The sequence below is a fragment of the Sus scrofa genome, chromosome 10, assembly GCF_000003025.6.
Source record: "Sus scrofa isolate TJ Tabasco breed Duroc chromosome 10, Sscrofa11.1, whole genome shotgun sequence".
Lineage (NCBI taxonomy): Eukaryota > Metazoa > Chordata > Mammalia > Artiodactyla > Suidae > Sus > Sus scrofa.
In genome coordinates this window covers 27561500-27622447 of record NC_010452.4, presented here as the reverse complement: position 1 = coordinate 27622447, position 60948 = coordinate 27561500, and the positions used below count along the sequence as shown (strand labels likewise).

General features: G+C 46.5%; 1 protein-coding gene across 1 annotated transcript; it reads right to left on the bottom strand.

Moving 5' to 3' along the window:
* Positions 223–33839, bottom strand: FBP1 (fructose-bisphosphatase 1). The gene is given in 7 exon segments (NM_213979.1): positions 223–549; positions 2194–2313; positions 4502–4639; positions 8765–8905; positions 14458–14550; positions 17938–18100; positions 33578–33839. Coding segments are annotated over 7 exon segments (1017 nt in total). The 5' UTR covers positions 33748–33839; the 3' UTR covers positions 223–357.

The following is a 60948-nucleotide window of genomic DNA, read 5'->3' as shown; positions in this document are numbered from 1 at the left end:
TATTCATGATACCTAATTCAAAAGGTCATTGTGAAGATTAAACGAGTCATCTAATGTTACATGGATTAGCTGTTATTATTACTATTATTATTGCTATTACTATTATTTGGCACAAAGTAATGAAGACTATGTCTCCTCTGTCTACTCAAAGTATGTCTTGACCATCAGTGACAGGACTGAGATAGCATTTTGTTTAGGTAGCACACGGCATTCACAGCATTTGATGGTAAAAATATCTATACTTTTTAATTTCTGTGTCTAGGAATGTATGATGCACTGCCAGAATAAGGTAGCACCGTGCAAGAGAAAAGGTCCAAATAAAAGGCAATTCTCTTTGGTGTGGGCAAGGCCCCCTCTTCACTTGGCTGCGTGCTTCTGATATATTTCCAAGAGCTCAGTCACGTCTTCAGGAGACCCCAAGATGATTGGCGCCCTCTGGTGGATGTCAGTGGGAACGATGTCCAGCACAGCTTCCTTCCCAGTGGTGGCCAGTCCTCCTGCCTTCTCCATGACATAGGCCATCGGGTTACATTCGTATAGCAGTCTTAACTGGAAAACAAGAGCAGCTGCTCGCATCAGAACACATTACACAGAAAAGAGACTTGTTCCATAGCAAAACAGTGCGGAGCTCATCCAAAGGAACTGAAACTTTCTCTTACCTTCCATGAAGGTGAAAAAACACCCCCCACCTCCCCACCCACCCCCTCTCCCCGGACTCCTGCCCCGCCTCCCGCAGCAAAGTTGCATCTAAGACTGAACAGTTAATTTAACCGTTTGGTTAAATGAAGCCATTCATCAAGCCAGAGCCTGCAATTGATTGCCTGATGCGAATGTGAGGCAGACCACCTGGACTCAGGCTGAATGACATTTTGGCAGAACCGATGAGACCTTCTCTTTATAGCACGGAAACTGAACCCAGTGAGTGATTCTGTGTGTGTTTTGGATGGAGCTTGGCCTATTCTAAAAGCATTTAAAAGTCCACGGTACTGTCTGGCTGCAGACATCTGGAAAGCAGACTGGGCTCCTCCAAACAGTATAATATTGTTTGCGACTCTGTACACATTCCTTTTACAATTCTCCTAAGGCTCTCGGGTTGGGATTTAGTATGTTATACATCTTGGCATTGACTTTTAAATATTAACTTTTTTATTGTGTGCATTTTCATGCCGGCTGCCTACTGAGTAGACAGCTTTTTGCAGGTGTTTCCTGACTCTGTTTCCATACAGGTGTCATGGCTAGATTTGCAAAACTGAAAAAAAAAAAAGGAGGAGCCTTAATATTTGCGTTAAGGAGCAATTTTTTGGAGGCATTAAAGGGCTGTAAAACAGGCTAATTACATAGGTTGGGATGCCTGAAATGGCTATGGCATGAAGGATGTTTTAATTACATAAGCGTGTCTTCAGTGAATGGGGCGCCATGTACCATAAATGGATCTGACCATGTCTGAAATACATCAATTTCTAACTATCTTAAGGGGATCCTAGTCCTTCTCTCACATTACAAACAACAACACAAAGACTATCTGTCCTTTGGGAAAAACAAAGGGACAATACTTGGGAAGAAAACACGCTGTCCCTTGGTGTAGAAGAAAAGTGAGGCGTCGCTTAGCCAGCACGAGCGAGCATAGCCCACCCGCTTGCAGACACGCTGCAGGCATTGGACCAGTGCATCATTCACAGCTCACCTGAAAGCTCTAGGTTTCCCCAGAGATTCTTTCCTTCCCTAGAAAGGTATCATTTTTCCAAGCAGCAAATGTCAGCTCACGAGTTATTTCAATTTTATGCCTTTTGAAAGCAATCAAAGAAACCCTCTGTTGGGAATACGTATGTGATTTGCTGCCTTGGTAATGAGGCTGGACTGTTTCATTTCACTTTATGAATGGAATTCATGTTGCTCAAGCCAAACCATGGACCCACTGGAAGCGCTAAGCATTTTCTTTTCGTCCCCTCGGACCAAAACACCATGACTTATCTCCAGGAATGGAGCGGCTCTCAAGAGATCCTTTTTAGCTGATATTGCCTGGCTTTAACCAGGACAGCCTTTAATCTAGAAAAGAAGTTGCTGCGGATGTCCTTGGCACCCTACGGCAGAGCCTGACAGCTGCCATGACCCTCCTTCCTTCCTAAATCAAATCCCCCCAGGCTGCAAATGAAATCCACTGCCTCTCAGCCATTCTTCAGGGCATCACATTACCTTTCCTTTGGGGCTTTTCTTGTTTGCTGGGTACATAAAGATCCCTCCATAGACCAGCGTGCGGTGGACATCGGCCACCATGGAGCCCACGTACCTGGCCCCGTAGGGGGCTGAGTTGTCCTGCAAGGTGAAGACCAGCAATAATTAAGATTATAGAAAAGAGTCCTCAGAGTTCCCACTGGGGCGCAATGGAAATGAATCCAACTAGGAACCACGAGGTTGCAGGCTCGATCCCTGGCCTCGATCAGTGGGTTAAGGATCTGGCATTGCTGTGGCTGTGGTGTAGGCCAGCAGCTATAGCTCTGATTTGACTCCTAGCCTGGGAACTTCCATATGCTGCAGGTGCAGCCCTTCAAAAAAAAAAAAAAAAAAGACAACAACAAAAAAATCAAACAGAGCACCTAAGAAATGTGTTTGGGGCTATGCTAGGAAACGTGATGAAAATCCTGTTCCCAAGAGGTAGAAAATGGGAGTTCCCATTGTGGCTCAGTGGGTTAAGAACCAGACATAGTGTCCGTGAGCATGCAGGTTTGATTTCTGGTCTCGCTCAGTGGGTTAAGGATCTGCCATTGCTGTGGCTGTGGCATAAACCTCAGCTGCAGCTCAGATTTGACTGCTAGCCTGGGAACTTTCATGTGCCTTAGGTGTGACCATAAAAAGAAAAAAAAAAAAAAAAGGCAGCAGAAAATGGAATCACAGAGACAGAACATCTTACAATGGCTCAAATTACCTGAGGAGGCCCTGAGAAGGGTAAGGTGGATTCTGGCTACAGGGTTGGGGCAGGACCTTGCAGGAGAAGATGGATTTTGCTAAGGAGCTAGGCGAGAGTGGGGTTTGCATCTCACAGGAGCAGGAACTGCCCAGGCAAAGGCGGGGCGAACGTAGAGAAGCAGGTGTGTCTGCTTTGTCCCAGGGAGGAGAAAGCTGGAATCTCCAGAGAGTAAAGCTGGAGAGGGCACCAGCTCAGAGGACCCTGGATGCTATACTGACAACATTTGTGCTTCCTCCTCAAAACCCAGCAGCTGGACTTCCCGTCGTGTCTCAGTGGTTAACGAATCCAACTAGGAACCATGAGGTTGCGGGTCAATCCCTGGTCTTGCTCAGTGGGTTAAGGATCTGGCGTTGCCGTGAGCTGTGGTGTAGGTTGCAGACTCGGTTCGGATCCCATGTTGCTGTGCCTGTGGTGTAGGCTGGCCGCTACAGCTCCAATTCGACCCCTAGCCTGTGAACCTCCATATGCCGCGGGAGTGGCCCTAGAAATGGCAAAAAGACAAAAAAAAAAAAAAAAAAAAAAAAAAACCCAGCAGCTTCCAAAGGCATTACGCAAAAGTAGGGCAAAATAGGATATTCCCACTTAGAACCAGCTCTAGCAACAGCTGTTTCTTCTCTTCATACTCAGTGATTTGTTGTGGTTGTTGTTTCTTTTTAGGGTCACACATGCAGCATATGGAGGTTCCCAGGCTAGGGGTCAAATCAGAGCTGCAGCTGCAGGCCTATGCCACAGCCACAGCAACGTGGGATCTGAGCTGTGCTGGTGACCCACATAACAGCTCATGGCAACGCTGGATCCTTAACCCACGGAGCGAGGCCAGGGATCAAACCCACATCCTCATGGATACTAGTTGGGTTCTTAACCTGCTGAGCCACAATGGGAACTCCATACTCAAGGATTCGTAACCTCTTTAGAAAGATACCACAGTGGACACTCTTAATCTAGAGACGATGGATGGAAACCCATTAGGTGCCACAGCGCAGGGGCCTGCAGGAGAAGAACCATGTTTTGTATTGGCTGGGATCAGGGACTCCAGGGGTGAAATATGTTTTACTGCCATGAACTCATTCATTTGGCTGACTTTATTATTTTTTTAAAGGGAGGTGATTTGATTTTATTTATTTATTTTGCTTTTTTAGGGCCACACCTGAGGCATATGGAAGTTCCCAGGCTAGGGGTCGAATGGGAGCTTCGGCTGCTGGCCTACACCACAGCCACGACAACTCGGGATCCTTAACCCACTGAGCGAGGCTAGGGATCAAACCCGCATCCTCACGGATCCTAGTTGGGTTCCTTAACCACTGAGCCATGAAGGGAACTCCCATCTGGCTGACGTTATTGTCCTGATTTTCTTCTGCCAAGAGAAAGTGGCCAAGGGGCTGATATCTCAGGGTGGGAGTTTCCAGTTCCCAGCATCTGAGCAGGAATGCAACTATGGGGTCAGGGCCCACGAATCCACCCCTTCTGTCCCTGGCAGCTTTCACCTCCAGGGTAACTCGGCCCCTTCCCCTCTGCTCACCCCCAGCCCTCACTTACTGGGGGAAACTTCTTCCTCTGGATATACTCAGTGATGGCAGGGTCGAACTCCTTGGCATAGCCTTCATTGATGCTGTAAATGCTCCCCTTTTTTTTGATCTTCACATCCCTGTCCACCAAAATGAACTCTCCGATGGCCTGTGAAACAGGAAGGAAAGTGGAGAGGTGATCACATCTTCTCCAAGCCTGTGGCCGGGGGGCGGGGGGGGGGGGAGATGCAAGGCTTGAGGTCACGCATGCGCTTCAGCATGGAGAGCTTATTTTTTGTTTTGTTTTGTTGATGGAGGTAGAATTGACGTAAGGTTGGGCTTGTCTCAGGTGTGCAACAAAACAGTCGAATATTTGTAATGCTGTGAAATGATTATCAGCAAGGGAACTTCTCCTTGTCCCGGGACATCAATGCCTCTGGGAAAAAAACAGGGGGAGTTCTCATCATGGCTCAGTGGTTAACGAACCCGACTAGGAACCATGAGGTTGCGGGTTCAATCCCTGGCCTTGCTCAGTGGGTTAAGGATCCAGCGTTGCCATGACATGTGGTGTAGGTGGCAGACGTGGCTCGGATCCCGCGTTGCTGTGGCCGTGGTGTAGGCTGGTGGCTACAGCTTTGAGTTAACCCCTAGGTTGGGAACCTCCATATGCTGTGAGTGCAGCCCTAAAAAAAAAAAAATTGGGGTGCAGATGGGAGCTAGGTTATCGGGAGAGACTGCCCACTGAGTTAAACCAAAGTGTTCGTGGCTGCTCTTGGCTTTCCATCTTCCATTTCTATCTTGATGTTATTTTCCCTTTTGTGAGCCGACAGAGACGGGGGCAGAACACTGCGTTTTGGCTCACAGCACATCTAACTTCCAACTTCCAGTGCCTTTGCTCACTGATCTGCAGAGGGCTTCTCAGAACGCAGCCTCCCACAAAGTCGCAGTGCTAAGCTGATGCCTTTAGGGCTTAGGTTCTTCAAAGGAGATTGGAATTTGGGAGGAAGCTGTCACATAACTCCTGTGGCTCTGGACCAGGAACTGTTTGGGGCTCTTAAGGGTCTCCAGTAAGAGGGTGACAGAGGATCTGCCCCCTGGCAAGAGTTCAGAAGGGAAGATCAACACATCTCTCCCCAGCCGTTTATCCCCATAACAAAGACCAGTTCCTGCCAATGTGGAGCGTGTTGGAGCTAGAAAGGAAGACAGGGAGCAAGAGTGGAGGGTTGGGAGAGAAAAGAGACTCGCATTAACGGTGATCACTGAAAGGTATCACTGTGACTGGTTCATTTATTTTTATTTTTTTGGTAAAAGTCCAAAAAAACGAAGTCATCACACAGTAGATGCTCATGAAGCCATGCTTTGCAGATGCCCTGCCCTGGGAGCTGGCCAGAGCATCCCAGCTGTGAAGGAGCTTAGCTCTCTGATACAGAGACATGGGAGACTGAGAAGCTTTTCATATATGAAAGCACGTGAGAAATGCAAATAAAGCTGTTGTCGTCTTTTCAGCAGAAACTGAAAGCCAAGATGAAAAGAAAACGGAGTTCCTGCTGTGGCACAGTGGGTTAAGAATACAACTGCAGCCGCTCAGGTCACGACAGAGGCATGGGTTTGATTCCCGCCTGGTGCAGTGGGTTAAAGGATCCAGCACTGCTGCTGTGTAGGTTGTAGCTGCAGCTCCCATTCAATCCCTGGCCTGGGGACTTGTGTATGCTGTGGTTGCAGCCATAAAAAAAGAAAGGAAACAAAAAGAAACAGAAGGGAAGGAAAGGAACGAGGCTCAGTGGTAAATGAACCTGACTAATATCCATGAGGATGCGGGTTCAGTCCCTGGCTTCACTCAGTGGGTTAAGGATTCGGCATTGCTATGAGCTGTAGAGTAGGTCACAGATGCAGTTTGGATTCTGGGTTGCTGTGGTTGTGGTGTAAGCCAACAGCTATGGCTCCAATTTGACCCCTAGTCTGGGAACTTCCATATGCCGCAAATGTAGCCCTAAAAAGAGACAAAAAAAAAAAAAAAAGAAGAGAAAGTAAGAGAGAAGAAGAGAAAAGAAAAGGAAGCTCTAAGCTGATGCAAGGCTCGCCCCCTTTCCTCCCTGCAGGCATCAGGAGCCAAGGGTGCCTCAGATCCGGGGAGGGCAGGCAGCCATCAAGGAGTATTACAGGCACCCTGCATGGTTCTCCCAAACACCGAGGGGCCATCAGCTGTGAGGAGGGCAAGAGACTATGAAACACGCGGAGACTTGCTCTCAGAGACAAAGTCTGCGATCTGGAAACAAGAAGAGATTTAATGTGTCCTCCACATCCATCAACTCAAAGCCAAGAGAGAAGTGACCAGAAATCCGCAGACATCAGTGCTTTTGGAAACTGCACCCTGGGCTCAGCGTGAACTTTGCTCCAGTTCCGCCACTGTTTTCCCCTGAGATCAATCACCTCCTCGGGAGGCTGGTGCTGTTTCCCTACTCTTGTTTATTTATTAAGCATTGGTACTTCCAGTGCTAAGGAGGCAAAGTCCACTTGTGCAAGAGTGCAGGGGACAAAGATGCCTACATCCTGACGTACAGGACCTGCCAGCCACAGACCCGAGGCCTCACCACCAGCAAACTGCCCCTCACAAGATTCTGGCGGCTGTTGGTACCCGGTGTTCGGTTTGTCAGCAAAAAGCACCAAATCCATAATGGATTCCATTCGTGTCATCTGAGGACGATTCTAAAACTGAAAGATATTTATAGGAGTTCCTGTCTTGGTGCAGCGGAAACGAATCCAACTAGGAACCATGAGGTTGTGGGTTCGATCCCTGGCCTCGCTCAGTAGGTTAAGGATCCAGTGTTGCCGCGAGCTGTGGTGTAGGCCAGCAGCTGTAACTCCAATTTGACCCCTAGCCTGGGAACCTCCATATGCCATGAGGTCAGCCCTAAAAAGCAAAAAAAAAAAACAAAAAAACAAAAACAAAAACAAAAACCACAAAACCTGAAAGGTATTTATAAACCCAATTCTTTTTCTCTTGGGACACTGGACCCAATGCATAATAAATGTGTCAACCTCTTGGAGATGAGTCTATGGAATCCCTCTCAATGGTAGGTTTAGTTGGGCCAAAGATTTAAAGAGATTTCTTTGGTCAGTTTAGCTGCTTGGCTGAAAATGTCCATGAACAGAATAAATGAACAACTCCAATTGATTGACATGTGGAAGAAATTACCCACAAGTTAAAACGGTTCATGTATATTTTTCATGGCACCTTGGGCTCCTTTCCCATAATGGAGCTTTTCTCTCTAAGGTGGACTAAGGAATTAGCTTCATTTCCTTCTTTATTTTCAATTCCTTGGGTTCGTCAAAGCCTTCTCAAAACCACAAGGGTTCACTGAAGGTGTGAGCACACGTGTAGGACCTTAGATGAATCTGGGAGCTAATTCTGAAGAAACGCGGCAGTTCACTGCATCCGTTGGGACCCCCGTTCAGCTCAGGCAAAGATGCTGGTAATGGATAGAGTAGGTGGCAAGCAGACCCGCCTCGGGCCCCATCTGGTCCATAAATGTATTTTAGTTGGCTCGCACAGTGTTGTACAAATCCAGAAACACTACGTTTTCTAAAAAATCCAGTGTTTGTTGAAACCCTGGAAGCCTTGGCAGGATGGAGCCACTATTCGTAAGGAGTAACAACGGCTGGACATCCCCAGGTCCCCAGCACCCCACCATTACCCCACCACCGCCTGGCTGTCTTTCCCCAGCAGACGCCACTCATTTTCATGGCCTGCCTGGCCCTGTGGGCATCTGAGTCGGCCAAGTAATGTCTGCTCTGAAGAATTCATCTTGGGAGTTCCCGTGTGGCTCAGTGGTTAATGAACCTGACGAGGTCCCATGAGAATGCAGGTTCGTTCCCTGGCCTCGATCCGTGGGTTCAGGATCCAGCATTGCCATGAGCTGTGGTGTAGATCGCAGACCAGCTCGGATCTTGTGTTGCTGTGGCTGTGGTGTAGGCCAGCAGCTGTACCTCTGATTTGACCCCTAGCCTGGGAACTTCCATGTGCCACGAGTGCGGCCCTAAAGAGCAAAAAAAAAAAATCTTCTTGGAACAAAGACTTCCCCCATGCTCTGGACAGACATCCTGCCTCACCTTGATAACCCTTTCATCATGTATATGTTGTCCCTCCATCTCCCCCCCAACCCCTCACCCCATCATCTCTGTCCCTCCAGGGGGTTCATCTTGCACCTCTAGGTACCCCCCCCCACCAAGACACACAACAGACACTCACGGCCGCCAGCCAAGCAAGCACCTAACATCCCCCAGGGTCTCTCACCGGGTCCAGCATGAAGCAATTGACTCCATTCACCATGGCCAGGACCAACATGGTGGCACTGCCATAGAGCGCATAGCCAGCTGCCACCAGGTTCCGGCCTGGCTGCAGTGCGTCCTTCTCAGAAGGTTCATCAGTTGAATTCTGGGGCAAGAAAGAAAATAAAACACGTCTTTGGTTTGGTTCTGGTCTGTTTGGTGGGTTCTCTTTTCCCGTTCACACACTAGCAAGATGCGTTAGCAAGGTGCTCTCCCCATGAAAGAGGGCATCTTCCCGGAGGGGGGCCTTCTTCCACACGTCAGTAATATCCTGATTATATTACCACAGCAGCATTCCCAACAACCCCCTGCATCTGGAGCCTTCTCGCCAATCAGAGTCCTCCTCCAATTTTATTAATTTGATAGTCCTTCATTTCGCCATTATCACTTTCAGAAAAGAACGTGCCTCCTGGCCAGCGCCCACTAATTTAATCTGATTACAGGCATCAATGCCTTCCCCCTGCCTACTCCATCTTTATTTAAACAAATTAAGCCTGGGCTGCAGGGCTATGAGTCTGGTGAGGAAATCAATTTCATGAGCTCCTGCCAGTTGCAGCATATACTCCAGTGAGCCGTGTGGTCCATACTCCCTCATCAAAGAGATTCTCAGAAATACAGCAATGGAGACCACTTCTCCAAAGTCATTACCATGTAGGGCAAACACTTTCCATTTTGGGGGACCATGACCTACAATAAAAAGTACATTTTTTTTTTTGTCTTTTCTAGGATTGCACCCGCGACATATGGAGGTTCCCAGGCTAGGGGTCTAATCGGAGCTGCAGTCACCAGCCTATGCCAGAGCCACAGCAACACCAGATCCAAGCCGAGTCTGCAACCTACATCACAGCTCATGGCAACGCCAGATCCTTAACCCACTGAGTGAGGCCAGGGAAAGAACCCGCAACCTCATGGTCCCCAGTTGGATTCGTTAACCACTGAGGCACGACAGGAACTCCAAAAAATACATTTTAGGAGTTACCATCGTGGCTCAGTGGAAACGAATCTGACCAGCATCCATGAGGACGCAGAGTCGATCCCTGGCCTTGCTCAGTGCCTTAAGGATCCGGTATTGCCATGAGGTGTGGTGTAGGTAACAGACGTGGGTCAGATCTGGTGTTGCTATAGGCCAGCAGCTACAGCTCCAATTCGACCCCTAGCCTGGGAACCTCCATATGCCGCAGGTGATATGATACATTCTCATTTGCAACATCCTTTAAAGATATCCAGACCCCACAGCTAAAAGCAGGGTTTCGGAAGTGCTCTAGCAGCTTCAGAATCCAATTTGCTTCCCTTAACTGGACACAGGGATACTTAATAACAGACATATAGAATGTGGTTTCTGAAGCTGAAACTTCCTAGCTCTGTGGGACCCTGGGCAAGTTAACCTCTTGTTTCTTTATCTTAAAGGAGAGGTACTGAAAATTAAGCATCATGCAATGAAAATAGGGCCTGGCATATAAAAAGGACTCAACAAATAGTAGCTATTAATATTACTTATCTTGTGTATTAAGATTCAATAGACAGGAGTTCCTGCCATGGTGCAGCGGAAACAAATCCAACTAGGAACCATGAGGTTGCGGGTTCGACCTCTAGCCTTGCTTAGTGAGTTAAGGATCCGGCGTTGCCATGAGCTGTGGTGTAGGTCGCAGACGTGGCTAGGATCTGGTGTAGCTGTGGCTGTGATGTAGGCTGGCAGCAACAGCTCCAATTCGACCCCTAGCCTGGGAACCTCCATATGCTGCAGGTGTGGCCCTAAAAAGACAAAAGACCAAAAAAAAAAAAAAAAAAAAAAAGATTCAACAGACAGTATCACAATCTAAACTAACTTGAGGAAGGAAAGGAGGGAGGGACGGAGAAAAGAGGAAGGAAGGGAAAGGAAAAGTATTGATTCATGTATAATTCGAAAGCCCAGTGGTTAACACAGCTGCATTCAGGGATTTGGCCCATAGGACAGGACCCCCTCCTCTGCATCTCTATTGCTTCCTCCTCTCTGGTGCCAAATGGCTCCCAGTAGGTCTGGACTCACATCCAGTCCTTTCAGCAACTCAAATAGATGATGTAAGCCTCTTTTCCAACGATTCCAACAGTACTGTTATCATCTCATCAGCTCTGATGAGAACATGGAACACTGGACCACATCCCTAAGGGACCCCTTTGGAACCTATTTCCAGGCACCATGTTTGGGTCACCATTACTGGGTTCCAGCTATGAATGGATGGTTTGCCACTGGGTGGGTGCACTGAGTGATTCCAGCCCAGAACCAGTTCTGCAGAAAGCAAGAAGCTCTCCTAAGGGCCCAGAAGTCCTGAAATTGTTACAAGCAATTAATAAGGCATTTGAAAACTGAAATGACTTAAAGGCAATGTCACACGCATCACCTCCTTCAGGCTTTTAAGGGAACCACTTCAGCTTTATGAACAAGGGATGGAGGCTCATGGTTGAGTTATTCCAGCATTCATAATTCAAGCTGCTGTTGCAAGCTGGTTTGATTTTTTGAGGTGATAGCCAGTGTCTCCCAGTATTATAGTTTTTTTCCCCCCTCATAATAATTGGTTATTTGGGAGGTTGAGATGGAAACTGAGGCTGGCAAACATTAGTGCTGCTGCAGCTTTGGTTGAGTCATTAACCAGAGGTCTTCTTCTACATGAAGAATTTTGCTGCTGGGAACCCCTGTCGCTATACTACGCAAATCTGATGCTTTGCAGGCAAAATGATGCACCTCCATGTCTATAAGAAGAATGGGATGTTTCATGGTATGATTTGGAAAATAGATTAATTTCTGCCTTTGCCCTTCTGGTCTGAGCATCCGAACCTCCTATTACTGAAGTTGATCTGCCTCTCAGCCAAGACAAATGCAAGATATATCCCAATGACAAAAGACAACTGTCCCGTGGTGGTCCCACTTTCCATATTGAAAGGAGATTATGGGCAACGCTAGACAACAAGTCACCTTGAAAAATCAAGCACACGCTGCAGTAGCACTTCCGTTCCGGCCTTGGTACCGCAGAATAGGATACATTATAGGCTGAATTAGCCGCCTCATCCGTTAAGATGAAGGAAAAGGCTCAGCCTCAAAGGCATCTGTGAGCTTTTATTTCTAAAATAAACAAGAAGGTTGAAGCCAAGATGACATATTTTAGTTTTCATTGTGTTTTATGGTGGACCCATGGGTATTTATTCTATTTTTCACTTGGCTGTATGTTTGAAGGCTCTTCCGTAACCCCCACCCCACCCCACCTACCACACAACACACACACACACACACACACACACACACACTTTTTTTTTTCTTTTTAGGGCCTTACCCGAGGCATATGGAAGTTCCTAGGCTAGGGGTCAAATCAGAGCTACAGCTGCTGGCCTACACCAAAGCCACAGTAACTCCAGATCTGAGCCTTGTCTGCCACCTATACCACAGCTTACGGCACTGCCAGATCCTTAACCAAGGCCAGGGATTGAACCCTCATCCTCATGGATCCTAGTGGGGTTCATTAACCACTGAGCCACAAAGGGAACTCCCCGCACATACACACACTCAAAGAAAAAGAAGGAAAGAGAGATTTTGGAGATAGAGCTCCAGTCCAGATCACACAAGTAGGATAGACCCAGGGCCAGTGTGCTTTCTATAATTTATAGCAGGGTCGGCAAACTCTTTCCATATAGACTAACAGATAGTAAATATTCTAGGCTTTCCTGTCATATGGTCTTTATCACAACCACTTAAGCGAAATCAGCCAAAATCAACATATAAACAAGTGAGCTGACCATATGCCATTAAAACTTTATTTATGGATGCTGAGAATTAAATTTTTCATTTATATATGCTGTGGGTCATGAAATATTACTCTTTGTTTGTTTGTTTGTTTGTTTTGTCTTTTCTGGGGCCACACCTGAGGCATATGGAGGTTCCCAGGCTAGGGGTCTAAACGAGCTGTATCCACCGGCCTACGCCAGAACCGCAGCAACGCCAGATCCAAGCCATGTCTGTCGCCTACACCACAGCTCACAGCAACGCTGGATCCTTAACCCACTGAGCAAGGCCAGGGATCGAACCCGAAATCTTATGGTTCCTAGTCGGATTCGTTAACCACTGAGCCACGACGGGAACTCCCTAGATTTTCTTTTTAGCTATTCAAAAATGCAAAAAAGGGCGTTTCCTTGTGGCTCATCAGTAACAAACCCGACTAGTATCCATGAGGACGTAGGCTCAATCCCTGGCCTCTCTCCGTTGGTCAAAGATCTGATATTATTGTGAGCTGTGCTGAAGTCACATATGTGTCTCGGATCTGCTGTAACTGTGGCTGTGGTGTAAGCCAGCAGCTACAGCTCTGATTGGACCCCTAGACTAGGAACTTCTTTTATTTATTTATTTTTTTCCTTGCCTTTTGTCTTTTTACGGCTGCACTCAAGGCATATGGAGGTACCCAGGCTAGGGGATCTAATCCGAGCTACAACTGCTGGCCACAGCCATAGCAACTCCAGATCTGTGACCTACACCACAGCTCACAGTAATGCCTGATCCTTAACCCACTGAGCGAGGCCAGGGATCAAACCCACATCCTCCTGGTTCCTAGTCAGATTCGTTTCTGCTGCACCACAACAGGAACTCCTAGTCTGGGAACTTCTATATGCCGCAGATGCGCCTTCCCCCGATAAAAGCAAATGAGTTCTTTTTCGATCACACAATGGGCTGGATTTGGCCCTGAGATATCACAGTTTGCAGACTCCTGATTTAGAAGATTTTGAGGACAATTTTGATATAAATAATCTCTATTGTTGTCATATTCTCACAATTCTCAATTCACATAGTTATCACAGTAGCTACCCTATACTGTCTAATTTATTTTATTTATTTGTTTTTGGCTGCACCTGAAGCACGCGGAGATGGAGGCTGGGAGGAGCCTTGGGAAGAAGCCTCCTTCCCCACTCTAGCCTTGGACAAGGTGGTTCATATAGTCCAACGCTGACTTCAACTTGATATAAGTCAAGACTCAACAGCGTTCCTCAGTCCATGGCAGGGTGGCAGCAGCAACAGAAGCAGTAAAATTGAATACATCATTGAAATTTTTTTTCATCTCACCCCTAAAACACAAAGATTTTCTTTTTCTAGAAAAAATCCTGATTCTAACCAATAAGCTGTTCATGTTTTCCTAGACTCTTCTTCTGACACTTACCTCTCAAAGGTTCAAATAGAAATCTTCCCTCCTTTTTCTTTGGTTTGTTTTTGTTTGTTAGTTTTAGCTGAGCCCAAAGCATGTAGAAGTTCATGGGCCAGGGCTCGAACCCCTGCCAAGCAGCGACCAGAGCAGCTGCAGTGACAATGACAGGTCCTTAGCCCACTGCACCATGAGGGAACTCCTATCTCTTTTATTTTTAATTTCATTTCCTATCATAAAAGAAAGCAAGGTACAGGTGAAAGAGGGAAATATCTTTCTCTTTCCACCCACGTTTACATTTTCTTTCAACAACTTATTGGATTGTCACTCTGCGGTTAATACTGGAAAAGTCATAACTTGAGATATAAAACTATTTCAAGCCTCACAGAGTTTCATGGTGTACATTCTAGCTGTGCCGCCAGTAATGAAACAGGGCTGGGGGCTGTTAAACCTTAACTCTCCTTTTGATCCCAAGTAAGAGGCTGGATCCATCACATTTTACCTTTCTGTAGATGCCAAAGATGGTTCCAATGGACACAAGGCAGTCGATGTTCGACGATCCATCGAGGGGATCAAAACAGACCACGTATTTACCCTGAGCAAAAAAGAAAAGAAAATACAACTTTACATTAAAAATGAACTTGTGAGAGTTCCCACTGTGGCTCAGTGGGTTAAGAACCTGACGGCTATCTATGAGGATGTGGTTCCATCCCCTGGCCTTGTGCAGTGGGTTAAGGATCTGGCATTGCTATGAGCTGTGGTGTAGGTCGAAACTGAGGCTCAGATCTGGTGTGTCCATGGCTGGGGTGTAAGCCTACAGCGGCCCAACTGCAATTCGACCCTGAGCCTGGGAACTTCCATATGCTGCGGGTGCAGCTATAAAAAGAAGAGGAAAGGAAAAAAATAAATAAATAAAAATGAACTCACTATAACAAAATAGAGAGTAAACACTAAAGAGTTAAAAAAGGGAATCTAGGAGAAAGTTCATGAAATGCGAGTTTTACATCCTGGCAGAGAAGGTATGAGGTGGTATACAGAGGGAAAAACAATAGGAGTTCCTGTTGTGGCGCAGTGGTTAACGAATCTGACTAGGAACCATAAGGTTGCAGGTTCGATCCCTGGCTGCACTCAGTGAGTTAAGGATCCAGCGTTGCCGTGAGCTGTGTGCAGTTTGCATACTCAGCTTGGATCCAGCATTGCTGTGGCTCTGGCGTAGGCCGGTGGCAACAGCTCCGATTGGACCCCTAGCCTAGGAACCTCCATATGCCTTGGGAGCAGCCCTAGAAAAGGCAAAAGAAAAAAGAAAAAGAAAAACAACAAATATATATATATATATATATATATATATATATACGCACAGACACACATATCTCATAAAAAGAAAGGCAGATAAAACAACTTATCATAGGAGGTGTAGATGAAGGTAAGGAATACAGATAATTAAGTTATAATTTCCTACATTACTGATCTGGATATATCATAATTTTGGTTTGAGTTTCCTGGCAGTCAAAGGAAGAACAGGAATAAGATTGATCATGTCATTCTCTTTATTCATAAGGGAAAACTGTAATATCTGCAATGAAGCAGAGACAACATTAAGGAAGATTTTCATGCAGTTCTTACAGATGACATTGGAGTTACAGGACACAGAGTTCTAAACCATATCCTTACCGTAATTCCCAAAGGAAATAACCCTCAGCTATCGTGGGACTAAGAAAGATTTATTCTTTAGACAAGCTTTTCAGAGGTTTGCTGGAGCTGGTGGTACATCTCTCAGGAGCCAATGACGCACATCTCTGCCCAACTCTGACTTCGGTGACGTCATGCCCATAACTTAAAATCAACTCTGAGGGCCATTTGCTCAGTTGAAAATGGCAAGTGCTATAAATTAGAGGTTGGTTTTTTTTTTTTTTTTTTTTTTTTTTCCTAGTAAAGAGTCAGTTTTCCAGCACAGCACTGGGGATTTTCCATTTCCACTTTATCGTTTTTTCCTCCGTGTTTGGTCACCCCGTGGCTTACGGCGTCCCCCAGCCAGGGATAAGATCTAAGCCGGAGTTGTGACCTACACCACAGCTGCAGCAACTATGCTGGGCCAGGGATCAAACTTGCATCCCGGGGCTCCCAAAACACTGCTGATCCTGCTGCACCACAGCAAGAACTCAGTCCATCTTCACTTTGAAATGTGGTTTTTAAGGGCGTTCCCATTGTGGCTCAGTAGGTTACAAATTCAATTAGTATCTATGAGGATGCAGGTTCGATCCCAGGCCTCGTTCAGTGGGTTGAGGATCCAGCATTGCCGCAAGCTTTGGAGTGGTTTGCAGACACAGCTCAGATACTGTGTGGCTGCTGCTTTGGCTGCGGTGTAGGCTATAGCTCCGATTCGACCCCTAGACTGGGAAATTCCATGTGCTGCAGGTTCAGCCCTAAACGGCAAAAATTCTCTGATTCTCTGACTTCTTGCTCTTCTTAACAAATCACCCTGGCTGACACAGGAGAAACTGTTATCTGGAAAACGGGAACCCTCTTATCACAAAGCACATTGTGGTCAGAGAAGCTGGACCGACTGAGAGAGAATATTAAACAACAAATTCAATCCACATGCCTGAAAAGCCAAGTACCTTCAGGAGCCCAGCAAAGAACATGGACGTTGAATCTGACACATTAGTAGTAGTTTAGGAATGACATAAAACAAGATAATCACGTGGGGCTCCCCATCCCTCTTATAAAGGTCAGCTCAGTTATCAGGCAGCCTCTTTAAATTCATCTTCTGCTTGGGTTTCTTTTTTTTCTTCTCATTCTTCTCCTTTATGTCCCCAACTCATCTCAACCAGAGAAAGAGTGTAAGCCCATAGAACTGCATGGCTCATCTCAAAAGTTTTCTTATTGGAGTTCCCGTCATGGAGCAGCGGAAATGAATCTGACTAGGAACCATGAGGTTGTGGGTTCGATCCCTGGCCTCACTCAGTGGGTTAAGGACCTGGCATTGCCATGAGCTGTGTTGTAGGTCTCAGATGCGGCTCGGATCTGGCGTTGCTGTGGCTCTGGCGTAGGCCAGTGGCAGCAGCTCCGATTCGACCCCTAGCATGGGAACCTCCATATGCCGTGGGTGCTGCCCTAAAAAGACAAGGAAAAAAAAAGTTTTTTTATTATTATATCATTGTTGTCATTGTGTAAAATCTAGATATACTCTTTCATTCACTTTTTCAATAATCATTTGCTGTTGAGTCACCACGGCGCTCCAAGTATTGTGCTAGATGCTGAGATACAAAGAAGAATATAATTCATTCTCTGCCCTCAAGAAGCAATCAGATTAATCGGTTCCAATGCATGAATCAGTGGTGGGAACTGCGAGCAGTTTATTTGTTTATTTATTTATTTATCTTTTTAGGGCCATACCCGTGGTATATGCAGGTTCCCAGGCTAGGGGTTGAATTGGAGCTGTAGCTGCTAGCCTAGCCTACGCCACAGCCACAGCAATGCAGGATCCGAGCCACATCTGCGACCTACACCACAGCTCAAGGCAATGCTGGGTCCTTAACCCACTGGGTGAGGCCAGGGATCGAAACTGCATCCTCATGGATATTCATTGGGCTTGTTACCACTGAGCTACGATGGGAACTCCAGCGAACAGTTTAGATTGGCAGGAGAGTTGGTTGTGAAGGTTGGGCATTGGATGGATGGATGGAGGTGACGCAAAAGAGGTAGTTAATGGAAGCCAGACTTTGAAGTGCTTTGAATATGACAATAAAAAGGAGTGGAGATGAGTCAGAATCTTTGAGTGTCTCCCATGTATGAGTGCACAGGAGAGCTGGTAACGACATGGACTGTGGTCGTAGCATGGACAAGAGGGCAGGCTGTCTGTGAAATGAGGATTAATGGTTCAGGCAGGATTCCTAGGAATCCAGCTTGGCTGAGTAAGCAGAGCGAGGAAGGAAAAAAACCTGCTCCATTCAACCCCTTAGTAACAGAGAAGCAGACCCACCCTTTTCTCAGGTTCTACTATTATGGCGTTTTTATCTTCTTCTGACACGAGAACGCAGGTGGCAAAAGATGACTTTAACACGTTAATAACCAGGTCATTGGAGAGGACATCCAACTTCTTCACTTGATCACCTGTCACGTTTGTGGAGCCAGCAATTCCATAGCTAGGAGGATGAAAAGCAAAAAATTATCAGCCATGACCACCAGAATAGGTAGATGTACCTAGAAACCCAGTAAACCCCATTTATTGGGATTTAGAAGAAAGGAGAGAAGACACGTGGTTTGAGAGAAATAGAATGAGAAGAACGAAATAGAAGAATCCCTCTGGATTGGCTCCTTCAGGAAGTATTGCCATTCACTGTCCAGTACCTGTCATGGTACCCAGAACACCTTTGTGGTTAAATCCAAGTTTCTCAATCTTTTTTTTTCCATTATGGTCCCGAAGGAGACTTATTTATTTTTATTTTTATTTTTGTCTTTTTGCCATTTTCTTGGGATGCTCCCGTGGCATATGGAGGTTCCCAGGCTAGGGGTCGAATCGGAGCTGTAGCCGCCGGCCTACGCCAGAGCCACAGCAACGCAGGATCCAAGCCGTGTCTGCAACCTACACCACAACTCACAGCAACGCCGGATCCTTAACCCACTGAGCAAGGCCAGGGAACGAACCCACAACCTCATGGTTCCTAGTCGGATTCGTTAACCACTGCGCCACGAGGGGAACTTCTCCAAAGACTTTTTTAGACTTTTCTTTTCTCACACACTCCTCCACAAAATTTTAACTTAATTAAAATTTTTTCTTTTTGCTTTTTAGGGCCACATCTGTGGCATATGGAGGTTCCCAGGCTGGGGGTCAAATCAGAGCTGTAGCTGCCGCCTTACACCACAGCCACAGAAATGCAGGATCCAAGCTGTATCTGCGACCCACACCCCAGCTCATGGCAACGCCAGATCCTTAACCCACCGAGTGAGGCCAGGGAGCAAACCTGCATCCTCATGGATACTAGTCAGGTTCATAACCCACTGAGCCATAATGAGAATTCTAATTTTAATACTGCATGTAGAGTATATGTCTATTTATGCACTGTATGTGCCTATGTCTTAAAAGGTACATATAGGAGTTCCCGTCATGGCTCAGTGGTTAACAAATCCGACTAGGAACCATGAGGTTGCGGGTTCGATCCCTGGCCTTGCTCAGTGGGTTAAGGATCCGGCGTTGCTGTGAGTTGTGGTGTAGGTTGCAGACGCGGCTTGGATCTGGCGTTGCTATGGCTCTGGCGTAGGCCGGCGGCTATAGCTCTGATTAGACCCCTAGCCTGGGAACCTCCATATGCCACGGGAGCAGCCCTAGAAAAGGCAAAAGACCAAAAAAAAAGAAGGTACATACATACAAAAACCAATTTTTTCCCTGTGAGTTAATGCATAATGAAAGACACAGCAAGCAAGGGAACCTGGCTAGGAGATGGGGACTAAGCCAAGGGATCTATGGTTTTATAACTGAGAAGATCCTAAAAGAAAAAGAATTATTGACAGATCCTACCACCTCGTTTTATAGAGGTGGGACCTCACTCCCAGCCACCAGCAGACTTCTCTAAACTAGAGAAGCTGTGACAAGCTCACTTTGGCTTCCAGGCCAGGCTTCTCTTGGTGGCACCTCGCAGCCTCTGGTGGGAGTCCCAGGGGTCAGAGGGAGTGCCGAAGCCTGGAGTCTTTATTTTCAAGGTACCTGCAAGTCAGTAATGGCGAGTTCCCAGAATCTCAAGTCCAAGTTTGTTAGAATGAGGCAAGAGGAGGGTTATCATAGCCTGCAGTTGAATAGGAACACTGAAAGGAGAGGAGAGGAGTTCCCATCATGGTGCAGCAGAAATGAATCTGACTAGGAACCATGAGGTTGTGGGTTCAATCCCTGGCCTCACTCAGTGGGTTAAGGATCCAGCATTTCCATGAGCTGTGGTGTAGGTCACAGACAAGGCTCGGATCTGGCGTTGCTGTGGCTGTGGTGTAGGCCGGCAGCTATAGCTCTGATTAGACCCTTAGCCTGGGAACCTCCCTATGCCATAGGTGCTAAAAAGGAGAAAAAAAAAAAGAGAGAGGAGATGTCTTAGAGGAAGGTGCTTGGAACAAGATTAGACACCGGATGTGGGAAGGGAAAGAGTCAAAGCATTGAAGATACTGCCAAACAGCTCAGAGTGGGTGATCAGGGGCACCGTGGCACCCTGGGCTGAGATGGCTGGGAGCACTGGCCCGGGAATGGATTGCCATGACATTCACGGCTTCCACTCCTGAAGATGCATTTTCTCCAGACGTAACTTGCGTGTCTCTGGCTGGACACAACTGAACCAACAGCAGAAACAGTCCTAACCCATCTGGCCTGGCTCTCTCTAAGAGGTAAATCAATTTATCATCCAGCCCATTTTCCAGCATCACCTCTTTCGGCACCGTTCCCTTGCCCACCTGGAAAACAGCCCTCCTCCCAAAGCCCTTTCTTTTTTCTTTCTTTTTTTAATGGCCACACCTGCAGCATATGGAAGTTCCTGTAGGTGGGTGGAATCGGAGCTGCAGCGGACACCTATGCCACAGCCACAGCAATGCTGGATCCAAGCCCCATCTGCCACATATGCCACAGCTTGCGGCAACACCAGTTCCTTAATCCACTGAGCAAGGCCAGGGATCAAACTCATATCCTCTCGGATACTATGCTGGGTGGGGTTCTTAACCTGCTGAGCCACAACGGGAACTCCCCACTTCTCTTTTCAGCTTATGTCATTCGTCTTTCATTGAGTGAAAGAGCAAGATTATCTATCAGACTTGCAGCTGGGGTTTTGCTTCTCTTTCTACATAATATTTCTCATCTCAATTGTGAAGCTGACGCTGATGAAGAAAGAAGGCAGCCAGATTCTGGGTGGAACCGGGGCTTGAAAGAGCCCGACAGCTCAAAGACATCTCCAGCAATGGCTCTACTGGAGCCAATAGGCTCTCCTTCCTCGTGTTGGAGATTTTCAGCATTTAAGTCACTGCTGATTCAGGAGGATCAATAGCATGGGTGGAAAGGAACTTGGGCTTCATGACAGAGACCTGCTCAGCCCTCAGCTCTGCAAGCCCACTGCTCTTTCTGAGCCCTCCTTTCCGCTCCTGCTCAGGCAGGGCAGTGATGCCTCGTTGGGCTGTTAAGGATGATATGCTTCTTGTGGACACAAAGGGTTGAGCACAGCCCTTGGAGCCTAATGCGAATTCTCTTGTCTATTCACTAAAGGCAGTGCTCATTAGGGATCTGGGAAGGGGAGGGGCTCCCAAGATCTCCCCTGGCTTCGAACCCCATCATGCCGGCATGGTTCTTCCACCTTTCCTTCCATGAGGATGCAGACAGCGCATTGCATCCCAGCTTCCAGCACATAGAAGGCTCGCAAGCAATGCTTGCTGAATGGCATCCCCTGAAGACAACAGAAACCCAAGCCTGAAGGAATGAGTATAGGAATGATCAGTATCAAGGTCGGGCCACGATTTGGCAAGTGGAGGAAGCCACTGGCACAGTCCCCGGGGTGGGGGTGGGGGGCGGCTATGGGGACAGTTCCGGGGAGGCCTGGGCAGATGGGGCAGGTGGGAAAGGCCCTACTTTATACACTTTGTTTCACGTGCCACCTGCTCAGGGATCTCTCCCAGCGAGGGATGAGCAGATGAGCCTTAGTCCCTCTGACTTAAAAGCTTCCTAGAGGCCTGTGTGAGTGTTTGTTTATTTCACATCTGCGACCTACACCACAGCTCACTGCAATGCCGGATCCTTAACCCACTGAGCAAGGCCAGAGATCAAACCCGCAACCTCATGGTTCCTAGTCGGATTCGTTAACCACTGAGCCACGACAGAAACTCCTATAAGTAATTTTTTAAATTTCAAAGTCTTTTCCACCTGGCACCTGAATCCAGGGAGCTCTGAAATGCAGGAAGAGGAGACCCAGAAGAGAGGAGATCCTGCAAGGCCAGCTCTGACTTGTGGTCCTGCTAGGCCAGCCCCACAGGCCAAGGACAGACCAAACCCCCCATCACAGAGTCCTCCCACGTGTTTCATGGAATTGAATGGAAGCCGTCCTGATGCACTGGACTGCGTTTTCTGAGCTTGCAGAATGAGCAGCTAGTCGAATGAGAAGCAACTCCTGTTGGCCCAGATCGTGCCGTGGGCTATAAGAGGTTACAGTCAGTGTCAGGGCAGCTGGCTTGTCCACCCAAGGCCGCCAGCCAGGTTCCTACGTGCTGCGCCAGGGTTCTAAGGTGGCTCCTGAACTTGGGTCAAAGAATGTCACCATCGGAGTTCCCGTCGTGGCACAGTGGTTAACGAATCCGACTAGGAACCATGAGGATTCAGGTTCGATCCCCGGCCTTGCTCAGTGGGTTAAGGATCCGGCGTTGCCATGAGCTGTGGTGTAGGTTGCAGACGCAGCTTGGATCCCGTGTTGCTGTGGCATAGGCCGGTGGCTACAGCTCCAATTAGACCCCTAGCCTGGGACCCTCCATATGCCGTGGGAGTGGCCCTAGAAAAGACAAAAAAAAAAAAAAAGTGTCACCATCCATCCATGGAGAGACTCAGGTAGGGCCACAGAACAACTGCAGGATGAACCCTGCAGGGGACACGCCCCACACCAGGACCCAAATGGCCATCCTTAGGGACAAAGCATTGCAGACTACTGGCTTCTATGTCTCCGCCTCCACACAGGATTGAGTGGTCACCCCCTCATCCTCATCTGTACCCATCGAGGGTCCCTCCCCTATTCTAACCAGAGGGAGCCTTCCCCAGCTATCCTCCAGTTGCTTGTGAAACATAGAAAACCATACAGAGATAGACTATTCTGGGCCCCTCTAACTCAAATTCAGGCATTTTATAACTTTCCTAGGACATCTTGTGGGTTTCCCTTGTGACGCCTGGTGTTAGGAAAGTCTTCAGAGAAAGCCCTGGACAGTGACTCCGAGGTGGAAACTGGATCCAGGAGGAAGAATTCCCAGCCTGCAAGGTCTGTAGTGACAATATCTGAATTTATACCCCGTCAACGCGGATTCTGTATGTTGCATCTTAGCTCAGAAAATTAGCTGTGACTCAAGTAATTTCTCCTGCATTATCCTGTTATCCTGCCCGGGGATAAAGTCAGGACCAGGCAAAAATGCTCAGTCAGTCTTCTCCCAAGATGCTGCAAGAGGAGCCCTCAGAAGGGCGGTGAGACCCCCCCAGGGAACACATTCCACCATCAATGAAAAGCCAGAAGCAGGCAAAGCTTCTGCAGCTTCGGCAAAAGAAAAAAGCCCAAAGGAACATCCTCAAGACACTCGTTAGCTGAAGAGCACAAAGTGTTCATTTTCTTGGGACATTTTCAGAAATCCCCTTAGAAAAAATACTCTTCTGGACTTCCCATTGTGGCCCAGTGGGTCAGGAACCCAACCAGTATCCATGAGGATGAGGGTTCGATCCCTGGCCTGGCTCAGTGGGTTAAGGATCCAGTGTTGTTGTGGCTGTGGCCCGGCAGCTGCAGCTCCGATTCGACCCCTAGCCTGGGACCTTCCATATGTCCCAGGTGTAGCCCGAAAAAGAAAAAGAAAGAAAGAAAGAGGAAAAAGAAACAATTCTCTTCCACATTTGAACCAGCCATTGCTCCTCGAAGTCCCCAAAGGCTAGAATAACAAGAGCCTCCACCATGTAAATATCCAAGGAGCAGGGTAACCCACCTACAGAATCACTAGGAAAGGGGGCCGGGCTCCCAGCCAGTCACTTACGCCTTTGCTGGGCCAGTTAACTAGGGCTTGAAAAATGAATCAACGGTGCTCCCCCCACCAGTTCCAGGCAGACTGCAGGAGGGCTCAGCTTGGTTTGCAAGGAGCTTCCGTGTCAGCCGTTGTGAACAGGAGGTGATGGCACCAAATGCCCTCTTGGGGACTTGAGCAACGCTTATCATCTACCCTCTGGTTCCTTCTCAGACCCGTTTCCAATTTGCTGCTCCCTGGGGTCAGAATCAGGCAGCCAATCAAGCTGCAGGGATGTGGGGAAACCAAAGGCCTTGCAGGTGCCAACTGTGCCTGACAATCAATTGAGAAAGACAAACAAGCTGAAAGGGGTGAAGAAATGAGTTGACCCGAGCAAGTTGTAAACATCTAGGCTTAACCCCCACCCAGAAAAGGAGTCCGTAGGATTTGGGCACTGATTCTGCAGGGACAGGGGTCTTAGCTTTTGGGGGATTTTTTTTTTTTTATTATTTGAGCCAGAGTGTGCAGCAGCTTGATGTGGGATCTCAGTTCTCAGACCAGGGACTGAACCCCGGGCCACAGCAATGAAAACACTAAATCCTAACCACTAAACCATCAGGGATCTCCCAAGGATGTTTAGTTTAGTTTAGTTTAGTTTTTTGGCTGCACCTGCAGCCTGTGGATATTTCTGGACCAGGGAATAAACTCCACCCAAGCCACAGCAGTGACAATCATGGATCCTTAGCCCACTGAGCTGCTAGGGAACTCTCCAGGAATGTTAGTTTTGACTGAGCCCGAGACTTGAAGTGATGAGGAAGCTTTTCCTAAATGGAAGTTATGTCAGAGGGGAAAGACAACATCATGGGACTCTGGACCTTGGGAGTTCAAATTCCAGCTCTGTCACATGCTAAGCAACCCTGCACACAAGTCTCTTAGCATCTCTGATCTTCAGTAAAATGGGAATTCACTGTATCTAAGTCAGAGTATCTAGAGAGGGGGAGAGAATGAGTTGACATAAGTAAAGGGTTGAGAACAGACACTGAAACTAAGGAAGTGAGCAAGAAATGGTGCCAGGAGTGCCCGTTGTGGTGCAATGGAAACAAATCCAACTAGTATCCATGAGGATGTGGGTTCGATCCCTGGCCTCACTCAGTGGGTCAGGGATCCAGCGTTGCCGTGAGCTATGTTGCAGGTTGCAGATGCGGCTCAGATCTTGTGTTGCTACAGCTGTGACAAAGGCCAGCAGCTGCAGCTCTGATTTGACCCCTAGCCTGGGAACTTCCATATGCAGTGGGTACAGCCCTAAAAAGCACACACACACACACACACACACACACAAAGAAATGGTACCATTCCCTTTCCATCCCTAACTCCCCTCAGCAGTAACACAGCCTTGCTAAGAAGCAAGGTGGGTGACAACAAGAACATGACACCAGAGAGACCTGGGTTCAAATTCTGCCTTTCCCTCTTACTGACTATAGGACTTGCATCAAGTTGTCTCAGCTCCTTGATTTTTTTCTTTCCAAGCTTTGTAAAGATGAAGGCCAACCCATCTGATGCACCTAGTTCATAGCAGCCATCTTTTCTTTTCTTTTTTTTTTTTTTTAGGTCTAAATAGCATTCCTGGGCTATTCTTAATACAGAATGAATGGTGTGTCTGTCCGAGGACAAGGGGATTATCAGGGAAACAGACTGATCTAAGGTGTTACATCTGTTCACCATGGCTACGACTTGGCACATGTACTGGGTATATTACAATGGGACAAAGTTCAAGTAACCCCTTAAATGTGCATTTTACTAACATGAATCCACTGTAAATGCAAGATTGATAAGGCAGGTCAGGAGACCCCATTTTCCCAAGAGGATAGGGGCCTAATTAATTCAAAATTATACTTACAATATTTTAGGTATATAGGTACCATTTTCTAGCTTCACTGAAGTATAACTGATGATTTAAAATAGCGTATATTTAAGGGGCTCAACTAGGGAACTATTTCCAATCTCTTGAAGATAACATGAGAAAAAGAATGTGTATATATATATATGTGTGCATATTATATATATATATATATATATATATATGATTGGGTCAATTTACTATACAACACAAATTGGCACAACACGGTAAATCAACTATAATAAAAAAAGAAAGAAAAAGAAGATTGTAACTGTTCAGGATGGATATGCTAATTAGCTGGATCATCGTGGACATCGTTATTTTTTCCTTTTTTTTTTAGGGCCACACTAGAGGCGTATGGAGGTTCCCAGGTTAGGGGTCGAATCAGAGCTACAGTTGCTGGCCCACCCCACAGCCACAGCAACGCCAGATCCGAGCCATGTCTGCACCCTACATACACCACAGCTCATGGCAATGCCAGAGCCTTAACCCACTGAGCTTGCCCAGGGATCGAACCCACAACCTCATGGTTACTGGTCGGATCCACAACGGGAACTCCCGTCACTGATCTTCATGGAGCCCACAGGCATCTACTAAGTACAGGTTGGTTGATGAGGGGGAGGGGAAACAACTTTGAAACCAGTTTTGCAGGCAGCTTCTGGGAAGACAGCCAGCGCAGAACGGTGTCACAGGTAACTGACAAAGTACTCAAAGTTTACACTGGAGTAAAGTCTCACTGAGACTATTATTTCATTTGAGATGCTTATGACAGGTCACTTCAATTTTATTCAAATTAGTCAGTCCTGCAGCCCAAGTAGATCTAGGAGGGACAGCAGAGTTGAAGCCCCTGTGACTCTTCTTTTTTAAATCCCTAGAGACACAGAAGTTCTCTTTCTGAAGTTTGGGGAGGAAAAAAACAATCATTTTGAGAAGCAGCTCTCTGTCATAGCTCTTCTTTTCTGTTTAATGTAAACCTCGATGAAAATTTGAAAAGCTATACGTCATTTTAATTCATGTGACAGGAAACTCCTTAGAAGGATAAGTTCACTTGCCAGTATTTTAAAATCCTTAGAAATGTGGACTAAATGTTAGCATGGTTTTTCAGATTTGCCTGTGGCTTCTAGAGCTATCTCACAGCCATAAGTCTATGATTAATGATGGTCAGGGGAAAGCCTCTTTTAAATTTTTTTTTTTTTTTTTTTTTTTTTTGGTCTTTTTAGGGCCACACCCACAGCATATGGAGGTTCCCAGGCTAGGAGTTGAATCGGAGTTGCAGCTGCCAGCCTAGCCACAGGCACAACAACGCCAGATCCAAGCCGCATCTGCCACCTACACCACAGCTCGCGGCAATGCCAGATCCTTAACCCACCCTATGACCTCGTGGTTCCTAAGTCAGATTTGTTTCCACTGAGCCACGATGGGAACTCCTCTTTTAACATTTTTGAAGCACAGCCCTAAATACAAAGGCAGGAGCCCTGGCTACCCTTAGGGATGAACTTTCCTGACTTCCTTGATTTGCTAACTAACTTCAGACTTTTTCCTTCTGAAGTCAGCACGACAGCGTGAAGCAGGGAGCCCTTTAACCAGCACCCACAGAGTCAAAGGGGAGAGAGTGTTGCCAGAAAAACAGGGGGAGGCAGATTATTATTTAATCCTTATCACAAAAGTCAAAGGTAACATGACTTGTTACTGATTGATGCTGAAGTAAATGACCAACGATTCACCCAGGCAGGATCGTCCAAGGGTCAGATCAGGAATACAGTTACACCCTCGGTACCCTCCGGTTCTGCATGGGCCAGTTTGGGCCCATAGTTAGTTGAATGTGCAATTACGGAGAGCAGACTGTTCTCAGCCATTTTATGTAAAAGACATATCTGCAGAATTTGGTATCTCCGGGGGTAGGGTTGGGGGAGGGGGAAGGGCCCTGGAACCAAGAATGTTGAAGAAGAGGCCCCAACTAAAGCAGCTTCAAAAGCCACACACCTCAACCTTGGCCTGAGTTCATGCTGACCCCAAATATGCAAATCAGATGGTATGCAGCTGGTGGTGCTTCTGGTGTGGAAAGAAGTTGCAATTCCTTCTTGGTAATATAGAGATGATAAAATAAATATAAGATACATATGATAAAGTTTCCAGGAGTTCCCATCGTGGTTCAGTGGTTAACGAATCCCACTAGGAACCATGAGGTTGCGGGTTCGATCCCTAGCTTTGCTCAGTGGGTTAAGGATCCAGCATTGCCATGAGCTGTGGTGTAGGGCTCTGATCCCACTTTGCTGTGGCTCTAGCATAGGCCAGCGACTGAGGCTCCGACTGGACCCCTAGCCTGGGAACCTCCACACGCAGTGAGAGCAGCCCTAGAAAAGGCAAAAAGACCAAAAAAAAAAAAGTTTCCAAAAGTTGGAATTCTGCAAATTTGAAGATAAGCTTAAGCATGTATTAACGGACCTGTCATTCTAAAATTAAAACTAGTTATCATTTTCTTCTATCAAACAATAGAGATGACTCCATATATAAAAGCAACTTTTCTGGACACCGAAAGGAGCAGGATGGGAGGAAGGCTCCTGTAACCAATCTAAGGGTGCAAAGTCCTCTTAATATACACTGTGGGTGTTCCTGTTGTGGCCCAGTGGGTTAAGAACCCTAAGAGTATCCATGAGGATGCAGGTTCAAATCTTGACCTTGTTCAGTGGGTTAAGGATCTGGCATTGCCATGAGATGCAGTGTAGGTTGCAGATGTGGCTCAGATCCAGTATTGCTGTGGCTGTGGTATAGGCCAACAGCTACAGCTCCGATTTGACCCCTAGCCTGAGAACTTCTATATGCCACAGGTATGGCCATTTTAAAAAAAAAGCATTTATATATGCACACATACATACACATATATTTTTAATATATATACACATACATATATATATCTAAATACATGTATACACATACACTGTGCTAGTCTAGAATATATCCTTGTTTTTTTGGGGGGTTGGCTTATTTTTTTTTTTTTTTTTTTTTTTAGAGCAGCACCTACAGCATATGGAAGTTTCCCAGGCCAGGGGTCAAATCAGAGCTAAAATCATGACGGCACCAGTTAAATGAACTCAGTTCATCCTCGTACAACTTTTTGAGGTTTAAAAAACCAGTTGTCTTAATAATAAAAATACCAGTCCTAGATCTAAATATTTTAAAAATTCCAAACATAAAAACAATTTTTTTTAAATAAAAAAAAACATTTGTCTCCATCTTACAAGTGGGGAAACGGAGGCTCAGAGATGTTACACCAACAGCCCAAATCCTCTCAGAAATTAAATGGCAGAGCCAGGAATTTGAGCCCAACTTCATCTTTCTCCAAAATGTGCTCTTAAAGCCTTGCGTGGTCCTGTTCTCCTAAATCCGATCCTGATTTTCTTCTCTTCAATCCCCTTTGCCTTGGGGTGAATGTGCCAAAATCCAGTAGCTGAATCTGTAGTCAGTGCTTCATGCCCAAATTCCAGACTATTAAGTCCAACTGCAGGCTGGACAGTTTCTCCAACTGGATGGCCCTCTAATTCAAGTTCAAAATTGTTGGAATCATCCTCCCACCCTTTCCTAACCTCTAAAACCCAGCTCCTCCTTAGGAATTCTGCTTTGTTTTGGGTTTTGGTTTTTTGGGTTTTGGTGGGGTTTTTTGGCTACAGCTGCAGCATGCAGAAGTTTCTGGCCAGGGATGGAACCCAAGCTCCAGCAATGACAATTCTGAATCCTTAACCACTAGGCCACCAGGGAGCTCATGTTTTGTTTTACTTCTTATTTATATATTTACTTTTGTCTTTTTAGGGCTGCACCCGCTGCATATGAAGGTTCCCAGGCTAGGGGTCCAGTCAGAGCTGAGGCCACCAGCCTACGCCACAGCCACAGCAACTCGGGGTCTGAGCCGTGTCTTCAACCTACACTACAGCTCATGGCAATGCCAGATCCTTAACCCACTGAGCAAGGCCAGGGATCGAACCTGGGTACTCATGGATGTTAGTTAGGTTTGTTAACCACTGAGCCATGACAGAACTCCTTGTTTTACATTTTAACAGCAGGACCTGTTCTTTGAAAACTTCCTTAGCTGTTCTTCTCCCCTAACCTCCACCTAGACTTGCCCAGGTCCTCCCTACCTCCCCTTAAATCCTTGAGCTCTAGATGATGCTTTTCTCACCTCTCCCCTCTTCACCTGGCTTTCCACATGTCTTTTTCTTTCTCCTTAATAGGGCCGCAGGTGCAATATATGAAGGCTCCCAGACTAGGGGTCAAATCGGAGCTGCAGCTGCCAGCCTACACCTCAGCCATAGCAATGCCAGATCCGAGCCGCATCTGCAACCTTCCCCATAGCTCACAGCAACGCCAGATCCTTAACCCACTGAGCAAGGCCAGGGATCGAACCCACAACCTCATGGGTACTAGTCAGGTCCGTTACCGCTAAGCCACAGTGGGAACTCCCTTAGCTTCCCCTCTTTTAACTGTACTTCCAGCCATACCTGCCCCAGATTAATCTCCAGTAATAGCACTGCCTTACTCAAAACCCTGCACCACTCCCCTTTGTTAACCCCACCCCCGAAATAAAGCACTCACTCTTTTGCCATTTGATGTTCCCTCAAAGCACTCACAATGTAACATCCACAAATGCCCCACTGCTATGAGACATGAAGTACTCCAGGCTTCGAACTGAATGAGCAACTCTTCCTTTCCTTTCATGACAGCCCAGCCTAAAATGCTCTCCAACCACCAGGCCTTATGACCATCTTTTCCTTCCCATTGCAAATGCCCATCTTTTTTACAAAAATTTTTAGGCGTTCCCTTTGTGGCACAGTGGTTAACAAATCTGACTAGGAACCATGAGGTTGCGGGTTCAATCCCTGGCCTTGCTCAATGGGTTAAGGATCCAGCGTTGCCCTGAGCTGTGGTGTAGGTGGCAGACATGGCTCGGATCCCGACTTGCTGTGGCTGTGGTGTAGGCCGGTGGCTACAGCTCTGATTCGACCTCTAGCCTGGGAACCTCCATGTGCCAAGGAAGAGGCCCTAGAAAAGACAAAAAAAATAAAATAATAAAAAATAAACTTAAAGAAAATGTCATTTATTTATTTTTTCATGGCTGCACCAGTAGCAAATGGAAGTTCCCAGACCCAGGACTGAATCCCAGCTGCAGCTGCCACCTACCCCACAGCTGCAGCAACACCGGATCCTTTAACCCACTGTGCCAGGGCCAGGGATCAGACCTTTGCCTCAGCAGTGACCAAAGCCACTGCAGTAGGATTCTTAACCCACTGGGCCACAGTGGGAGCTCCACAAGTGCCCATCCTGATGCTCCACAATCCTTTGCACCCACATCGTACTTTTGGCACCTCTTGGAAACTATCTTTCAGAATCTCTATGGTTTTATAATCTATTCTCATAATATTTTTTCCTACAGCATAGCTCTGTGTCATTCTCAACTCTCAGGCCCTTCCAGAAATATAGAGAGAGGAAGAGAGGGAAAGAGAGAGAGAGAGCTTGAAAGGGGCGAAGAGGAGAAAGCAGGGGTGGGAGAGGAGGGGGGAAGAGAGTACCAGCTCTCCAGTCTCTCTGTTTATACCCCTGATGTGTGCCTGATGGGGCGTCCTGGCTGAGATCCACGAACTGGTCCTGTGAGGTTCCTGCAAACCTGCAATCATCTTATCCCTCTGGCTAGATGTCCTTCTAGGGCAAGTCATCAGCAGTGACAAGTTCTTTGCAGGCATGCTGGCCTTTTCATCCACAATATCAAAGCCAGGAATGAATATAATTTGAAGGCCTAAGTTGAGATCTTGTCTTTTGCCCCCTGCCTAACTACATCTGATGCGGAGATAGTCAGACTCTAATTTTCCCACAGGAGTATGTAAGTGTCCTGTCAGCCACCCACGTGACCACACATCAATACCCATTTCACAGGTATAAAGGTGTTGGAAATAGTCAAAGACCAGGGACATGTCCAAACATACAGGAAATACCAAATAGCTTGTGATGTGGCCATGCAGCGGAATACCACACAGCCTTTAAAAAGAAGGAGGTGGATTTCACGGCCTGATATTGGAGGCTGTTCCCTATATACTGTTGAATACTGATAGCAAACTGCAGAAGAATACGGTAAGTGTGAACCCATTTTGTTTGCTATTTACAAATAGTCACAGGAAAACAGGTATCCATGCACAAATTTATATGAGTATAAAAAAAATCCAGTAAAATAACCAGTAAATTATGAATAGTAAATATCCCAAAGAATGTATAGATGTGGGTTTCACTTTTCCCTTCATGCTCTTAAATTTTTGTTGAGTGCAACTTATTAAATAATTTATAATTATAGCAGCAACAATATTTTTAACCTGATATTTACAGGTACCGAATGTAAAAATAATAATTCCTCTAGCCAAAATTAACATCCTTTGTCTAGATCCTAATCCACAAATCCCGCTACCTAAATCCCATTATCAGGTTATTTAAAAGGTGGGAAAGCCTGCTGTGGCACGGTGGATTAAGAATCCGACTGCAGTGGCTTGAGTTGCTGTAGAGGTGTGGGATCGATCCCTGGCCGGGGAACTCCCATACGCCATGGGTGTGGCCGTTTAAAAAAAGAGGGAAAGATACACTTCAAAGCAGATCTTATGTTTCCAAGTCTCTTTAGGGTTGTGACAAGCACTCTTTCTAAAAAAGGCCCCTGCTCTTCAAAGGCATAGAAAGCTGTGAGGACACCTATACTTACTGTAACTAAATTTAAAGTAAGATTTTACTTGAGTGTTTCTTAGAGCAAAAGGTCCTCAGAAATGGCATTAGGAGGAGTTCTTGTTGTGACTCAGAGGTAACGAATCCGACTAGCATCCATGAGGATGAGGGTTCGATCCCTGGCCTCGTTCAATGGGTTAAGGTTCTGGTACTGCTGTGAGCTGAGGTGTAGGTCACAGATGTGTCTCAGATCCTGCGTGGCTGTGGCTGTAGCTAGGCTGGCAGCTGCAGCTCTGATTTGACCCCTAGCCTGGGAACTTCCATATGCTGCACGTGTGGCCCTAAAAAGCAAAACAACAACAATAACAACAAAAAAGAATAAAAAAGAAATGTTATTAAGAGAGGCCACAGGTGAAATAGCAATGGAATCACCACCTTCCTAACACACTGTCCAGACCCATCTCCCAGCAAAGCCCATCCCTGCTAGACATCTGAAAATAAATACAATGATGATACACCACTTCCTTAAAAGTTAGCTCTACCAAGCCACCCTGTAGGACCAACAGCTGACCAGGAAAGGGATCTTGGCTACAGGGGTTGTTCTTTTTCAGATCGGCTATGCATCGTGCACAATGTTTAAAGTGTCCCTGAGTGATGGAAAGGAAGGAGTGTGGGCAATCTGAAAACCCAGGTCCCCTTCAGCAAAATCGAGGACCAGTCTAAAAATAAAATACCCGTCATACATATCAGAATAAACGAAAGGGTAATTGCGTTACTTAGAAAAAAAAAAAAAAAAAAAAGCCTCACAAGAAGGAGCCCTTTGAATCCCCATGTCCTGTCCTTTTGCTACAACCCAATATGATCTGTGGACCAGCAGCCTGGGCACCACCTACCACAGAAAAACTTCTTCCAAATGCAGACTCTCAAGGCCCACCCTAGCCCTACTGCAGCCCTGTGCACACCAGCCTTGCGGCCCCTGAAAGCTCTGAACTTGCGGAGGTCCTCCCAGCCTGCCTGGGTGTTCCCCTGCTCCTAACAGGACTTGTGTAGGGTCAAGGAGATGTTGAATGAGAAACCTGACTTGGGATCTCTATTCCAAAGGGAATGAAGGAGGTCAAAGCACAGAAAGGCTTTGCGTGTGGCTGGGCAAGTTTTTGCAGAGTGGCTCCCAGAGAGAGAGAGAGGGATCTCTACTGTCAGACAGAGAGGCTGGGAGCAGCAGCATGAGCAGCAGCAGAGGACCAGACATTGGACTGCCCAGCGATCCCTAACCAGAGAAAGAGGTCACGGTCATGGCCGAGGGGCGAGGAAGGGGGGTTGCGGAGACCTGACTCACAGGTGCGCGATGCCCGCCTTGCGGACTGCGGTGGAGATGGCTTTGACCGCGGTGCACAGCGAGTTGAGCAGCTGGGTCATCTCGCCGGTGCCGCGGGCCTTCCTGCCCTCCTCCATGACGAAGCGGGTTAGGGTGACGATATTGGTGTCGAAGGCCGCCTGGTCCGTCATGCTGAGGCCGGGCTGCTGCGCTCTGGGCTGCAAGGTGCAAGCGGCAGGTGCGGACGGCGGGACACCGCGGGATAAGGTTGGAGTGCGCCCTCAAGGCCGCCGGGTGTCAGCACAGCTCGGAGTGGCTGGATCCCAGCGGGTTGCCTCGGAGAGCCTATAAGCGCGGGTCACCGCCCTCCGCCCCCGGGAACACCTCCGCGCTCCGCCCCCGCCCGCCCCAACGTCCGGGATCCACGTCCAGTCTCGGTTCCTCCAACCACAGGGCGGTCCCCCAACCCCTGCAGCCGGCCGCCACCTCCGCTTCCTCCGCTGTCGTCGCGCCACGCCTCCCGCGGAGCCATTGCCAAGGGCGACTCTGGGCCACCTGCATGGTTTCCTTCAGTCCCCTCAACCCCTGGGCCACGGAGGTGCAGTCCTGATCCCACCCTCGCAATCCCCAATATAAAACGTAAGTTCAGAAGGTTAAGCCAGGTGCGCGGTGCAGCGCAGCTAGCGAGAGAAAAGCCTGAGCTGCAAGCTTCAGGCTCGAGGCTCTAACTGCTGTGGCACCATCGCCACCTGACATTTGCTGTCTGTTATCTGTCCACCCCTACTTGGCCTGCCACCTGGCTCTTCCGACAAGCTTCAGGAGACGTGATTTCCCCTGTTTCTCAATTGTCTGATGGCTCGTTTGGAGGGCCCTGCATTCAGACACCTTCTCAAGAATCCTATAATTTGAGCTTTATTGGGGACTTTTGTTTCTAATCCCTGCGTTTTGCAGAGAAAATAGTCACAGGCACAAAGAAGCGTCTTCTGGACCACACTGAGGCCAGAAGCTCGACAGGTGCTACCCATGACCGCCTCATAGGCACATCGCTGCTGTCCTAAGGCAGCTCATACACTGATTCATGCATCGTTTATTGAGCACCTGCTGTTAACCAGATAATGCTTTGAAAGCTATCTCCCTGTCTCCTTACTTGTGACCAGTAATAAATGCTTCTGCTTTCATGGGATACACTTGGTGTGTTCATCGGCTGAGCACTCCAAAAGATGGATCCGTTGAATCCAGCAACAATTTCTGGTGACCCTGATGGGGCATGTGCCCTGAGGAGGGACAAAGGGAGCTGGCCACACTGGAGTGAAGTGGACTTGTCTTCTCATGTTGGTTGAGTTCTCTTGGTCAGACATGAATCTGCTGGGTGTCTACTGGTTCAGAGACTGCTCACCAGCTGGCTCTCTGTGGGCAAAGTGGCGACCTGAACGGATTTGTTCAGTACCCTCAGACTTCCGGGGTGTTGGGGGGCAGGTGAGTAGCATCCAGAACTGCTGCTATAATAAGTATGGATATCGCAGTAGTCTCCCGTTTGATTAAAGCAGAATTTAAGACGCACACAACTGGGGTTGGGATCCTCGTTTCACCCTGGGTTCGAGCCCAGGGGTTCTGAGTTCTACCACTGGGAGGTTGCATTCCTTCTGGTGGAAAACTAGCGATTTCTGGGTTTGGCAGCCACCTTTTCTGTGACTGGGGAAGGTTGAGTTCCTTTATAATAGAAAACGAGAGACTTCTGGGTGCAGGGAACACAGGTGTGGATAGGGTTTCCTGAAGTCACTCTTCCCAGTGGCAGAAACTGACTGCCAGGCTTGGGTTCGAGTCCTGGACCCTTGGTCTCTAGGCTGGTTTCACTCTGGGTCCTAGGGTTTATGTTTTGTCCTGTCCTCTATGTCTGATTGGCTTATCTGTTAAAAAAACTAGGTGAAACTGAGTTCCTCAGCAACTGTAGTCAAAACTAGTTTTAGGCTTAGGATGAGCAAACTTTGGAATCTTAAACTCACATTAGTCGGCTCCTGAGAATGGCATTGCTGTTCCTGACTGTGGTCTGTTGGGATGTATTTTAAATTGGAAATCTTTTGGGTATCAACCCATGACAAAAATAGATGATGTGGAGTTCCCGTTGTGGCGCAGTGGTTAACAAATCCTACTGGGAACCATGAGGTTGTGGGTTCAATCCCTGGCCTTGCTCAGTGGGTTAAGGATCCGGTGTTGCCGTGAGCTGTGGCGTAGGTTGCAGACACGGCTCGGATCCCACATTGCTGTGGCTCTGGTGTAGACTGGCGGCTACAGCTCTGATTGGACCCCTAAGCTGGGAACCTCCATATGCCGCGGGAAGCGGCCCTAGAAAAGGCAAAAAGATTAAAAAACAACAACAACAAAAACAAAAAAAAGCAGATGATGTCTCTAGGTCCTGTTGCCTGGCCCTGATATTCATTTAGAAGATCAAGAAAAGTGGCCAGAAAATGGCTCTCTAAATTATAACACCATCTTGCAATTGGATCTTTACTGTAAAAGTTTTTTTAAAAATTGGGGCAAGATCCCATATGTACAGTGCCTTATGGCATTTTACCAAAATAAGGGACTGCACGAGCACCAGATATAGGGGCCAGGATCAGGAGCCATGTCTGCCACTGACTCTGCATGGGATCCCCATGAAAACGTGGATAGAGCCCAGCCTGAGCATTATCAAAGCCTCCTACTTAAGGGAATGAAAGCTGTTGGCTAGAAACCTCAAAACTGGGGGGAAAGTCAGAAACATTCAGCAGGAGTCAAATGAAAACCGATTTGTCCTCTTAGAAAGAATTAGACGATGTTGGGAGTTCCTGTCGTGGCTCAGTGGTTAATGAATCCGACTAGGAACCATGAGGTTGCGGGTTCGATCCCTGGCCTTGCTCAGTGGGTTAAGGATCCGGCGTTGCTGTGAGCTATGGTGTAGGTCGCAGATGCGGCTCAGATCCCACGTTGCTGTGTCTCTGGCATAGGCTGGTGGCTACAGCTCCGATTAGACCCCTAGCCTGGGAACCGCCATATGCCATGAGAGCGGCCCTAGAAAAGGCGAAAAGGCAAAAAAAAAGAAAAAGAAAAAAAAGAAAAAGTATTAGATGATGTCTCTGACAGTACACAAGTTTGTTTGTTTGTTTGTTTGGTCTTTTTTGGGCTACACCCAACACTTGCTGGATGTTTCCAGGCTAGGGGTTGAACTGGAGCCACAGCTGCCAGCCTACACCACAGCCACAGCAACGCCAGATCTGAGTTACATCTGCGACCTACACCACAGCTCACAGCAACGCCGGATCCTTAACCCACTGAGGGAAGCCAAGGATCGAACCGCAACCTCATGGTTCCTAGTCGGGTTCTCAACCTGCTGAGTCACAAGGGGAACTCTCGAGAAAGTAGAGTCTTTAATAGTTATTGGAGCCACTTGGCCTTGACCACTCTTAAAAGGAAGACTGCCTGTCGTGGTCTAGGCACGTGGGTCAGAAGAAGAATTTCTGGACTCCTATTGGGGTGAAAAGAAAGAAGAGTTTATGCTACTGGCATAGCAGGATGACTTCCTGACAATCACTGGAGAGCCAACAAGCAGCACGTGGTCATGTCTGTTTTTGTAACCTAGGGAGAAGAGAAGTCTCACGATACACCTGCTGACCTGCTGATTGGTTGGGGAAAGAGGGGTCTTAGGATACACTCGCTGGTTGTTTGGGGGCATATAAGGCCCCTATAGGGGGAGGGGGAGGAGTGGGCCACATACCTTTCTTAGTAGGAGCAGGAAGGTGTGGGCCAGGTTGCTCAAGGTGGGAGAGGGGGCATTACAAGGAGATTGATGGGGCGATGATAAGGGTCTGGTCATTCTCATCTTGGTCGGAGGCTTTGAGTTCTATTTCCCTTAAGGGGCCCTGAAGCCCAACGCTGCCCAAATGGAGTGTACTGTTCAAGAGGCAGCAGGCTGATCTAATAGGAAGTTCTTTCTAGAACCAATGGCATGTGGACTAGGACCCAGCACACTGCTGCCCTCCTTCCTGGATGTCCTGAAGCATCCCATCCCTCTGCTAGGATGGGACCTGCTCTCGAAGTAAAAGTCTCTGTAAGTGTTGACCTAATGCAGGGGCATATTTCTCAGGAGGGAGAAACACAGCTTTCACTAGCCCTGCGAGAGGATGTTGGAGAACCTGAAAACTTATCTGCCCACATCTTAGAGACAGTGAACACGACTCTATGTGCTCAGGAGCAGAGAAGACCCCGTCAGTCATATGTTTGCAAATATTTTCTCCCATCCTGTAGGTTGTCTTTTCATTTTGTTTATGGTCTTGGTTGCTGTGCAAAACTTTTATGTTGAATCAGGTCCCATTGGTTTATTTTTGTGTTTATTTTCATTGCTCTAGGAGGTGGAAGCTATTCTTTTTTACACATCTAGTCTTTACAAGACCAGATGTCCTCCAGAAGCAATGCAAAGCCCACCAATCCTTTTACCCACCCTCAAACCTCCCCCGTGTATCTTAAGATGCTTACACGTATTGAGAAAAAAAATTCTGGTTCTGAGATGACAAAAGTTTCTCCTAGGAGGAACTTGCATTTCAGGAAGGTAATTATTGTCTTTTATTTATTATTATTATTATTTTTTTAGGGCCACATACATGGCATATGGAAGTTCCCATCCTAGGGGTCAAATCAAAGCTGCAACTGCCTTAACCCACTGAGCAAGGCCAGGGATCGAACCCACATCCTCATGAATGCTAGTCATGCTTGCATCCACTGAGCCACAAGGGGAACTCCCAGGAAGGTAATTCTTATCAAAAGAAAAAAAAAATGAAGGGGGTAGGTAATTCAGAACTTGACTTGTCAAGGACAAATACACACCTTAAGTGTCTTCTTCATAAATGTTAGAAAGATGGGTTAAACCATCTAAAGAGGTGATTTGCACTTGCAATGGAGCATGATGGAGGATAATGTGAGAAAATAATGTATATAGAGGTGTGACTGGGTCACTTGGCTGTATAGCAGAAAACTGACTGAACGCTCTCAACCAGCTATAATGGAAAAACTAAAAATCCTTTTTAAAAATAAATAAAAAGGTGACTTTGGTTTGTTTCATCTGCCAGAAACCCAGTTTGAATCCAACCTCTTTGGATAAGTTTTCTACTATTTTACCTGACTCAGGGCTGAACCACGTGCCAAATGCTGCTGATGAGTCTAGCAAGATGAGAGCTGAAAAGGGACTGCTGGGTTCAACAGTGGGGACCTGGGTGCTGATGCTTGGGCCCAGGGGTGTCAGATGAGGGAGCACTGGGGGAGGCAAGGTGGTGGTACGAACAGGAAAGATGGTGACAGTCTTCTCAGAGCCCCACCCATGCAGACAGCAGGGAGAGCAGACCCTTTGAGGACCCACTTAACCCTTTGTTCCTTGGGCCACTTTTCAGGAGAAACACTGCAGAGCATTAGAAAGAGAGGGGGAGTGGAACTGACGGCCTGAACCTATCCAGAACCCAGATTGGGACTTGAACCCATGTGTCAGGACTCTAACCCAGCCTAAACACAAACTGGGACTTAAACCCATGGTTTTAAATTAGAATCACTCACCCTGTGTCTGGACTCACTGAGGTTCAGGTTCTTTATGACTCTGTGCAGAAGGAATGCAGCGAGAGACAAAGTGATACGCAAGAAATGGATTTATTAAGATAGGATACTTGTAAGATGCAAGCAGGCAGGCAAGGAAGCTCTGCCCCGAGGATCCAGGGGCTACAGTTTTATCCTCCAAGGGGAGTGGGGGTTGGAAAAGCCCACCTCCTCCTTTCAGGAAGTAGAAGCTCCTCCTTAGTATGAAGGTGTGTATTCAAATCCGCAGAAGGGTGGTCCTTAAACTCTTGCCCTTGGTCTGAATCTGAATGCAGGCCTCATTGCATCCCCCACACAAGGACCAGAGGCAATTCTCTTGCCTCCATTAGTTAAGTAAGCTTGCCTTGTGCTGACAGCTTTCTTGAACAGTTATTAATTTACAGTGATCTCCCAAGTTTCCCTCTTTATCTATGGTCCTTTATTGGGACTACAACCACGTGTGCCTAATCCATCCCTATCAGGAGGGCCTTAGAAGAGAAATATTTCCTCAAATATAAAATTTGTAGTGTGGCATTCCCGCTGTGGCTCAGCAGGTTGAGAACCTGACTACTCTCCATGAGGATGCGGGTTCAATCCCTGGCCTCACTTGGTGGGTTAGGGCTCCAGCATAGTCATGAGTTTTGGTGTAGGTCGCAGATGCAGCTTGGAACTGGTGTTGTGGCTGTGGTGTAGACTGGCAGCTGCAGCTCCAATTCGACCTCTAGCCTGGGAACTTCCATATACCACAGGTGTGACCCTGAAAAAAAAGAAAGAAGGAAAGAAAATTGAAATGTTATGAGTACTATTTTTGGCCTAGCAGCTAGTTATTGCAGCTCTGTTCAAGAGTGTGCCCTTTATGGGTCATTTATTCCCTTGGGAGCTCAGGTTTGCTAAGACTGTACATGTCATCTCATCCAGCCCAGCCCTCCTGAAGTTAATCCCATGGACACTGGCTTTAGTAAGAGGAGAACTGCTCAAGACCGGGGTTGGGCAGGCCTGCTGGATTCCCAGCATCAGCGCTCCCCAGTCTGGAGATCTCAGTGTGTACCCAATCACCCTAAACCTAGTTTATTTGTCTGTAAATTAGGATGGTTGTTCTAGCTTGGAGGGGTATCATGAGCAAGACAAGATACGCTGGCAGAGAGCTCAACTCCCAGCCAGCCACAGAGGACACACTTGGTCCACGGAAGAGACCTCTGTCTAGCTTAGCTACTGATGCCCTGTTATCCCCAAGGATGGGAAACCCACTACCTATCAGGAAAACCATTGCCCTTAGTATAAATGAGCTAGAGCCCCGTGGGCTCCAGGGCACACAGGCCTTTCTGGGTCCTCATATCTTGTTTTTAGGGAATAAGCTTCAGCCTCCAAGACCTTCCCTGAGTTCCAAAGGGCAGTTGCTAATCAGGGAAGGGAGGGGAGGCAGAGCCCAGGGAGGAGCCATCAAGAGACAATAGTGCTGCCTTGAGGCAGGATCCTGGTTCCTTCTCAAGGAATGTGCATAACAATATCTTTGAGTCTTTCTGCGAACCAAACCCCCAACTAGTGGAAGAAGTACTGGATGACAGTTTAGGGGCCAGCAGAACCAGTACTGGGGCCACTAAACACCAGCTTTGAAAGACAATGGGAGCTTGCCTCTCCCCTGATCCTTATCTACGACCCTATGTTGAACACCCCAAACTATAAAAACACCTTCTAATCTCTCCCAAGGAGGGGCACAGTCTTTAAGGCCTTAGTCTGCTGTGGCCCCCTTTGCCTGGCAAAGCAATAAAGCTATCTTTTTCTCCTTCACCTAAAACTCTGTCTCTGTGTTTGTATTCGGCACCAGGGACAGAGGCTGAGTTTTGACAACATTAGGAATAGGCCATGTTGCCTGGTGCTCCGTACATAGACTCTGGAGCTAGAAGACCTGGGTCAATGACCTTACCCCTTACTGGCAGTACAGGCCTGCGCAAGTTACTGCGCACACTTAGCAAATTTTTGTTCATCTGTACTTTGCGTCTAATGATTGTAGCCACCTCATGAGATTATACAGTGATGCAGGTATGGTGTTTAAGAACCATGCCCAGCTCGTAATTATTACAGCAGCTGCCAGCAGCCCTGCACCACAGCGTATCAGCTCTGGTGACAGCCCTGTGGCTGTCGTGTACCAGCTCCAGCAGCTCTGTGGCTGCAGTGTATCAGCTCTTCTACCCGGCAAGAAACCAAGCCAGTTCTTGGAGCGTTGGAGAACTCAGGTTTATCAGGCAGGTGGGCTCAGAGGAGATTGCTCTCCAGAGTCTGATGCCCGAAGATGGGCTTCACAAGGCTTTTATGGGCTACCTCTTCCAGGTCCATGCTTGGCTGGTCAGACTGGAGTGAGGTCAGACAAAGCAGTAGATGCAGAAACAAGTTTACAGAAGTAGATGCGTGGGGGAGGGTGGTTGGGGCAGTTGGCTGGACTTTCCTTAGTCATCATGGCGGGGTCTCTCCTTTCTACCATTTTATAGGGACATTTCCTCCTACATAATAAGCACATGCTATGTTAAGTATTTCCTTCTATTGTATGGATATTGACAATGTTCCTGAACTCAGGAAGCCAACACTTGAGAGCGGAGTGTTGGTTAGAAAAGGAAGGCTACTTTATTCTGGAGGCCGGCAACCTGGAGAGAAGGTGAACTCATGTTCAAAAACCAACTCTGAAGATTCTGCTCGACCATGAAAAATTTTAAAGGGACAGTCTTTGGGGAGTGGGTCCGAGTCTTCATGATCTTCCGCTATGTGCATGTGTTTTTCTGATTGGTTGGGGCTGCCAACAGGGCGGAGCTCCAGGAATCTTGGGCTCAGCCGGAAGTTACCATCCTTCACCTGGGTGGGGCTTGAGGGGGAACCAGGATCCTGCCCCATGGCTGCGCCATTGTTTGTTTGTTTCTTTCTTTCTTTCTTTTGTCTTTTTGTCTTTTTAGGGCCATACCCACAGCATATGGAGGTTTCCCAGGCTAGGGGTCTAATCTGAGCTACAGCTGCCAGCCTATGCCACAGCCACAGCAAGGCCAGATCCGACCGAGTCTGTGACCTACACCACAGCTCACGGCAACACCGGATCCTTAATCCACTGAGCGAAGCCAGGAATCAAACCCGAAACCTCAGGGTTCCTAGTCAGATTCGTTTCCCTGCGCCATGATGGGAACTCCTGCACCATTGTTTCTTGACTGCTTCTCCATTGTTTTTCATCCCTTCCCTGACTCAGCAACTGTTTGAATCTGCCCTTTGGAACTCAGGCAAAGTCAAAGAGGCTGAATGAAGCCTATTTTCTACAAACAAGAAACGGGGGACATGGAAAAGATATGTACCTGGAGGGTCCTGCTCAGCAGAAGAAAGTCTCCTTATCACAAAGGGGCTGAAAGGACATGGAGGTGCCTATTGTGCCGATACATCCCCTCCATCAGGTTGTTGGCTGTGGCTAGCTCTTTTCTGGCTCAAGATAAAGAAACCCATCATCACCTGGGGTGCTGGACAGAGTCCAAGAAAGGTACCAGAAGACAGTGGGCACCTCCATACATGGGATTTCTCCCTTGTGCCTCTTGCTGTGTCTTGCTGGCTGCAACAATTTCTCCTCCCCTCTCATCACAAAACATACACACCTCACACAATAATACAGATTCGAGCAGTTTGTGTGGCCTTACCAACTTTGCTACAGCTCTAAGTCCTATGAGTAAGAGTGACCAGCTATTTCATCACCAGTTCCAACCCTAGGGCATCCCCTTTGCTTTTTGTCAGAGGCAGGAAGTTGAGCACAGTCTGGGTGATCACGCACCACGCCCACTACCCACCCACTGAACCCAGGGCACGTCTGGTTGCTTCTCCCACACCCCAGGACCATGAGTATGATGGGGAAAAAGTACCAAGTGGATGCTGAGCGAGAGGAATGACAGCAGTGACACCTTCCTTAGGTGAGCACCGGATCCTGTGACTTCAGTGGCCTCATGCAGATAACAGATAAGACCTGTAATCTCGGAAGCTCCTGTCATGGCGCAGTGGAAATGAATCTGACTAGGAACCATGAGGATGCAAGTTTGATCCTTGACCTCGCTCAGTGGGTTAAGGATCCAGCGTTGCTGAGAGCTGTGGTGTAAGTCGCAGACTCAGCTTGGATCTGGTGCTGCTGTGGCTGTGGTGTAGGCCGGCAGCTATAGCTGCAATTAGACCCCTAGCCTGGGAACCTCCATAAGCCACAGGAGCCACCCTACAAAGCAATAAATAAATAAATAAACAAACAGGGAGTTTCCGTCGTGGCGCAGTGGTTAACTAATCCAACTAGGAACCATGAGGTTGCGGGTTCGATCCCTGGACTTGCTCAGTGGGTTAAGGATTCGGCGTTGCCGTGAGCTGTGATGTAGGTTGCAGACGCGGCTCGGATCCTGCGTTGCTGTGGCTCTGGCGTAGGCTGGCAGCTACAGCTCCGATTCAACCCCTAGCCTGGGAACCTCCATATGCTGCAGGAGCGGCCCAAGAAATGGCAAAAAGACAAAAATAAATAAATAAATAAATAAATAAATAAATAAACCATGTAATCTCTGGAGCAATAGAAACTAAAGAGCCAAGCCCTAAAGCTGCCATCTATTTAGCAGTTGCCAAGGGCCTGGCACTCACAGAGGGTTGCAGATGAAACTTTAACCTCTCATCAATCCATCATTACTCTTAGGTGGCTTCTACTCATACTCCAGTCTTTCCAGATTGGACCTGGGGCTTTTCTTTCTCTCTCTCTCTCTCTTCCTCTTTTTTTTTTTTTTTTTTTTTAGGGCCGCACCTGTGGCATATGGAGGGTCTCAGACTAGGGGTCACATTGGAGCTGCAACTGCCAGGCTACATCACAGCTGCAGCTACGCAGGATCCGAGTCACATCTGCAACCTACACCACAGCTCAGGGCAACACCAGATCCTTAACCCACTGAACGAGGCCAGGGATCGAACCTTCATCCTCATGGGTACTAGTCAGATTCGTTAACTGCTTAGCCACGATGGGAACTCTGGACCTGGGACTTTTCAAGGTCAAAGAACTTGTCGAAGGCCTGTGGTCAGCTAGGAAGTGGCAAAGCCAAGGCTCAAACCCTCATCTGCCTCATTCCAAACCCTACGTTCCCACTAGCCTGCTGGTTCCCTACCAAGTGACAGTCACCTCGGTGTTGAGGCTCTAAACTTGCCAACTACAGCTGCAAAATTCTGCTCTACAAACCATCCACCCATTAGCTCCAGACCTACATTCATTCATTTACTCAACAAATGAGTCATTGCACACCTGCTGTGTGCCCAAACTGTGCCACATGCTGGGGTTACGAGGTGAACAAAACAGATCCATCCCTGTCTGTATGAGGTGTACATTCTTTGTAGGAGAGAGAATCACCAAACAGAATCACAGAAGAAACAACAATGCAAAGCCATTTCAGGGAGCAAAGTGTGCTATGAAGCCTATGAAATAGGGCAATGAGCTAGGAACTGAGCACAGGAAGATTTCTTAGAAAATGACCTTTGATTCAAGACTGAATGACAAAAGGAATGGGGCAAATGAAGAGCTTATATAACACAATGTTGTGAATCAACTATACTCCGATCAATATAAAAATTTAGAAAAAAAACCCATGCCTATCATCGAATCACTTTGCTGTATACCTGAAACCAACACAACATTGTAAATCAACTATTTTTCAATAAAGAGTAAAATTAAGGAAAAAAACCATATATATAACTGAATCACTTTGCTGTATACCTGAAACTAACACAACGTTGTAAGTCAACTGTTCTTCAGTAGAAATAAAAATTAAGGAAAGAAAAAAAGAAAAAGGAGTTCCCAATGTGGCACAGCAGAAATGAAACTGACTAGTATCCATGAGGACGCGGGTTCAATCCCTAGCCTTGCTCAGTGGGTTAAGGATCCAGCGTCACCATGAGCTGTGGTGTGGGTCACAGATGCAGCTCAGATCCTGCGTTGCTGTGCCTGTGACATAAGCTGGCAGCTGCAGCTCCAATTCAACACCTAGCCTGGGAACTTCCCCATGCTGTGGGTGCGGCCCTAAAATAGCAAAAAGAAAAGAAAAACCCCACACATATAACTGAATCACTCCGTTGTATACTTGAAACTAATACAACATTGTAAATCAACTATTCTTCAACAGAAGTAAAAATTATGGAAAAAAAAAAAGCTCTATAGAAGAACATAGAAGAATAAGCAGAGAGGGCAGCAGGTGTAAAGGTCCTGAGGTAGATAGACATAGGCTGCTGTATTCAAGGAAGAGCAAGAAGGCCAAGGTGGCTAGAAGAGATGGGGGAGGGCTGGGGGAGAGCTGTTGAAGATAAGATGGGAGAGGGAGGCGACAGCAATGGCCAGATGATGAAAATCTGAGAATGGACCAGGGGTGGGGGGGCAGGCGGAAGAGGGGAGCCTGGAGGAGGGAGTTCCATCCAGCATCTGCTTGACTGCCTGTCAAATGTGTGCAGACTCCCATCGTCTTTTTCTCACAGGTTTTTACTTCTCCACCGAGTATTTTCAGTTCCCTCAAGTGATCCTCATACTTTCAGTTTCTGCACCTCTTCCTCATTCGGCAAGATTCTGCCGTCCGTCCTGTCCTGCCGTGGACCACGCACCACGTCCATGCTTTCCCTTCCGCTCCTCCTGCTTCATCCTGTGCCCTGTGGTCCTTTTTCCTTCCTAAAACCTTAGCTTTCTTTTCTTACCCCTGCTGAGAGCAAACAGGCTGCTTGTTGAAGAAAGAGGCTGAGTCCCGTGCACTTGCAAAAAGGGGCACCTCTGAGGCTGGGATGACCCTTCATGGGTGTCCAAAGCTGGGGAGAGGGGGGCCAGAACTTCCATCCCTGTGTCAACATGTCCTTGGCTCCAAACAGCTGTGGGAGGGGTGTGGCATGGGACAGGTGGCTTTATTCTGCCCAGTCAGTAGTCCCAGGGGCTGGGGAAGAAGTTCTTTGTGCTCAGGGAGGAATCAGATGTTGTATCACAGCGTCCATTCTAACAACCAAAGACTAGGACCTAGGGCGAGGCGAGGGTCTTTCTGCTTCTCCCAGCTTTCCTTCCCCCATGTGTCATCACTCAGACATTCTCCTCTTGAAGAAGCATATATGGCCACAGACAGGTTTACTCTCCTGCCTAGTGACATGCAGGAATAAGTAGCAGAGTGGGGACTCAAACCCAAGCACAAGCACAAAACATATTGCTTCTTTCCTTTTTTTTTTTTTCCAAGGGCCACACCCGCAGCATATGGAAGTTCCCAGGCTAGGGGTCAAATGGGTGCTGCAGCTGCCAGCTTACACCACATCCACAGCAACGCCAGAGCTGAGCCAAGTCTGTGACCTACACCACAGCTCAGAGCAACGCCAGATCCTTAACCCACTGAGCAAGGCCAGGGTTCCAACCTGAATCCTCATAGATACTAGTCAGGTTCTTAACCCACTGAGCCACAATGGGAACTCCCCTTATTTCTTCTTTATCATGGGATGCGACAGAAAGAGAACCTCCAGATTCCAGGACCAGCTCTGCTAGAAACCAGCTGCTCTTAGGAATGACACTTAATCTCTGTGGGCTGAGCTTCCTCATTCGTAGAACAAGTAGGTGAACCTCAATGTTTTTGCAAAATGCCTTCCTTCTCTTACATTCTTTGACTCTGAGTAATAATAATAGCTAATGTTTGTTGGGTGTTTAGTATACGCCTAACAAATGATCTCATTTAATCCACACACCCGCAGGAATAAGTGCAGCCATGATTCCTCTTTAACACGTAAGGAGCCTGTGCTTGGGAGAAGTTAAGTAGCTCTCCCAAGGCCACCCAGCTGAGAAGCAGGGGACCAGGTTCTAACTCAGATAAGCTGACTCAGGAGCTCTCCTCTCAGCCTGTTAGCCATCCAGGGTCTCAGAGTCCAGGTCCTGCGTGAGGCCCCGCTCTCTCCTGCCTCGAGCCTGGGCCACCTGCTGTTTCCTTGCATGAAAGAGTCCACTCCTCTCCCTGAGCTCTTTTTTTATTTTTATTTTTTCCGTCTTTTGGGAGCCACACCCATGGCATATGGAGGTTCCCAGGCTAGGGGTCTAATCGGAGCTGCAGCTGCTGGCCTACACCACAGCCACAGCAATGCTGGATCCTTAACCCACTGAGCGAGGCCAGGGATCAAATCTAAGTCTCCATGGATACTGAAAGGTTCATTATCACTGAGCCACAACAGGAACTCCTTCCTGTTCTCATTTGTCCCTGGTAATTCTTGGCCACCAGGGAGCTGCCTGAGGCTGGGTCAGTTACCCTTCTGCCCTATGAACCTTAGCCATCTTCTTCCTATTACTATTATACTTACTCCTATTCCTATTATAATTCCTATTCCTGTTATACTTCCTATTATTCCTGTAAAGCACTCTGCACCTTCCAGCTTAATTTTGTGCCCTCCACACTGGGCACGAGCTCCCTGGAACTTGAGCAGGAACTGTCCTTACTTTCCTAGGACATATGACAGTGCATCACACTGGAAAAGGATCATGTTTTCACTTAGAGCAGCACTGGCTGAGTAGAGAGCAAGAGAGAAGGCTGGAGTTCCCAATGTGGCTCAGCAGGTTAAGAACCCAACAGAGTATCCATGAGGATGCAGGAACAATCCCTTGCCCCACTCAGTGGGTTAAGGATCTGGTGTTGCCGTGAGCTGTGGTATAGGTCACAGATGCAATTTGATCCGGCATGGCTGTGGCCGTGGTGTAGGCCGGGAGCTAGAGCTCCCATTCAATCTCTAGCCTGGGAACTTCCGTATGCCGCAGGTGTGGCCCTAAAAAGACAAAAGAAAAATGGAATGTTGCATCCCCTCAACTGGTTCTAACTTAAAGACCAGGATGCTGAAAAGACACAGGATGCTAGACCCATAGTGGGTCTCACTGAAGATACTTTTGTGATCGATGAACAAGGGACTTTGTCTAAGCTATCCTATTCCGGCTACACAGCGTTAATTCTGAATTAGCATACATACCATGAAACCTATTTTTCCTAATTCCTGAAATAAAAACCCTGAGTTTTCTCCTCCCAGAAAACATGTTAGTGACTTTTTTCACTTGTTATTATTACTATCTTCATCATCATATGTATGAATAGCTCTGATGGTCTTTGCATTAGTCTTTAATACAGCACATAGCAGGTGCAATACAGATGTGTGGAGTGTTATACATGCAAATAACGGTGCATCGGTGAGAGGTGATATGTACATGGAGATGCCTCAGGAGACAGGAGGAAGGCAGAAGGTAACTGAGAGGCATTCACGGAGGGAGTGAAGGGAAACAGGTTTGCTAGTCATCCTCTACCTTTTCGTGACCCACCAGCCGCTTCACTCCAGCCTTTCTTTTCCAGTGTAGCTCCTACAAGGCATCATTTCAATGACATTCTTGGTAATACTCACAAACACTTGCCCTCTCGTCTTTCTTTTTTTTTTTTTCTTTCTTTCTTTTCTTTTTTCTTCTTTGTATGGCTACACCCACAGCATATGGAAGTTCCCAGGCGAGGGGTCCAATTGGATCTGCAGCTGCAGGCTTGTGCGACAGCTACAGCAATGGCAGATCCTTCAGCCACTGAGTGAGGCCAGAGATCGAGCCAGCATCCTCATGGATACTAGTTGGGTTCTTAACCTGCTGAGCCATAATGGGAACTCTATTTTACTTTCCTTTTTTTTTTTTTTTTTTTTTTCTCCCCGTCTTTCCATCTGCTCCACCAGGATTAAACCCCCTTGCTCTCTCCCCTGGACACTCAGCTAGAGAAAGTCGTACCAGCTGGCTCACCAGAGATTCATAAACTATATTTTGCCCTTGGCTCTGTGGGATGATTTTCCCAATCCTTTCACTCACCTCTTCTCAAACCTCCAGTCCCTCACCTCCAGTTTCACTGATTAAATACAGGTTTCGGCAGAAAATCTAACCACGTCCGCTCCCATCTGATCCTCCTTCCCCCTCCTAAAGCCGATCCTGCACCTGAGCCTTGGAGGTCGCCGGCTTGTCTTCTGGGCACACCCTGCCCCACTGCTGCTAAGCATCTCCTTCATGTATGTTCCGCTCCCTCCTCTCAAATGGATCTGTCTCATCACTAGTGGAATACACACCAGTCCCGCACATCTTAACAGGAAAATAAACAAAATCTTTCCCGTGACCCCTATACTCCTCTCCAGCTACCATTTCACAGTCAAGTCCCTTGAGACAACTGCAGATAGGGTCAATGAGTATAAAAACTCACTCCATTGCACACCCAGTTGAGGGTGACCTTTGACCTCCCTTGGCCCATTGAATGAACTTGTGCCAAGGTCACCGATGACTTCCATGTTGCTCAACTCAACATACATTTTCAGTTCTCCTCTGGACTTCTCAAGAACATTAGACGTTGCCTGTCGGCTGCTTCCTTTTCCTGCAACACTCTCTTGTTTCCTTTGTCACACACCCTCCAGCTTTGTCATTTACCCCCTGGAGCCCTTCTCGGGCCCTTTCCCTAGGAGTCTCCCAAGGCCAGCTCATGGCTTTAATAACCATCTGTTCTCTAATAGCTGCTAACTCCAATCTCCATCTCAGATCTTCCCTCAGAGCTGCAGATTCTTTTATCCAATTTCTCCACATTTTCAATAAGCCTCTGCCCTTTTTTAGAGCAGTTTCAGTTTCACAACAAAATTGAGAAGAAAGTACAGAGAGTTCCTGTACACGCTCTGCTCCACACATGCATCGCCTTCCCCTGTGATCAACATCACTCACTGGAGTGGTACACTTGGTACCAAGGCTGAACCTGCATTGACACATCATGGCTCAAAGTCCATAGTTCACATTAGGGTTCTCTCTTGGTGCTGTACATTCTGCTTCTTTGGACAAATATATAATGACATATATTCATCATTCGAATACTATGCAGAATATTCTCACTGCCCTAAAAATCCTCTGTGTTCTGCATATTTATTTCTCCCCCTATCTTACCATTGGCAACCACTGATCTTTTTACTGTCTCCAGAGTCTTGCCCTTTCCCAAATGTCTCATAGTTGGAATCCTACGTAATATGGCTTTTTCAGATTAACTTCTTTCACTTAATAATATGCATTCACATTTCCTCCATGTCTTTTCATGGCTTGATAGCTCTTTCCTTTTTAGTGCTGAATAATATCCTGTTATCTGGAGGGACCACAATTTATTTATTCATTCACCTCCTGGAAAACATCTTGGTTGCTTCCAAGTTTTAGCAATGATGCATAAAGCTGCTATAAGCATTCTTCTGCAGGTTTTTGTGTGGACACAACTTATCACCTTCTTTAAGGAAATACCAAGGATCATGATTGCTGGATTGAATGGTAAGGGTATATTACTTTTGTAAGAAACCACCAAACTGTCTTCCAGAGAGGCTGAACCATTTTGCATTCTCACCAGCAATGTACGAAGGTTCCTGTGGCTCCACATCCTCACCAGCATTTTGTGCTGTCAGTTCCACTTGTTTCTCGACTTTACCAACTAGAAAGTCTCAAACATCATGTCAAGGACAAGACTGTCCTCGTGGTCTTCTCACGCTTTCCACACCAAACCAAATCTTCATCCAATATTTCCTGGGTCTTGGGTGATGACATGACCAACCAGACAGAAATTTAATGTTCTCTTTTGATACCCTTCTCTCTCATCCTCTGTAGTCAACCCATCCCTAACTTTCTTGTTCATTTGGTCTTCTCAGTGTCTTTTGGATGGGTTCAGTTCTCTTCAGCTCCCTGGCACCACTTCAGCCCAAGCTCTCATTTCTCACCCAGACCATCGCAGAAGCCCACTAGCTGGTCTTCTCATATCATTATTCCCTTTGTTGCAGCCAAAGTGATGTTCTATAAACCTTGAAATGATCATGAAATCCCCATCTTTAAAATAGCCCAGAGGAGTTCCCGTCGTGGCGCAGTGGTTAATGAATCTGACTAGGAACCATGAGGTTGTGAGTTCGGTCCCTGCCCTTGCTCAGTGGGTTGACGATCCGGCGTTGCCATGAGCTGTGGTGCAGGTTGCAGACACAGCTCGGATCCTGCGTTGCTGTGGCTCTGGCGTAGGCCGGCGGCTACAGCTCCGATTGGACCCCTAGCCTGGGAACCTCCATATGCGGCGGGAGCGGCCCAAGAAATAGCAAAAAAAAAGACAAAAAAAAAAAAAAAATAGCCCAGTGGTTTTTCATTTGTCTTAAATAAAGATCAAAATGTTAACCTTGGCCTAGAGAGTCTGGGTCATCTAGTCTCCACCCACATCTCCACTGTCATCTCCCAGATTCCACCACGGCCCCTCCTTCCCGTTTTCTAGTCCAGGCAAACATGTCCCCTCTCTCCCCAGAACCTTTTTATATGGAATTCCTTCTGAGTGGGACACTCTTCTCCAGCTGCTTTTTTTTTTTTTTTTTGGTTTTTTAGGGCCATACCTACAGCATATGGAAGTTCCCGGGCTAAGGGTTGAATTGGAGCTGTAGCCACAGGCCTACACCACAGCCACAGCAATGTGGGATCTGAGTCCATCTGAGACCTGTGCCAAAACTTGTGCAACACTGGATCCTTAACCCACTGAGTCGCAACAGAAATTCACTCTACATGCTTTTTTGCCTGGCCCTGTCCAACTCATCGTTTTTATCTCAGCCAGTATTATGTCATCAGCAAAGCATTCCCTGACCTTGGTTCAGGCTATTATAGACCATTTGCTTTGTACATGACAGAAACAAATTTTCTTCCTTCAGAGTTCTTACATAAGTTTGTGAAGCATACTCACTGATGTAATTATATGATGGATTCCTATGTCCTCCCACTAGACTGTTTACTCTCTGAGATCAGGGTATGTCTATTTTGTTTACTGTTTTATCCCCAAGAATTATTAACATGGGATCCAGAAGACTAGCCCTCAATATTTATTTGTCAAATGATTGTACCTAAGACAAAAAGAGAGAGGGAATAGACTGATGAATTTGCTAATGCATCTTTGTAACCTAGAAATTGGCTAGCTCCATGATTTGCACCTAAAGGGGATGTAATAAATATTGGTAGAACTATTTGAACTGAACTGAATTGATCCAACATGCCAGCTTCACCTTGAAAAATATTTTGTGCTACATTTTGTGTGTTCATTATTAGGCTGAGTGCATTTCACGTATTATCCTATTTTATCCTGAAGACACCTTAAGATGGGCATTATTTTTCAAGTTTTTATTATTTATTTTTAATTTTTATTTATTTATGTTTTAAGGGCTGCAGCTGCATCATATGGAGGTTCTCAGGCTAGGGGTTGACTTGGAGCTGCAGCTGCCGGCCTCCACCACAGACTCAGCAATGTGGGGTCTGAACTGCCTCTGTGACCTACACCTCAGCTCATGGCAATGCCGAATCCTTAACCTACTGAGGGAAGCCAGAGATCGCACACAAATCCTCCTGGATACTAGTTGAGTTTGTTCCACTGAGCCATAACAGTAACTCCTATTTTTCTTTCTTTTTGTCTTTTTAGGGTCACACCTGTGGCATATGGAAGTTCCCAGGCTAGGGGTCCAATATGAGCTCCAGCTGCTGGCCTTTGCCATGGCCACAGCAACTCGGGATCTAGGCAGGTCTGTGACCTACACCGAAGCTCATGGCAATGCCAGATCCTAACTCACTGAATGAGACCAGGGATTGAACCGTATCCTCATGGATATTAGTCGGGTTTGTTACCACTGAGCCACAATAGGAACTCCTATTTTTCAATTTTTTTTTTTTTGTCTTTTTGCTATTTCTTTGGGCCGCTCCTGCGGCATATGGAGGTTCCCAGGCTAGGGGTCGAATCGGAGCTGTAGCCACCGGCCTACGCCAGAGCCACAGCAACTAGGGATCCGAGCCGCGTCTGCAACCTACACCACAGCTCATGGCAACGCCGGATCGTTAACCCACTGAGCAAGGGCAGGGACCGAACCCGCAACCTCATGATTCCTAGTCGGATTCGTTAACCACTGCACCATGACAGGAACTCCCTATTTTTCAATTTTTTAAATGAAGGAGCTGCATCAGTCAAGCTCTTTATGGAAAAGAAATGCCACACTCAACATAGAATGATTCCGGGAGAATTGCATGAAGGGACAAGGCTATGGGCAGGGGGAAAGTAAGACATGGGAGAGAAGATGCGATATCCCAGGGTGAGTAGGGGCCGGGGAGGATGTCTTTATCGTCCCTATGCCTGAAGGTTACCAGAACCCCACACCATAAAGGCAGCAGGGAGAAAGCTGCCATCAGAAGCTGGGACTTGAGGTTGAAGTGTGAAGCCTGCCCATGGTGACCTTGAAGGAACATGAATAAAATGTCACAACTGCACTTTCCTCCTCTCTCTCTCTGAGATGCTGCCTTGGCTGAACCCAAGTGGAAGCCAGAGAGCAAAGCACCCTTGATGCCATCTTACAGGGGAGCCTCCCAGGGCCTATGGCAGGTGCAGAAGGATGCAGAGTGGAGCCAGAGGCACCAACGTAGGACACCCAGCACAGTCCCAAGAGCACAGCCCTCAGAGTGAGAGCTCCCCTCCCCAAGGTCCAGGCGGCCTGCTCCAAGCCCTCAGAGAGTGCAGACAGGCTCTGCACATCCTACTTTCTTGGACTAGAGATCAGAGAAGTTAGGGTTCTTCTCCCAGCCAAGTACTGCTGAGTAGAAGTTCTGAAACTGAGTCATTGGCTGGGACAGCAGAGGCAGTGGCCCAGGGGACCTAGGAAGTACAGAGAGGACATATAGGGTGGTCACCACCCAGCAACTTCCTATTCTATGCCTTAGAGTCTTCAGAGAAAGGAGAGTTGGCCCTGATTTTATTAGTCTACAGGCTGCAGGTAATATGAAATCCAGACACCTCGATGACTCATGCTATGAATACAAGCCTGTATTTTATTTTCTGTAATTATTTTTTATTTTTATTTTTTTGCTTTTTAGGGCCACACCTGCAGCTATGGAAGTTCCCAGGCTAGGGGCTGAATTGGAGCTGCAGCTGCCAGCCTATGCCACAGCCACAGAAATGGGGTATCCAAGCCACGTCTGTGACCTACACCACAGCACATGGCAATGCCGGATCCTTAACCCACTGAGCAAGGCCAGGGATTGAACTGACATCTTCATGGATACTAGTCAGGTTCTTGACCCACTGGGCCACAATGGGAGCTCCCTCCTCCCCAAGTCTATACTTTAAAACAGAACATCTGAGAATAACCCATTTCACCCTGAATTAAAACTGGTGGCTATGGCTCTGATGACATATTCTGTGTCCTTAGACTACCTCAGTGGCTCAATCTTGAAAATGAGGATCAGAGAATGTGGGCACCTTCCGATACTTGGATAATTTGAAGGACTATTGGCAAAGGAATTACAATGAGCCACCACTGTCTATTGGGGGGAGTCTTTCTAACATCTTCTTTTTTCTACCTCCAACTACAGTGTTTTAGACTAGCAGACATCTGCCAGCTGCAGAAGAAATCCAAAAGTCACTAACCCAGGGACACTGATTCTAGAAACCTTGGCTCAGTGGTGACAGTCAATCCTCCAACTTCCTTTCATTAAGAAGATTTAATTATCAACCTCCTTGCTGGACAGGCTTTTTTGTGGTGATGGTGTCACAGGCTGCTTAAATAATTTGCACAAACTTGTCATCAATAAGTTTTTGTCCTTTGGGGTTAGCAGATGCAAACCATTATATAGAGAATGGATGAAAAACAAGGTCTTAATATAGAGCACAGGGAACTATATTCAATGCCCTGTGATAAATCATAATGAGAAAGAATTTTTAAAGGAATGTATATAAATATCTAATTAAATCACTTTGCTGTACAGCAGAAATTAATATACCGTTGTAAATCAACTCTGTTTCAATTAAAAATATAAGTTTTTGTCCTATATGTGACCCCAACTCCTGTCCTAGCTATTTAGTGGGCATATGGAGGTTCCCAGGTTAAGGATTCAATCAGAGCTGTAGCCACCAGCCTATGCCTACGCCACAGCCACAGCAACGCGGGATCCGAGCCACATCTGCCACCTACACCACAGCTCACGGCAACGCCAGATCCCCAACCCACTGAGCAAGCCAGGAATCGAACCCGAAACCTCATGGTTCCTAGTTGGATTCATTAACTACTGAGCCACAACGGGAACTCCTATTGGGCATATTTTTATACGGACATATTAAAAAATATGTATATTCTTGGACAATGTGAGAATGTCAAATTTGGTCATTGATTTTTGCACCCTTCAACATACAACACAAACTGTTTTTAGTTTAGACCAAATGTTGACATCTAGAACAAAATATTAGAACAATAGAGCCAAAGACAAATGTAATAGGTTAAATGGTGCCTCTCATTCAGATATGTCCACCCAGAACCTCAAATGTGCCCTTTTGGGGAAAAGGCGTCTTTGCAGATAAAATTAAGGATCTTGAGATAAGATCACTGAAGATTACTCTGGTGGGCCCTAAATTTCCTTTATAGGAAAAAGGTACAGATATTTAAGACACACAGAGAAGGTGATGTGAAGAGGGAGACAGAGGTTAGAGTGAAGCAGCCAGAGGCCAAGGAACACCTGGAGCCCCCAGACGTGGTCAGTGTCAAGGAAGTTTTCTCCCTTAGAGCCATCAGGGAAATGAAGCCCTGCCAACGCCTTGATTTCAGTTTTAGCGCAGGAATAAATTTCTATTTTTTGTTTTTCTTTTTTTTTTTTTAGGGCTGCACCTGCGGCATATGAAAGTTCCCAGGCTAGGGGTTGAATTGGAGCTGCAGTTGCCAGCCTAGACCACAGCCACAGCAATGCGGGATCTGAGCCACGTCTGTGACCTGCACCACAGTTCATAACAATGCCGGATCCTTAACCCACTGAGCAAGGCCAGGGATCGAACCTGTGTTCTCATGGATACCAGTCGGATTTGTTTCCCCTGCCCCACATTGGGAATTCCCTCTGTGGTTTTTAAGTCTCCCAATTTGTGGTACCTTGTTATAGCAGCCACAGGGAACTAGGACAGGGATTATTCATTTTACAGGTGAGAAAAAGAATCCTTTTAGCAAGTATGAAATATTTTAACATAGCTGATCACATTCAAGAATCATAGCAACTCTCTGAGGTAGTGGTTATCGCTCAAGAGGAGGGACCTGAAAGCCATTCAATGACTCGCCTGATAATAAGTAGCTGGGCCTTGCAGCAGCAGATGGATTCTTCTCGCAAAGCTCATACTCTTCACACCAACTCTCTGCCTGTGTCTCAAAGAAGTCCAACAACATGTCCATATCACAGAGCTGACGAGAAACAGTCTAAAATAGAGATCTTTTCCAATCAGAAAAGATCATAATATATAAATATATGTCAACAGCTCATACAACTCAACATCAAGAAAACAAATAATCTGATTCAAAAAGTGGGCAGAAGAACTGAAGAGACATTTTTTTCCAAAAAGAAAATGCAGACGGCCAACAAGCACATGAGATGATGCTTAACATAGCTAATCACCAGAGAAATGTACATCAAAACCACAGTGAAAAACAAAACAAAACAAAACAAAAAAACACAGTGAGACAGAATGTCAGAAAGTCTATCATCCAAAAGAACACAAATATGGAGTTCCAGTCGTGGCTCAGTGGAAATGAATCTGACTAGCATCCAGGAGGACTCAGGTTCGATTCGTGGCCTTGCTCAGTGGGTTAAGGATCCGGCGTTGCCATAAGCTGTGGTGTAGATCGTAGATGCGGCTCAGATCTGGTGTTGCTGTGGCTGTGGTGTATGCCAGAGGCTACAGCTCTGATTTGACCCTTAGCCTGGAAACCTCCACATGCTGCAGGTGCAGCCTTAAAAAGACCAAAAAAAAAAAAAAAAAAAAAAAGGAACACAAATAAGAAATGTTAGCAAGGATATCCTTGTGCACTGATGGTAGGAGTGTAAGTTGGTGCAGCCCATGTGGAAAATATTATAGAGCTTTCTCAAAAAAAAAAAAAAAAAAAAAAAAAAGAAATATCTTTTGACCCAGCAATTCCATTCCTGGATACTATTGCACAGCAACTATACGTCAATAAAAATAAACATGTAAAATAAAACAGAGGCCTTTTTCCCTCCCCATTTCCACATCAGGAATCTTCCCAGGTATAATAGGCTGCATCTCAAGGTCAAAACTGTCCAAAAGGAGTTCCCGTTATGGAGCAGCGGAAACGAATCCCACTAGTATCCACAAGGATGTGGGTTTGATCTCTGGCCTTGGTCAGTGGGTTAAGGATCTGGCATTGCCACAAGCTGCGGCACAGGTTGCAGACGCAGCTCAGATCCTACATTGCCGTGGCTGTGGTGTAGGCCAGCAGCTGCAGCTCTGATTCAACCACTAGGCTGGGAACTTCCATATGCTGCAGGTGTGGCCCTGAAAAGACAAAATAATAATAATAATAATTCAGATCCAACCAGAGCTATCCTTTGGAACATTTTCTTGCCTCATCAGCACTGGAGGTGGTCAGGTCCCTGGGAGATGCTCCCGGTGGTATGTGCCACCAGCCAAAGGTGCTTTGTCACCAGATTCTGCTCTAGACCCATTCTCTCTGTTGCAATGGGAGAGTCCCAGAAAGTCCCAAAAGAAACACCATAAAAAGGTCTTTCTTTTGCAAAAACTCAAAAGTTTGGTTTTTTGTTTTGTTTTGTTTGTTTTGTTTTTTTTTTTTAGTGCTGCACCTGTGGCATATGGAAGTTCGAGGCAGAGCTGCAGTGGCCAGCCTACACCAAAGCCACAGCAACGCAGGACCTGAGCTGCATCTTTGACCTACACCAAAGCTCAGGGCAATGCCAGATCTTTAACCTACTGAGTGAGGCCAGGGGTCAGACCTGCATCCTCATGGATACTAGTTGGGTTCATTATATCTGAGTCATGGGGGGAACTCCTCAATAGTTTTTGCATTGCAAAGGAAATCATCAAAAAAAAAAAAAAGACTGCTGGGAGCTGTGGTGTAGGTTGCTAACTTGACTCAGATCTGGCGTTGCTGTGACTGTGGCATAGGCCAGCTGCTGTAGCTCCAATTCAACCTGCAGCCTGGGAACCTCCATATGCCACAGGTGCAGCGCTAAGAAGACAAAAAAATAAAAATAAAAAAGACAATCTACAGAATGCAAGAAAATATTTGCAAATAAAGGACCAACGAGGGATTCATCTCCAAAATACATAAACATCTCATAAGCTTTATATTAAAAAAAATCAAAAGGTGGTCAGATTTAGACAGACATTTATCCAAAGACAGACAGATGGCCAAAAAGCACATGAAAAGATGCTCAACATTACTAATTATTAGAGAAATGCAAATAAACAGTAAAATGAAGTATCGCCTCACACCAGTCAGAATAGCCATCATCAAAAAGTCTACAAATAATAAAAGCTGGAGAGGGTGTGGAGAAAAGAGAACCCTCCTACACTGTTGGTGGGAATGTAAATTGATGCAACCATTATGAAAAACAGTATTGTGGCACCTCAGAAAAGTAAATATAGAATCATCATATGATTCAGCAATCTCACTCCTGGACATATATTCAGAGAAAACCATAATTCAAAAAGATACACATACCCCAATATTCATTGCGGCACTATTTACAATATCCAGGACATGGAAGCAACCTAAATGCTCATTTATAGAGAATGGATAAAGAAGATATGGTTCAGGGTTCTTGTGTGGCTCAGCAGATTAAAGATCCAGCATTGTCACTGCAGCAGTTGGGTCACTGTAACTTCCACATGCTGCAGGTATAGCCAAAAAAAAAAAGGTATGGTTCATATATACAGCGGAATATTACTTAGTCATAAAAAAGAGCAAAATAATACCATTTGCAGCAATACCATTTTGACCTAGAGGTTATCATACTAAGTGAAGTTAAGTCAGACAGAGAAAGACAAATATCATATGATAGCACTTATATGTGGAATCTAAAAAAAAGATACAAAAGAACTTACTTACAAAAAAGAAACAAACTCATAGATTTCAAAATCTATTACAGTCACCAAAGAGGAAACGTGGAGGGGAGGGATAAATTAGGAGTGTGGGATTAACATGTACACACTACTATATATAAAACAGATAAGTTAAAAGGATCTTCTGTGTAGCACAAGGAACTGTACTCAATATTTTATAATAGCCTATATGGAAAAAGAATCTGAAAAAGTATAGATACATGTGCATATATAACTGATTCACTTTGCTGTATACCTGAAGCTAATAAAACATTGTGAGTCAAACATACTTCCATAAAATTTTTTAAAAAAGGTTTGTTGGAGCTCCTGTTGTGTCTCAGCAGGAACGAATCCGACTAGCATCCATGAGGACACAGGTTCCATCCCTGGCTTCACTCAGTGGGTTAACGATCCAGCATTTCCATGAGCTGTGGCTAGGTTGCAGTCTTGGCTCAGATCTGGCATTGCTGTGGCTATGGCATAGCCCACCAGCTACAGCTCCGATTTGACCCCTAGCCTGGGAACCTCCATATGCCATGGAAGTAGCCCTAAAAAGATCCCCTCCAAAGAAAGAAGTTTGTTAGGGTATAATTAACAGATAATAAAGTTCATATACTTAAAATATACAGTTTGATAAAAATTTGTCCTCTGGGAACAATCAAAATAACAAAGATATCATTGCCCCCTCAAATTTTTTTATCCCCTTTGCAGTCTCCCTCACAACCCCAACCCCCCTCCCACCTGCCCCACGCACAAAGAACACACACGTATTCAGGCCACCACTGAGCTGCTTTTTGTGGCTATAGATGATTTTGTTTGTATTTTCTAGAATTTTATGTCAATGGAATCATACAATATGCCCTCATTTTGTCCTTTCACACAGCATCATTATTTTGATATCCTTCTATGTCGTTGCTAGTATCGATAATCTCTTTTTATGACTACATAGCCTTCCACTGCACAGATATACAACAATCTATCTATTCAGCTATCGAGACAGGTGGGCTCTTCCCATTTGGGGGCTGTAACAGATAAAACTTGTACAAACATTTGTATGTACATATGTTTTTCATGTCTCTTGGGAAAATACCTAGGGATGGAATGGGATCACATGGTAGGTTGTAGAGTTAATTTTTCAGAAATCATCAAAATGTTTTCAGAAGCCATTGTACCATTTTAATCAGAAATGTATAGGAGTTCCTGTCATGGTGCAGTGGTTAACAAATCCGACTAGGAACCATGAGGTTGTGGGCTTGACCCCTGGCCTCGCTCAGTGGGTTAAGGATCCAGCGTTGCCGTGAGCTGTGGTGTAGGTTGCAGACGTGGCTCAGATCCCAAGCTGCTGTGGCTCTGGCGTAGGCCGGTGGCTACAGCTCCGACAGGACCCCTAGCCTGGGAACCTCTGTATGTAGCGGAGTGGCCCTAGAAAAGGTAAAAAAAAAAAAAAAAAAAAGATAAAAAAAGAAGAAAAAGAAATGTATAAAGTTATAACTGATCTACATCCTCAACAGTTCTTGATATGGTTGGTTAGTCATCTTAACTTTCGCTGTTCTAATAGGTGTATTTTGCAGCTTTAACTTGCATTTCTGAAATAACAGTGATGTGAGCATCTTTTCATATGCTTTTTTGCCAATCACGGGGCTTTCTCAGTGAAATATCTGTTCAAATCTTTGGCCCATTTTAAAAATTGGTTTGGTTGTCTGCCATCCTAAGTCACACCTATGTTAATGAAATGATCTTCTCAACTCAATAGTATTTCTACTGCTATAACTCAGAGAATCATACACTGAAATTTATAGCCAATTCGGCAGTGTATTTTGGCTGTTTGTTTTTAGGACTCATGTTATTTGAAATAAATTTGTTATTTTATTT